The sequence below is a fragment of the Prunus avium genome, chromosome 4, assembly GCF_965620075.1.
Source record: "Prunus avium chromosome 4, drPruAviu1.hap1.1, whole genome shotgun sequence".
NCBI classification, from domain to species: domain Eukaryota; kingdom Viridiplantae; phylum Streptophyta; class Magnoliopsida; order Rosales; family Rosaceae; genus Prunus; species Prunus avium.
In genome coordinates this window covers 18,812,102-18,874,064 of record NC_142287.1, presented here as the reverse complement: position 1 = coordinate 18,874,064, position 61,963 = coordinate 18,812,102, and the positions used below count along the sequence as shown (strand labels likewise).

Sequence of the window (61,963 nt, the reverse complement as noted above, 5' to 3'; positions counted from 1 at the left end):
ATTCCAATTGATGTATGTTGCTAAGCAAGAGCAACTTGCTATTAGGCGTGAAGAAGTTCTAATTCAACGTCGAAGTGAGGATTCTAGAATAATGGCAATGGATACTACTAATATTTTACCAATGCAAGCGGAATACATTATAGGCCTTTAAAAGGACATCTTGGCAAAAGTTGTTGATGGCAAAAGCAGAATACATTATAGGCCTTACAAGTGGTTACCATTAATATTTGAATATGAAAGATATTTTTCTTCTTTACATGTATATCTTTTCTTACTGTCATTAATTTGAAGAAGTTATCCAAAACTTGGATAACAAGTTGTTACCAACCAATAGGTAAACATTAGATTGCCGACTCTATTGTAGTTTAAATAGGAAACCTTCTATGTTAAATACATGCGAAGAGAAAAAGAAACAGAGAGAAAAGAAAATAGAAAGAAGGAAAGATAGTAAGAGAGGTAAAGTGAAGAAGAAGTATTGGAGGGAAATAAAGTAGAAGACTGGGTTTGTGAATGTGGTGGAAAATTGGGAAACACCTGACATTTCTAGCAAAAGCTTTGGTGTCAAGGTAGAGGGTTTCTTGGGGGCAGTTACAGAGATTGGTTTAATGAAATTTTGTGAGCCCTATATATTGCGTGATATGATTATTTGGCTAATGTTCTTGTTACAATTGAATGGTTTCCTTACATTGGTGATATTTTAAATGGTTACATTGTTGTGAGATATATGGGATATGTGAAAGGCATAATTATATTCTATCATGGAAGTTGGTTGGAGTTGTTGGGTTAAGAAAATAATGATGGAAAAGAGGGTAATGGAAATAATCTTTTGTGTAGTTGAGTCTAACTCTTGGAAGGTACTAAATCTCAGAGATCCCACAGTGCACATGGTTTTTATTGGGTGATTCAGGACTGGCGACAGAGAGTTATACAAGATGACTAACAAAAAGGGATTTATGGGATGATTGAGATGGGGGTTAGTTCATATAAATTGGCATTCGGGACCAAGTGGTATAAGCATGGTATGGGACGTGCAGGTCTGCTTGTCTAGTTGTATGAATTAACGGGAGTAGATGAAGAGCAATCATGCATTATTATTAAGAATGTGATATTTGGCTGTGTGATTGTATGTCACCTAATTTAGTTATATCAATTTACCGTGAAAATGTTTATGTCCCTATTGAGTTGTGGTTTCGCTCACCCCTTAACAGATTTTGCAGGTACTGAATCTGAAATCTAGGATTTGTGATGATTGTGGCATGTCTATAAGGTGTATTGTGTATGTAGCTTGTGGTTGAATAATGAGCTACTCTTTTAGTGAGCTCTTGAGTAGTTCTAACCTGTAAAATAAATGCAAAAATGTAAGATTTCGGATGTTGTCGTTTCCACTGAATATTCTATGTGAAATATTTATTTATTTATTTAAATATTCTTCACATTTTAGTTATAGCTTTTATTAAATTCTATAATTAAGGTGTGAATCACATCTTAATCCAAGATTACGTAAATCCGTGGGTTGGGGCATGACAATATGCTTGCAAGCAGAATACATTATTCTCCTCCATGTTGTTGCCACAAGTGGTCGACAAGATCTGCTTGGAGCCTACAATGAGTTTGTTTGTCTCTGATGTGGATATGGCTTTGAATGAATTGTGTTAGTCCTAGTGAACACTCACATGTAGGTTCTATATTTGGAATTTCCCCCCTTCTATCAAAGTTGTTGGCACTAAAACTGAACAGATAGAGATAGGTGTAACTTACAGGTGATGTGGACGATCAAGGATCGATTGAGTGTTCGACGTAGGTTCTTCCCGTCCTGGGATGCCGATCCTGAATCAAAGGAAGCCGAGGCTCGTGATGTCTATGGCACCGGCGTGGAACTAGCCTAAGACCCTCCAATGCCGAAGTAAGTTTCTTTCTAAGAGCTTTAGCCACTGACAATGTATTTAGCATAAAAGTCAAGCTGAAAAGTCTTACCCCTTGTCTATAGTGGATGGGCTTATTTATAGAGGGCATTTGGGATGCTCTTAGCACTTAGTTTCGATGTGGGACTCGTGGGAGGGCCTTCTGAGGTTGACACGAGTCTGTGGATATCTAGGCGGGGCCTTCGAGGTTTATTCCGCAGAATCGCCAATGCATGCCGATTGTAGGCCTTTGCATGATGGTCGGTAGCTGATGCCGAATGTTTGGGGAGCTTATGATTCCACGTGTCACGGTATGAGTGTAGGGTCAGATATGGTACAAACAGTAGTCCCCCAAGTTTCCGATTGAGAAGTGACTTCTTGGTTGGGGACTTGAACGTGTCTTCGGCATTCTGACCCGAACGCGATGGTTTCGTTCCTGCCTTCGTGGCTTGCCGATGGTGGTCATGTAGTCCCCCAAGTCCCCGAACGAGGGAGCTTGGAAAAGAGACAGCATGAGGTGCCGAACGTAGGCGAGTGTAGACTTGGCTTTTGTACGCCTGTCGTTCGGCATGAGAGGTGAGTGGAAACTCATTAATGTACGCCTGTCGTTTGGCACGAGAGGTGAGTGAAGACTCATCAATGTGCGCCTGCCGTTCGGCACGAGAGGTGAGTGGCCGAACGGTGAGTGAAAACTCATCAATGTGCGCCTGCCGTTCGCTGGTGGAGTTGCGCTCGAACAAAGGGCGAGAGCTGCAGCGTATGAAAAGTTGAAACGTTTCATGTGCATGCGTGCCACATGTCGGTAGGGAGGGACGAGGATGGATTCATTTTTTTTTTTTGGCTTAAAGTTTGAGATATGGGTTGATCGATAAACGTTTCCCACAGACAGCACCAATCTGTTGGCACTAAAACTGAACAGATAGAGATAGGTGCAACTTACAGGTGATATGGACAATCAAGGATTGATTGAGTGTTCGACGTAGGTTCTTCCCGTCCTGGATGCCGATCCTGAATCAAAGGAAGCCAAGGCTCGTGAGGTCTATGGCACCGGCGTGGAACCAGCCTAAGACCCTCCGATGCCGAAGTAAGTTTCTTTCTAAGAGCTTTAGCCACTGACAATGTATTTAGCATAAAAGTCAAGCTGAAAAGTCTTACCCCTTGTCTATAATGGAGGGGCTTATTTATAGAGGGCATTTGGGATGCTCTTAGCACTTAGTTTCGATGTGGGACTCGTGGGAGGGCCTTTTGAGGTTGACACGAGTCTGTGGATATCTAGGCGGGGCCTTCGAGGTTTGTTCCGTAGAATCGCCAATGCATGCCGATTGTAGGCCTTTGCATGAGGGTCGGTAGCTGATGCCGAATGTTTGGGGAGCTTATGATTCCACGTGTCACGGTATGAGTGTAGGGTCAGATATGGTACAAACAGAGGCCATACAGTGACTTGTGGAGCCGACATACCAAGTTCTCCCCCTGTCGGCAAAGACCGGGAGGAGGAACCACATAAACCTTTTCGTCAAGATCGCCATGAAGGAAGGCGTTTTGGACATCCAAATGGTGGAGAAACCAATTACGAGAAGCGGCAATGGCAAGTAAGCAGGGGAGAGTAGTGAGTTTAGCAGTAGGAGAAAAGGTTTCAAGATAATACACACCTTTAACCTGAATATACCCTTTGGCAACAAGACGCGCTTTGTAGCGTTCAATGGTGCCATAAGAGTTATACTTAATACGATAAACCCATTTGCAATCGATGGATTTGTAACCAATAGGAAGGGGCACAAGGGACCAAGTATTGTTGAGGGCAAGTGCATCCAACTCAGCCTGCATGGCAGTACACCATTGAGGATCTGAAACTTCTTGATCATAGGTGGCAGGTTCAATGTGACCTGAAATGTGAGCTAAAAAAGAACGATGGGATGGGGAAAAATGAGAGTAAGAGAGAAAGTTAGAAAGAGGATATTTTGTACCTGTAGGAATTGACGTCGGTTCAGAAGATTGGCCGAGAGAAACAATAGCATGAGAGAGATGGTAGTCATGATGCCAAGTAGGTGCATGTTTGGTGCGAGTAGAGATACGAAGGGGAGCAGTGAGGTTGGGTTGAGAGGGCAGCAAATCAGTGGCAGGGATAGGCCTGGTGGTGTCGGGTCGGGAAGAGGAACCTAGTTCAGTGGGGTGGGGGCTAGGTCAGGGGTAGTGGAAGATGGGGGGTCTACAGGGGCAAAGTCAAAAGAAGTAGGAGATGGTAGGTCCACAGGTGTAGAGGGTGCCAGTTGGTTGTGGGTTTGGTGGTTATGTGGCATTGGTGTGGGCTCGGCAGGCCCAGAAGAAGGGGGAATGTCAGTTTGGGGTAGTGGTAGGACAGAGGAAGGAGTAGGAGAATGAGTTTGATAAGGAAAAATATTTTCAAAGAAGTGGACATCCCTACTGACAAGGAATTTTTTGTTATCCATATCATAAAGTTTGTAACCTTTTTGACCTGTTGGATACCCGATAAAGACACAACGATGAGTACAAGAATCAAATTTATGAGATGGATGGACAACAGTAGAATAGCTAAGACAACCAAAAACACGAAGGTGAGAGAGGGTTGGTAAAAGATTATAGAGAAGTTCAAAAGGACTTTTATTGGATAATAAGGGAGTGGGTAAACGGTTTATAATGTAGACAGCGGTAAGAACACATTCACCCCAAAAATGTAATGGGATATTGGATTGAAAACGAAGGGCACGGGCGATATTTAATATGTGGCGGTGTTTGCGTTCTACCACACCATTTTGCTATGGAGTATAAATGCAAGAGCGTTGAAACTCAATGCCATGGGAGAGAAATAAAGGTTGCATGGAAAGAAATTCAGAACCATTGTCAGAACGGATTGTTTTAATGGAGAGATTAAATTGAGTTTGAACAAAAGCAATGAAATTTTTGAGAAGATATTGAGTGTCAGATTTTTGATTCATTAAAAAAAGTCATTACTATAATCATCCACAATAGTTAGAAAAAAAAAAAGGAGCGCCGCAATGATATTTAATGCGGTGCGAGCCCCAAATATCACAATGTAATAATTGAAAAGGAAACTTGGAAGTAATATTACTTGAAGGGAAAGGAATCCAAGTCTGTTTGGCCATAGGACAAACACCACAAGTATTGTCAAAAGGAACATAAATAAAAGGAAACAATATATGGAGGAGTTGGAGACAGGCATGTGATAGGTGGCCAAGCTATTGATGCCAAAGATGGGAAAACAGTGGGACGTGACAAGAAATTAGTGATGGTGAGAGCGGTGACATGTAGTATAGACTAGCACTTTGTTTACCCCAGCCAATCATCTTCCCCGTAGCCAAGTCCTGCAAGACACAAAAATCAGGAAATTAGATAATGCAACAACGCAATGATTTAGTGATTTTATTGGCAGACAAAATATTCAAATTGAAAGATGGAACATGAAGAACATTTGTGAGAGTAATGTCCTTATTAAAAAGAATTGTGCTTGTGGAATCAATGGGTACAAATGAGCCAGAAGGTAAATTAACGGAGGGTACATGTGAGGGATTCTCGTCAACAAAAAAAGAGGAGTCAGATGTAATGTGATCCGTAGCTCCACTATCAAGAAGGATTAAACAGACCTGCCGCATTAGCAAAAGCATTGGAGTTGTCGGATGATGAAAGGGTGGAAAATTTTACCATAGCAGCTATAAGTTGTTTGCATTGTTCATTAGTGCGCCCAGAGAAACAGATTCCAAACTGGATGTTGACTGGGTCAGTGGCATGGTGTGACTGTTGCATTCCTAAAAGGACACAATTTAATGTGCAAACAACCAATTAAAAATACCCTCAAGTGCACGAATCTATCGAAGTATAGATTATGTAAGTACGGGGTCGATCCCACGAAGAACTTGTCGGTTGCCTATAAGTTCTAATTCGAGTACAAAGAGAACACTTAACTAACACACCACAATGCACAAATGCAAATTTAAAACTAAAAAGAAAGTAAAGAAATGTAAAAGAAACAAACAAAACACACCAAAAAAAAAAGGGAAATGTGCTGTGAACAGTGACCAGCGACCGGTCGTGAGGTAAGAGCGACCGGTCGTTTTTGGTCTGGCGACCGGTCGTTAGGTAAAAGCGACCGGTCGTTTTTGGGCAGAGTCGAAACTCAAATTTTGACGTGAAAAGCGACCGGTCGTCAGGTAAAAGCGACCGGTCGTTTTTGGGCAGAGTCGAATTCTCTGTTTTTCAGTTTCGACCTCTGTCCAATGTTTTGCCTATAACTTTCCAACCGTACGTCCAAAATTCACGTTCTTTATACGGTTGGATTCAGCACAGAAAATTCAAGAACACAAGGCGGACCAAAAGTCCAAAACAATTACGGAAATAGATAAAATTTAGTAACAAAGACACATAACGTGTCAAACACGCAACTCACACACACATTTGGGGGGGGGGGGGGTTTGATTTGTTTGAAGTGACCTATTTCTATTGCATGAAAGTAAATGGACTTTAAAAATGAATAAGAAAGGCAGAGATGAATTATCAAAGAGTGGAATCAAGATGTAACAAACACTAGGGTTTCGGAATCCACCCTAAACAATTCTACCAATGTTCATGAATACTCAAGTGATGAACTCTAAACGTGTTGATGAAGATGTTCGCAATCAAGACCAGTACGAGTGGCTCAAGACGCATTGATTCTCTCTAATGTACGTAAAGTGCAGTACGAGTGCTACAATACTTGTGCCTTTCCTATAATCGAATCTAGGTGTGCTTAGTACTTTGATTCAATTACAAGAAAAACCCATTAAGTTCAAAGAGAATATGAACATCACAAGAACCCTAATAGCATGGTGTTTACATTAGGTATTCAAGAAACCAATTCACATGGATGATTCTTACTTCATCCATTTATTGCTTAGGATAACATGAAGATACACATAATCCCAACAATCTCAAGAAGCATGCTTTCAAAGATGGCCAACCAAGGAAAAACACACATCAAGGATAGATTAATTTGGTGAATTGGAATTCATCAACAATATCTAGAAATTCATACATTCAAGTATCAAAACAATAAGGTAATCATGTTTAGGGCTTCAACCTAAGCCCTAGCTATGGAGTTTAGTTGCTCATACTCATTCCAAATACAAACTCAAAATAAAATTAGAAAGAGTTTACAGATTTTGAGAAGATGATGAAAGCTTCAAGGTCATCAATGGTGGAAGCTTTCTTCTCCACTTAGCTTGGCTGCACCTTGGCTTTCTCCAAGCTCCAAGCTCTCCAAAATCTGCTCTCCTCTGTGTAATCTCTTCAATGACTTCCTTCCCCACGTTCAAAAGGCTCCCCCACTTCAGATTGCAATTCCTTTGCTTCCCTCTCTCCTCCTTTCCAGCTTTTACCTTTTAATATTAAACTACCACCTTTGATAAAGCCTTAGCTCATTGTCCCCTTGCCATGATGAAGCTTTGTCCTCAATAAGATGCCAATTGCTTCAGAAAATATCTCAAAGCTAAGGTAACTTCTTGTTACCAAGAGTTATGGTAACAAGAAAATCAAGATAACACAAAGGAGGTAAAAGCTGGCCAAATTCGGATTTCAGAGCTGTGGTAACATGCTGGATTGGTTGGATAGGCAATACTTGTCCAATGGAGCTCAAATTTGGATATGTTGTAGTTAACATCCATTGGAACAAGTCTCATGAAGATCGTGACCTCATCCGAGCACCAGAGCATGCTGATCCCAGGCCAAGAAGTTGACCTACGAAAATGAACAAAAACAAAGTTTATAACCAATAATGCACTTTTAGCTCATTTTCATTCCAACCAAGGTAAAATCTAAGAAAATACAAAAAGGAAGTAAAAAGCTATAAAATGTCAAGAACTAACTCAAAATAGTGGGTGAATAACATGAAAAATCATGTGTAAAAATGAACCGAACAGTGACCTTTTGCCATTGGATCGCTTGGACTAGTGGAAGGGAGCTGACTGGCTTGTTGCACTTAAGAGGAATTGGTGTCCACTTGATGGGCTGTTGGTGTTTGTTGCGTACTAGAATTACCACCATAGTTGCGCCCAGAGATACGGTTGCTATCGAAGTTACCGCTAGTTGAAGAAGCAGCGTTTCTGTCACCACGATGGAGTTTGTGCCCAGGTGGGTATCCGTGCAACTTGTGACAGGTTTCAATAGTATGGTAGTCACAATCGCATTAACTACAATGGATAGGATTGTCGTTGGCAACATGTCCGCGAGACCGATTTTGAGAAAAATTATTACTTTTGGTATTTCGGACGGCTGCAGCAATGGAGAAGTTTTCAATTGTGGATGAGCCAATTTCCCTTTGTTTCTCTTCTTGAGTAATCAAAGAATATGCTTTGCGAACACTTGGGAGAGGATTCATAAGTAGAATTTGACCACGCACTGCATTATAAGAATCATTGAGACCCATTAAAAACTGCATGATGTGATCCCGATCTTTCTGTTCATTATATGTTTTCATGCCACCACAAGAACAAGTAGGAGGAAGATTATAAGAAGCAAGCTCGTCCCATAAAGCCTTGAGTTTGGTGTAATATAAGGATACCGACATGGTTCCTTGAATGTGAGAAACGATCATCTTTTGGATCTGAAAAATTCTTGGAGCGTTGCCTTGGGAAAATCAGTCTTCAAAATCTTGCCAAATTTCTCTTGCGGTTGCTGCGTAAACCACACCATCCGCCAAGTCAAAGTCAACTGTATCTAGTAGCTAGGAAAGAACCATCTTGTCACAACGGTCCCAAAGAGTGTAATCATCGGGCTTCTTGGTAGATGATGGTCGTTCGATGAAGCCGTCAACAAAGCCAATCTTGTTCTTGGCAGTGAGGGCAATAACCAAGGAACGTTGCCAGGTTGCATAATTGTCACCATTAAGCTTTTTGGAAACTAACAGAAGGCCTGGGTGATCAGAAGAATGAATAAAAAGAGGGTTGGAAGACTCCATAACCGAATTTCTGTCGGCGGAGGAACTTTCTTTCTCACCCATGAAAATAAATCAAGAGTCACGAGGATGGTGCTTTGATACCATGTAAAGTGAAATATGGAGAATATTTTCTCTATTGAATGAATGAATCATATAGGACAGTACAAGGAATATAAAAGATACACGAGGAGCTATTCTAGGTAACTAACTCATCTAGGCTAGAAATCTGGTTTGACCCACATGACGTGGTGTGCACTACAAGTAAATACATAATTACAGATGTTAAGGGATTTCTTTCCTAACACTCGACCTTCAGCTAGTTCATTGAAAATGGAAGATCGGTCTAAGACATTGATATCATTATGGAATCCCAATAACCCAAAAAAGGCATGCCATATCCAAAGATCATATGAAGCCACGGCTTCTAAAATAATTGTTGGTTCATGGAAGTGACCAAAATACATAATGTGCCACGCAGATGGACAATTTTTTCATCTCTAATGCATGCAATCAATGCTCCCCAACATCCTAGGAAAGTGTCGTTGATCCCCAATTGCAAGCAATCTTGTGATGTCTTTGGTGTTTGGCGATCTCAAGTACTCATCACCAAAGGTTGCAACAATTGCCTTGACAAATCTTTTCAGACTATCTAAGGCAGTGCTTTCACCAATCCTCACATATTCATCCAAGTTATCAGCGGCATTGCCATAAGCAAACATCCTTAGTGCGGTTGTGATCTTTTGAAGGGAAGATAAACTGAGAAGTTCAGCGGCATTCCTTTGTTGAATAAAGTAAGGATTGTAATTTTCCAGCGCGTTTTTAAGTCGAAGAACAATGTTGAGACTCATTCGGAACCTCCCCCGAAATAAATGGTCAGGAAATACAAGTTGATTAGCGAAATAGTCTTCATAAAGATTTTGACCACCTCAAGCTATGTTGCGTGGAACGACAACACAACCTTCAACAGAACCACAACGTCTTGATGCTCGTCCCTCATTGGCTAGATTCTCTGCTTCTATACGTGCAAGCAAATCATCTTCATATTGGTCATCAAGGATATCGTTGTTGAAGACAATACTACGTACAAAATGACTTGCTATAGAACGACATGCCATAGATAATATTGAGAACTAATGAGAAAATGGAGTTGAGACAAAATAATGAGAAATGAAGGTGGAATTTGTTTTTTTTTTTTGGTTTGTAGATGAAGGAAAATGAGTGAAGATATGTTCTTATTTATAGATAGACAATATGTCATTTTGGAAAGAAAAAAAATACTAGTCGTTAGAAAACTAGCTGTTAAAAATTAGCCATTAGAAAACTAGCTGTTGGAAAAGTGGTTATGCTAAATGTTTAAATTTTAAGAAATAATAAAATATTCGAGGTTAGCTAAAATATAGAGCATTGCTGGAGGACCACCTATTAAGTGGTTAGCTATTTTAGCTAGAATTTGGATAAAATTTGGTGACTCTCCTGGAGATGTTCTTAGTTGCTAGTTGCTGGGAGTTGATGCATAAGATTAACTGCTGCAGTGTTTATCATGATTATAGAGAGAAAAACAGTTTTATTGATTGTTTGGCGAACTGGAGCTATAACTTAGATTTGGGTCTTTATATCTTTGTTGATGCTCCAACTTGGGTTCAGACTAGTTTGATTGATGATTTGCTATGAGTTACTAGAACTCGTCTAGTTTCTATTGATATGTTGGTGTAGGTTGTTCTTTGGAGTTTATTCCTTCTTTTTCATTAAAAAAAACAAAACAAAACCTAATAATATTCAAAATTTCTGTAAAAGTATGTGCAATGAAAGATTATCTTTGAATTAAAATAGAATTCGATTTATCAATGCACGACTTTTATTGAGATTTTCGGTATAGATCAAATTGATATAATCTTAAAAATAATAATTGTGGGAGCAAAATTTCACATGGAAAAGAATCGGAAGAAATGTACAAGACTGCCATTAAGCGAGCGTGGGAATGGGATATGCAACTAATCACCCATTGATTAGTTGTGGAGAGTTCTCTACTAAGGAAATAAGTTGGGCCACACATAAGCTCAATACCTCTGAAGCCCAATAGGGCCTAGTAAGGAAAGATCATGGACCCACCTAATCAGGCCCAGTCATAGGCTATTTGGCTCACACCAACCCGGCGTTCATAGACTCAATTATCTTTATCTTCTTAGTTTTTAAGGTACAAAGGTCTTCCACAGACATCGGAACATTGTTGTCCCACAATAATAATAATAATTGTTGCACTCAAACGTAAATAAGGGATTCTTATCCATTCAAGGTTAACAAGTCTAACTTATTAGATTTTTTTTAATCCAAAGATGTTAACCCTAACTTTTACGGCTCGTTTTGGAAATGGCTTATTCCAAAAGCGCTTATTCTAATAGCTTCTACAAAGAAGAAGTTTGATGTTTAGCTATCACACTTGAAAGTGCTTTTACACTACATAAAAATGATTTTGATATTTTGTAAAGCATTTGTCTGCCAAAATAAAATCAATTTTGTTAATTGAGAGAATACCAAATTATCATAAGAGATTTTCTATTTAAACCCCGAATTTCTCTTAGTTCACCCCAATACTTAAATAATTAAACTGTAAGTTTTATTATTGTGTAAAAAGACAAAAAAAGTCATCCAACTTAATACTTAACCCTAATACATCTATACACACATACCCCACACACCCCACCACTCTTCAACACAGGGACACCATGAAGGTAAAGTATTTGAGTTTCTTCATAGTGTACGCTGGGCAAAGGTTCTCAACACCTTTATATTTTGCTTATTTCTCATCATGCAAATTCAATACAAAGTTGTTTCCTTAACCTTTGTGGCTCAAACCAATCCCTGGAATGTGTGTGCAAGTAACTGGCCCCTCTATCTTGTTTCTGTTTCTACACATGTTCGTCATAACAAGTTGAAAAGCACCAACTCTCTGTTTTGTATTCTGTGTGCTTTCTAAGAAGGGCAAATATAGGGCTTTAATTCTTGTAATTATGAGCCCATCTCGAATGTCAAAATTATCATTGACCATGGAATAGACAAGTATTTGTTCAACTTCAACACCAGAAAGTCAAATCAGAGACCAAATTCTATTTTGTGAAGTTTGTGATGTTTGCATATTCCAGTTGATCAAGACGATGAACTCACCTTTTTCACTCATGAATATTAGTCTGATCTCTACACAAAAAATTATTATTGCTTGAGCTATTGTGGCTCAAACCAATCCCACCATCAGTTTCTACCACACTCAAAGTAGGGCTTCTATAATGTGTTTTTGCCCTTTTCCATACACAATGTACCAAGTCATTTATTTGACTAGTGTGAGCTGATGATGTGTTCTATAATTCCATACCTTCTTCCGTTGTGAAACAATCCCAATCAATACCGTAATAAATATGTATTTTCACTTAGTATTTCTGATTTCAGTTTACTTGCGTTAATCTTAACCTCATTCAATCACATCGCAGCCCTGGTAATATTATGATGATTACAGTTTAGTTGAATAATTAAAAGGTTCTTGGCTCATCTCACTCATATGGTATTCTGAGATTATTCACACATTCATGCTACATGTCTGAGCACACTTTTGGTATTGATGCAGCTGTTTTTTTTTTTTAGCAGCCAGAACAAATTACTTTTACTCCAAGCCATGATACCAGGACAAAAAGTGTTTTGGACACAACTAAACAATTCACAACTGATGAGGTAAATAAACTATTATTATGATGTTGTAACTTCTGAGTGGTTGATAATCTTTTACAACTGCCATATATGCTTTTATATAGATATTTAATAGTCGAGAAGCATTGCTTAATTGGAGTTGTGTGCAAGGACGAAAGTGTGGCATAGTAGTTGTCATTAAAAGGTCTGATGGAGCTGGAAAAATTATAACGAGGAGGGCTAGAGTTACTTTAGGTTGTGAGAGAGGTGGGCATTATATTAAGAAGCCTAATGTAGATTTAGATGATGAACAACCAATGAATTCTGAAGTAGATGTAAGTATTGATCACCGGAAAAAAAAGCGCTCTAAAAGCACTGGTACAAAGAAGTGTGGTTGCCCGTTTCAGTTGAAGGGGTTAAATATTGGTCCTGGAGATGAGTGGAAAGTTGAGGTTGTATGTGGAGTTCATAACCATCATTCTGCTGAGTATCTTGAAGGACATTCATATGCAGGACGGTTAAGCAAGGAAGAAAACAACTTGCTGATGGATATGTCTAAAAGCTTGGTGAGGCCAAAAGATATATTATACACTATTAAACGACGATATGGCAAAAATGTAACAACAATGAAGACAATCTACAATGCTAGACACAAAAGTAGAGTGGTTGAGAAAGCTAGTAGATCTGAGATGCAACTATTGCTATGTAGACTATCTGATCACAAATATATTAATTGGCATAGGACTGATGACACCAATTGTGTGAGCGATCTTTTTTGGGCTCACCCTGAAATAATTTTTCAATTTAGATTCAGAAAACAAATTACTTTGAGTATAAAAGATTAATACATGCACGAATAAGAATGTTGCCACAACGAACCAATGCACTGCAAAACTCAAGGAAGAATAGGAAGCAACAACAATTTATATCAGTTTGAAACTTGAAGGGCTCATATTATTAAATATCTTTAGATTGTCTTTTGAAAAAGTTGTTGACGTGTGTGATTTCTACAGGAGAATCAGCCACAGAACTCACCATCAGAACCATGGACATGTTGAGAATGATGAGTCTTGGGTTCCTGTAAGTGCTTCTCTTAATTCACATTGCTCCTTCCATGTTTAATTCTGATTTTATTTTTATTAGTCGCAATGCTAGCTCTTACTTTGCATTAATGTAAGTACTAGTTCGGATGTTTTAATTAGTGGTTAACATGTCTGTGTTTTGCTATCTTTGCTAGCTGACTGAGAAGGTTTAAGTTTGCATGAAAGTACAAGAAAATTCAGATTCAAAGTGCCATACCCCATCTTTGCATACCCTTTTCTATCTGGTGAGAAAACCCATCTTTTATTGAACATATGTAAACATGAATGGGCTAAAGCTTGCGGAAGAGTTAAATTGTATATTTATGCACTTGAAAACAGACAATGAATAAGACTCTGAAATATCATCAAAAAATTAATTTAATACTTACTATTTCTCATGCTCAGAACGTATTTTCTCCTCTAAAGGTATATTGTGGGGTTTAAATAGAAAATCTCTTTTATTTCTTATTTTTTTAGCTTGGGGTGTATTTAAGGGTAGTTTGGGAAGATAGTGGGGTTTACTTAGAAATTGTGAAAATTTAAATTAAAAGTTGGGGTGAACTTAGAATATGGGGTGAACTAAGAGAAGTGTGGGGTTTAAATAGAAAATCTCTTATCATAATATATTATGAACTCAAAAAGCTCTTTCGAATGAAAGTGTTTTCATCTTAGAATCTTTTTTCATCTATATAATATAAATGGTTATAGTTCATACAAATTTCTTTTTTGTTTACGTCTGATACCTAATTTAAATTCTATAATAATAGAAAACATGGGAAATAAGGACTTCCCCAAATCATTTCTTGAATATAAAAAATGGAATTAACGAGACATAAGAAGATTTGTAATTCTCGTTCAACTCTCGTCCATGATTTAAATTTTGTTCTTCAACTTTCTCTTTACCTCTAATCTCTCCCGCCTCTCTAAAGGCAAATAGCTCATCATCATCATCATCATAAAATTGAAACTATTGATATCCTTTTGAGTGCAAGAGTCCACACAAATAAAACAAGAAGCATCTAACCAATCAGGACCAATTTTAACCGCGAATCTCAGTATCTTACAGTTATTCGACGACAAATTAACCGGACCAGCCAGTGATGCAGTGCCAAACAACAACGGCTACTTTACCCATTATAGCCAGTAACAACGCGCCCTCCACCCCAACGGTCACATTTTCTCATTTGTCCTCTAACCAATTTTCTAAAAACACTCTCTCGCTCACTCACAACGTTTTAATTTGTTTCGAAAAAACCAAACAAACACCCTAATGTCGTCCCTATAAATTCATCTCCTTCTTCCTCAATCTCTCAGAACCAGAACACTTTCAACCCACAACAACAACTACAGTCTGAGATTTGTTGTTGGATTTTACAAGATTTCCCAAGATGCATAAACTTGTTCTACTCTCTCTTCTTCTCTTCTCTGTCTCACATTTCAATGTGGTACAAGCAGACAATGCGCCTGCTCCTTCTCCCAAGCCCTCCACAACCACGCCAAAGCCGCCGTCACCACAGCCACAACAAACACCACCACCGCAACCCTCTAAGGCTTCTCCTCCTGCCACTACTCCCGCCACTTCTCCGTCAACTTCTCCGTCATCCCCTCCGAACCCTCCGACTCAGTCGCCACCTTCGCCTGCCCCCAAAACAGCTCCAACAGTTTCTCCGCCAACCCAACAAACTCCTCCGGCGGCGACACCGGCCGTCTCTCCGGCAACTCCTCCGACACCTGTTTCTCCCGCTAAGAGCCCATCCAAAAGTGTGTCTCCCCCGGTTCAATCTCCGCCTACTCCTCCGCCCACCGTTGCCTCTCCTGCCAAGACTCCGGTGACTGCTCCGGCGAAAAGTCCAGTTGGAGTTTCGCCAGTTGCAGAGGCTCCGGAGATTGCGGCGACCCCGGAGATTGCCGCGACCCCTTCCGAACCAGCAGGCATTCCTTCGAGTTCTGCAACACCGGCAGGGTCGCCGGGAATGTTCCCGTCAAGCGGTAGCCCACCAATTCCCGCTCCGTCGAGCCTGTCGCCGGACACTGCGCAGGGTCCATCTAGTGATGATTCTTCCAGTTCGAGTTTGAAGTATGGGGTTTTGAGTGGGCTGTCAATTTGGGTTGCGTTGGCTCTCTAAATCATCTATACTTCCATTTCCTGTGCTTCCATATTATTTATATTTTATTTATTTATTAAGAATTTTTTTCTTTCTCTTCTGCTTCCACGGATTACTGGACTTTTGTATCAATTTTTGTTGTTGAATGATAAATATTAATTTATTATCATATTTTATATTTTATTATGCCCCTTGTAATAAGAAGTAACGAAGAAGGAAAAATAGAAATGCTGCTAGGGAGGTGTGGTGATTTAAATTCTGGGTGTGAATAGCAATTTGTGGATTATGGTTGGAATAAAACCAAATATGAATTGAGGCCCAAGAAGTGAAGATGGTCCAAATTGGTTATAATAATGTTTGTTTGATGGGCAGTCCTTAATTCTATTAACTGGGTCAGAGAGATCTGATCGGACGGTGAGATGTGGATAAAATTGGATTTTGTTCTTCAAAATATAAAATTGGGTTTTCAGTACGCTTCACAAATGTTTGTTTGGTCAGGCAAATTTGGCTGAAGTGAGTTCAAAACTTGCAAAGCTTGGGTTGGCAGCTGGGGAGCTTCTATAATGAGGGGCGATGTTGAGGGGTTACAATGAGGGGATTCAATTCCACAGTTCAATAATAACTATGCATTGACTCGGACGGCTATTAAGGACCCCTCATTATAACCGCTTACTATAACTCCTCTTTCTAGCCTCTTTGTGGCAGCTGTGCTCGCGTATGGGCTGTTTGATGCAGTTAGATGCACATCCTTTTTAGTCCTTATGCATTTCTCGGCTATGAGAAAAGTACAGGGAACAACCCTGCAGCCAATATCGTTTGATGCACTCTTGTATGGATATCATTTGGATGGTATGGTTAGGTGACTTTATTTTTACACCAGAAGGTGTGCTTTTGGTATGAGTGCTTAGTTGCAAGAACACATCTCAAAGGCTTCATTTGGCTACTAACAAAATTGAGGAGGAGCCAAATATCTTAGGTTCAAACTCTCACGAGCGTAAAAATACCTACGAAATTAGGTTTACCTATGTCTTCGTATCCGATGGGGGAGTGAGTTGTAATGATTTTGTTGTCTTTAGGCCATCTCCATCTATGGGCTATATCCCAAATATAGCCCTAAAATCATGTAAAATCCATCTCCAGCCATGGGCTAAACAAAATTTTGGCCTAATTTGGAAGGCCACATTTGGCCTTCTAGCCCTCCAACTGGAGCACATGTAGCCCAGCTTTGGCCTAGGTCAATTTTTTTGTGGGCCCCTTGCATATGCTTTTGAAGAAGATAAATTATCAAGTGTGGACAAGAGCACGAATCATCTCGTGCAAATGTATATCCAATAGCCAACATTAAAAGTGTTGACGTCATCGATGATGTTAGCTGGATATACATGACCGTTTGAGGTCAGATCATTGAAACGCATCCTTTTTTTTGGTTTAGTGTGGTCACCTTTTTAAATGTTTTCAATTCATGTTATTTAAGAAAAAATTATAAAAAATTACTAGTCATGACTGTTGGAGCCCGAAAAATTATGTTTTCAATTTTAAAATGTTTTCAATGTTTTCAATGTTTTAAAATGTTTAAAATGTTTTCAATTCATGTTTTCACACATACTTTTTAAATGTTTTAAATGTTTCAATTCATGTTATTTAACAAAAAATTATAAAAAATTCAACACGTGTCACTCGAAAATTATAGCTCAAAAAATTATTAAGATTCTTTCGGGATAAGACGTGCCACGTGGACACAAAATCTTATCAGAAATCTTGTCATATGTGGAATGTTGTCTCTAAATAGTAGTTTAATTTTTAGCCCTACATGGCTGGAGATGGAAATATAGCCCCGCACTATTCTTTACAAAATTAATATTTTGGAGGGCTAAATTTTTAGTAATGGACTACATTTGGTCCTATAACTGGAGATGGTCTTAGCATCTCTGAAAGAAGGATATGTTTTTGCTATTATGTTTTTCCTTCTTGCCTTCCGCAGATTGTTATCTTGATGTGGACAGGAAATAACGTCACGAGGCCATTTCGAGTAGCTGGAGCAGCTGCACTGGCACCCCTGATCGACAAGTTGTTTTAAAAAGATCCAAAAATATTTCAACTTTTCCCAATCTGGTCTATGCATTTGCGCTTGTGGTCTCTATAGTGGCTGTGCCATGTTTGACAGTTGTTGGCTTGCTTATCCTCTCTAGATGGAGAAAATGAACCGTTGCTTGGAGTGTTTCGTTCTTGTAATTTCTGGCCTCCTAGGTGTATGCTGTTTCAGGCCACCCGTGGACACGCTAGCCACGGCTACCATCACCGGTTTGCTGGTCGGCGGGATGTGGCTCCATACAACCTTGGAATGCATAAGAATGTGCATTCTTTTCTTCCAGCTTTAATCTTCTAACTCTCTTCACATTCTATTTTTATCTTGAGACAATGCCTAGAAATTCACTGCAAATGCAATTGCAATGCCTACAAACTAAGATCTCCTAAGGAATTCCAATTCCATCTCTAACTAGAAGTTCCTTTCCCTCTCCTCTGCCTCTCAAACACCTTTCCCACTTTCCCCTTTCTGTTCATCATGCGAAAGTTTGTTACTGCATTTCGGCCATTAAACTTCAGAATAGCCTATTCAATTGAAATATTTCAGTCCACTTTCCCCTTATGAAAGAACAATATTTTTCAAGAGCAAATTATGAAAGAACAAAAAAGAAGATGGAACGAAAAAAATTCCCAGAATCTTTCTCTTTACCTCTTCATAAATGGATACACCATAAGGAAACCAGTGGTACACTGCCTGCAACAAGAAAATTGATGTAGTAAATTTAATGACAAATTGTAAATTTTTGCTTAAAAAATAGGAAAATACTTTCCTCCAACCTATGTAACTTTAAGTAGGAACGCTTGTATTTCTACCAATAACACTTTGATATGTATGTAGAAGTTTTTCTTTTTGTGTTTCTTATAAATTATTTTTAGACATGTGTTAAACCGTGATTTGCATCGTTCGAGGAAATGAGGCAAGGAGTATCCTAAAAAAAATATTATTAATAGATGTGTAGTTTTGAGATGTGATGCCATGTGCGTACCTTGTAATGCACTTCATACGAATGTTAGGACTCGAACTCAGGCTGCATAGATGATTTCTTCATTGATGTATATTCTATGAAAAAGAAAAAAAATAATCTAAACGATATTAGCATTTTTTTAAAAAAATTTGTAAAAATAGTTTTTCTTAAATTTTGACCACCCAGTCTCGACTCAATGCTGAAAAGGAAATGATAAATGAAAAATCTAAAAAAGTCTATTAAATTTGGGGCCATAAAAGGGGGCCAGAAGGACCCACAAAGACCACTTCTGATCAAAATGCCAGAAAAAATAGACAAAGAAAAATTTGATTAAAATTTTCAGTTGCAAATTATTTGGAAGAACAGAATTGCTGAGTCTCAGTCTCAGCACTCTCAGTCAGTCTCTGTGATCGATGGCAATGGCGGACAATGGGCGAGTTGTGTGCAAATGCACATCGAGGAGGAGCTTCTGCTTCAGAGAAGTGACTTTCGACGAGAAGCCCAATCTCCGAAACCATCTACGAAACGTTTCGACAGTTCCTCTCTTTAGAAACGGCCTCATTACTCGGTGCCCATCTGTCGCCGGAAATAGCATTCTCAGGTTCGCTCACACAATTATAGTTTATTTTTGTTGAATTTATTGATTCGTCAGTGGCATGGTTTGTTTGGTTCACGAGAAAACTCGGGAAATGAAGGAAAAAAAAGAGAAATTTTTAGACTTGCGTGGTAAACTGAATACATGGCTAGGCTCAGTTTGGTTGCTGATTAAATTTAAAATAAAGAAATGTAAAAGGGAAAACTTAATTAATTGATTCCGACAAGAAATTTCTGAGCTAAGCTTGTTTCTTGCTTTTGAAAGTTGAAATTGGATTGATAGAGAATCTAGAGATGTATGTATGTATGTGTATATACATGCATGTGATGTTACAATTGTGCATTAATTAGAGAATCTATGTATTGTATTGTAGCATGGATGCACGAGAGAATTCGAGGTCCTCCATATTGTCCTCATCAAGACATCAGAGAGTTCCCATATATGTGATGATGCCTGTTGATGCATTTTGCATTGATGGTTCAGGGCGTCCGAAGATTAGGAAGTAAGTTTTATTACTTTCCTTGTAGCTGAATACACTGTCAATACTCAATACTAAAGTTTATGAGAGGAATTGATGAGGCTATGATGCATATACACTGGAATTAATTGATTTTATTCTACTCTTTTAAACAGCTTGCTGCTAACTTTTCAAGCTAACTGTTTTAGGCTTAAATGTGCCTTTGAAAACATTTTGAAGTTTATTTATTTACTGTTTTTTTCCCTTTCAAGTTTTACTGGTGACACAGAAATGCTTTATATGTCCATCGATTCATTGTTGTTTCAGAATCAAGGCCTTAACTGTAGCTCTAAAAGCACTCAAGTTGGCAGGTGTCCATGGAATTGCAGTTGAGGTTTGGTGGGGAATCGTAGAGCGTTTCTCTCCTCTTGCATATGATTGGTCTCTATATGAAGAGCTTTTCAAACTGGTTTCTGAGTCAGAGTTGAAGTTGCATGTTGCCTTGTCTTTTCACTCAAACATGAACTCTTCTTCTAGCAGAAAAGGTGGTGTAAGTCTTCCGCTCTGGATCATAGAGGTTTGTTTTCTTTGCTATTCGCAAATCCCATTTGACTGTTGGGCCTAGGAGTTTTCATTAAATTGTTGAAGTTATTAGACTGGTAGAATCCACACGTTCCCCTGTATCAGTACCCTTACATTACCTGGTCATACTTTTCTTACAAGCATCAGAAACATAACCCCTATGGATGGCTATGCATGATATTGACCTTTCTTCAGGATCCTTGCTAATATGCTATGGTCTATGTGTCCCCATTGGCATACTTGATTTCAGCTTTGATGTATGCAGTAAGTAAGCAGTTTGGATCCTGAATTTAGATAGAGAAGCTGATGCTCTTTTTTTCCTCCCAGATTGGCGATCACAATAAGCACATATATTATCGTGACCAAAATGGATTGTCCAATGATGATTATCTTACACTAGGGGTTGACCACGTGCCTTTGTTCTGCGGCCGGACTGCCATCCAATGTTATGAAGATTTCATGTTGAGTTTTGTTAAGAAATTTGAATCATTTATTGGAAGTGTGATAGAAGAAATTAGTGTTGGTCTTGGTCCTTCTGGTGAACTTCGGTATGTTACAGTCACACTAGAACCACAAGTATGAATCCAGTGCAATAATTTCTTATGCAGCATTGCTCACAGGTATCCTGCACATCCTTTTGGCGATGGTAGATGGAACTTTCCTGGAATTGGTGAATTCCAGTGCTATGACAAGTACATGTAGGTTAAGAATCTTTCATCTTGTGATGGAAATTTCGTTGATGTTGAATTTTCCATATTTTCAAACTTTCTTCCTTTTAGGATGGACGACCTAAAGATGGCTGCATGCAAGGAAGGAAAGCCTCAGTGGGGAGAGAGGGGACCACAGAATGCTGGCGGTTACAACAGTCTCCCATCTGGAGTTCCTTTCTTTGAAGAGGGAGAGGAAAGCTTTCTTTCTGATTATGGGTGTTTTTTCCTTGTATGAAACTGATGGAAGTTGCCTGCATTATTATTTTGAAAGCAAATTTATGCATAATACATTGCACGACAGAAATGTTCATTTATTTTGGCTGTTCATGCACATTTCATCCCAGAACTTCCACATGGAATAAAATGCACACACTTCAATGAATGGAGATATTGGGCTAGTGTTATTTTTAGTCATGCAAGACTTTTTGTAGGTGCATGCAAACACCTTGGGTCTGCAATATACAGTATCAATCTTTTATGTAACTTTTTTGTAATCCATTTGTTTCTGGGGGTTATTCTTACGGACTTTTTGAAACTCGAGTGTTACATTACTCTTATGCAACATGATTTTGGAAGTAGATAAGTTTTGAAGGATTCAGTATGAATCTTATGACAAGGGTATGAGGTTTCTCTGAAAAATGCAGTAAATTATATGCAATTTGATTAAAAATCAAAAAAAGCATTGATGCTTGTCTTCCAGAAAACAAAAATCATCATAGGATTGTATTGGTAAGTAAATCAAGAACAATTTTAGATGTATAAATGGGAAAGTGTATTATGGTTACTTATCATGTGATACTTGGCATAACATGATTAAACTGATTGAAATATAATGTGGAGCTTAAGAGATCTGACAGTGGCTTAACTCGTTGTAGGAATGGTATAGTGGTAGGCTGCTTCATCATGCAGATGATATTCTTGCAAAGGCAGCTAAAATTCTGAGGAAATATCAAGAAAACAAGAAAACTTCTATTCTATTGGTGGCTAAAATTGCTGGTATATTTTGGTGGTATCAGACAGTAGCACACCCTGCTGAACTTACAGCTGGATACTACAACACTGCTCTTAGGGATGGTTATGATCCTGTTGCTTCAATTTTGTCTCGTCATGGAGTTGCTTTGCATTTTTCGTAAGATTCTAAATTTTAAGGTTCTTACTAGAATTTTGTTTACCAACCTGATGACTAAAGGGTTTCCTTAGACATGATCTTTTCCAATGTATCTATTCTAGCATGCTCACATACTAAATATCTTATTGCAGCTGCTTAGAAATGATGGACACTGATAACCCAGCATCCTATCTTTGCAGCCCAGAAGGATTACGCCAACAGGTATTTGGCCTGTTGATTAATAATGCATTGCTTCTACGCTTGTTGCCTTGTTGGGAATTAGTTTGAAGTCCTTGTTTCAGTTTTTACATTTTCGTTTGTATTTCTCAAGTGCTTTTCTTGGCAGGGCAAATCATGCCAAGTCTAGGCCCAACATGAGCTTAGCATGCGCCCTTGCGATTTTTATTAGCATTAGGTTTATTGGGTATTGGTAATTTTGTAGTTTCCTTTTAGCATAATCTATTATAAGGTAAATCTTAGTATTAATTGGGTTGTTTTGTCTGGCGAAATGAACAATAAAGAAAAAACGTATAACAATTTATCAACGAATAATTATTTTCTGTACTATTGAAATTTGGAATACAATTTACTACAAAATAAGGTTGGAACTGCATCAATATCATTTTAGCATCACTATAGTTTACGTATATCTTACTTTATGTTGGCATGGCCTGGTCCATTTTACTCCACTAGGTGGTGGTAGTGGTGGTTTGCTGCCATCTATATCATTCAATTGGTTTCTTATATAAAATGTTTACTGGATTTTTATCCAATTCGACTTTGCTCTAACATGATTCTATTTGACCCCAGATATGGACTGCTTCAAAGAAAAGGATAATACATTTGATCGGGAGAAATACCAATGAACGATTTGACAGGGTAGATTCATCCTTTGCTTAAGAGAAAAAGCAAATTTCAGCTACCTTATATTTCTATTTGACCATATATTGGACAGCACACACACAGATATGGATTGAACATTATGTATTTAATCTTGCAATTGGGTTTGCTCATGTAAGAGAACGAGTTTTTGATTGAAAGGAGATGAAATATCTGACAATCCTAGAATAGCAACAAATAACTAGTAAGAATGACTTCTGATATCATTTAAGTTGGCTAGCTTAAAATGAATTTATGGTTTATCTCCTTCTTTGGTTGCCCATTTTGCCCCCATATTCACCCATCGGCTTTTCTCTTGCAGGTTGGGTTATGGCAAATACATGCTAACTGTCACCATTCACAGGCCGAAGCTGTAAGATCATTTACTTACTTCAGAATGAATGATAAGATTTTTAGGGCTGAAAACTGGAATAATTTCGTTCCTTTTGTTAGAAAGATGAGCGCAAATTGGTGATGTGCCTCAACCCAATATAACCATTAAATTTCACTGAACAATCAAGAGCAACAGTCTCACTGCCCTATAATATTTTTTTGTTCAAGGGCAGATATAGAAGTTAAGTAACTTCCTGATTAATGAAATAACTTTGTGTTTCTATCCTCTGTGTGCTTGATCTGTAGTCCAAATGTTTGTATAAAAGCCGAAGCAACGAAAGTTTTGTTCAAATTTAATGAATAGAAAAGTAAACATCGAACTGTTCTGTTGGCCTGGGGTTTGACGTTGTTAACATATTTGACAATCAAGAAATCCAACAGATAAGAGGGCTGCTTGTCAGTTGTGAAGATGGTCCTTTGTGCCACGCTTGATGTTTTTAGGTTGGCTTGCAGGATTCTCTTGTCAATAAGATGTATAGAAAACACCATGAACATGGGGTTTTGATGACTTTAGCAGATTGAATTGGATCTCTAAATTCAAAAACCAACATTCAGATTTTGTTGTAAGAAGAATCCTATACAATATGTTGATTTCATGTTATTATTTGCTTTTATAGCAATTTAAAATTAATAAAGCGTTAGTAATTTAAGCCATTTGAGAGGATTATGTTGTACATTATAGAACCAAAACACATTTCATCAATGTTTGATTTTGGGGGAGCTCGCTCTGCATTGTATTCCAATGACTCCGATGCGAAATCATTTAATCATTCAATTACAAGGTTATTAATCATTTAAATCATTTAACCATAGGGGTTCAAGAGAACGAGACTCTTTTCTTAAAATACCATGTTCATTGTTTGGATTGTTCGAGTCATAGTTATCTCACAATTGAGGGGTATGTTTCCGCGTTTTATTTCAGTGGCGCAACGTATGGCCAGGTGACCTATATAAAGCTGTCTACAGCTTCTACTTTGAAGATTGGTGGGTCTTGAGTCTTTGATGGTGTGTATGGCCAAGTGAAACTGCAACAGTTTGGGAAGCACAAACATCTGCCCAAACTATAATTTGGGCGTGAACGGAATAAAAACTGGAACAAGCTATGGATTTGCAACTTTACATATAATTAGTTTTCCAGAGCACCAAGAGTCATAAATGATATGCAAAAACTTGGTCGAAGAAACAGGGCCTTATACTTCTAAATTATTATTTAACACGACTGTACGTGAATATTTTCATGTACACATTCATTGCTGCAATAATGAAGAAGGGAAGCAACAACCAGAGATTGAACTCTAGTCAAATGTCGATTGTCATGCAGACTTGGCGGAGATATCCAAGGGCTTCTTATAAGACTGCAACAGGAGAGAAGAACATACCACACTAAGAGATGAAGCAGCCATACAGGCACCCGCAAGCCATGGTGGTAATCGAATTCCAGTAAAAGGGAACAAGACTCCAGCAGCGATTGGCATGCCAAGGATATTGTAGCCCAAGGCCCAGACATAATTCAATCGAATACGAGACATGGTCTTTCTGGAGAGATGTATGGCTGTAACTACATCTTCCAAATTGCTCTTCATCAGAACTATATCTGCGGCTTCGATAGCTACGTCGGTGCCAGCACCAATTGCCATCCCAACATCTGCTGCAACCAAAGCTGGAGAGTCATTGATTCCATCTCCCACCATTGCCACAGTCAGTCCTTTCAACTGCATCCAATTTTCATTTGACAAGTCAGAAAAGGCTATACTTGCTCAGATTGTACTCACATATTAGGTAGGGGAAAAAACTTAATACAGATTAAAAAATTAAATGTTCCTTAAAGAAATTGGTTTACTCTCAACATATCACTGATAAATTATTTGAAACCAGAATAAAATTGCTTGTGTAGCTGGGTAATAGTAATCCAAGACACAGTGTCTCATTAAAAAGCAAACAAATCCAAGACTCATCAAACCTTTACAAGAAATTCAACTAGTGACTCAAAGCTCTCTGATGTTTCGAAATAAGTCAACTAATGATCAAAGTGTGCTCAATGGTTTTGTTCTCAACCATTTTTACAACTCAACTGGATCAAAAAGCCTTCTGTAATTTTCAGCTGGAAAATGAGTTGGAAAATTTGACAGAGGTAGAGGCTGGAGAAGATGAAAAAAGCACAAACTGGACAGAATTTGAGGCTTGCATGCCTCACAAAATGTCACCACCATCCTCCAGATAAAATGGATAGTAAATTCCATATTCTAGAAGCAGAACTAGGAGGAACATCTGTAAATGTATCACTCACTCATGCAAAATCTTGTTCTAGTCTAGTATAGTTGCCTACATGTCAGGGAGTAAAAGCGTATTAACAAGGCTTCATACAACTACAAATATTTAAACTTCTTGAAATAAGCTTACCTGTAACTCTTTGATTCTATCAGCTTTTCCCAGTGGATCTGTCTCAGCAAACACCTTGTCAATGCCAACCTCCTTTGCAATAGCTGCTGCTGTAGCCCAGTTATCACCAGTAACCATGATGCTTGAAATGCTCATTGAGTGAAGATAAGAGATGACTCGCGCAGCCTCTGGCTTCACTGGATCAGTTACAGCAAAAGATCCAGCAACCTTTCTATCAATGGCAACCAACACACAAGTTCGAGCCAGTTTTTCATTTTCTGAAACATATTCCTCAACCTCAGGACCAACCTGGACATTACAATCCCTCATGAGTCTCTTGTTCCCAACCAAAACCATTTTGTCACCAACTCTTCCACTAACCCCAGCTCCTGTGTGTACCTCAAAGTCCTTAGCCTCCATCACATGCTCAGTTGATCCAAACTTCTTGAGCAGCCTCTTAGCATGCTCCACAACGGATTTTGCTATTGGGTGTTCACTATTTGCCTAAATATTTGTAAAAAAGAGGTGTGTTAGCATAATTGTCAAAATAAATTAAGATAGGACAATAATTGTAATTTTTTCATCATTCATAAATTAAGAAATGGTGGTAAACAAACAAACCTATCAGCAGTTATTGGGGATTATGTCATGCGTAGCTTAACTCTTTAAGCACTCAAAAGTTTCAAATTAAAGTAAAGATAGTAAATTTTGATGTAAAATTTTGAAATATAAGCACCAACCTCTGCAGCGGTCGCCACAGCACAGAACTCCTCCATTGAGTAATTGGAAAAGAGCACAGCACTGACTACTTCTGGTTTCCCAACTGTCAGTGTCCCAGTTTTATCAAAAACAACTGTTTTCACCTGTAGGATCACACACATATGTATTTTTAGAAAAAGAAAAAAGAAAACAAAAAGAACGCCCAGTTAAATGTCCAGATACCTAAAAAGTGTCAAATGATATGAAATCTATGGATGTGCATGACTTAGGTTCTGTTTGCATCCCTCCATACCGAATGACATTAAATGTAATTTTTTTTTGGTTCAGAGCCTACAAGTTCACAAAACGGAGGCAGAGAATCTTACTGTTCTTAAGTATAAAAGTTGTCATAATTGCAATTTGCAAACATCAACATAAGCTATGTTGGTAAAATATGCGATAATATGAACTTCATGAGACCTGATGACCAATAAAAGGAAAACAACCTCATAAAGGAGGAAACAAGAAAATAACTACACTTGCAACCTCAAGACATATATAGTTTGTGATCAGCAATTCACCTTATTGTGAGATAAGGTCACAATACTGCAATTGTTCAAGTAAAAATTGTCACACTTGCATTTCCTAATACCAAAACAAGCAGGTTTCCAGTCTCCTTTTATTTCTAAATGAAGTAACTAAAGACACTAGCAAAAATAACATGCAAATTGCACCCAGATTCTAAATAGACAGCTGAAAGTTGTTTCCTAGGCAAATGTGGCCTTACCTTATGAGCCTTTTCAAGTGAATTTCCACCCTTGATGAGAACACCTTGTGAAGCACCCTTCCCTGTTGCAACCATTACTGCAGTAGGGGTTGCTAGTCCCAAAGCACAAGGGCAAGCAACCACTAGCACCGAGATACCAAACTGTAATGCCAGCTCAAATTTATCCATGCCTTTTGGTATCCAATGTTTTGGGTAAAGACCAAATTCTCCAGGGATGAACCATCCCAGCCATGTTAAAAATGCTGCAATGACAACCTGATATAGGAAAGGCAAAAGAATTAATTCAGGAATTGAAAAAATTTCATAACACGTGGAGTTATTTGCCTCTGCTAGTTTGTCAAGCAAGAAACTCAACTTTAAACAAAATATTCCAAAAAGAAAAAATAACTCAGACGTTATTGGGAGCACAAAAAATAAAAACTGGCCCACAGAAAGCCAAGAAAGCAAAAGACAGATAAGGGAAATTAAAATGAAGAAAGACCTTAACATAACCTATAGAAAGAAAAAACAAAAGCATTGCCTAAATACATGCTCCTGATCTTTTAAATCAAGGACAAGTCTTCATTTTAGAGAGATCTTTTAAATCAAGGACAAGTCTTCATTTTAGAGAGAAGCTTCTCCTGCTGACAATCAGATGCAGCTAAGTGCTTTGAATGCTTCAATATCCAATTGCCAGTTTTAATTATTATTATTATTTTTATTTTTTGGTAAAAGTATGATAGGAAAAATGCACATAAAACTTCAACTATTGGAATTAAAAATCTTAGAAGCAGGTTAATCTAGCTAAAAAAAGAATTAAGCAGAATATATTACCAACATTACATGGTAAGTTAGAGGAATACAAAATTCAACTTACTGTAGGAACAAAAAACTTCGAAATCTGGTCAGCTAGTTTCTGAACAGGTGCTCTGGCAAGCTGCGCTGCTTCAACAAGTTGAACTATCTGGGACAGTGCAGTCTCTGCACCAACGTGAGTTGCCTTCACCTGTAAGCATCCATTCTCATTGATGGTACCACCAATAACCTATTCAAGAAAATGGAAAAATTTGGAATTTAGCATTTTTCTTTAAATGCTGCAGAAAAAAAGAAGTAAGAAACAAAGGTTTACTACCTTGTCACCAAGTCTTTTAGCAATAGGCTGTGCCTCTCCTGTAATCATACTCTCATTCACATAGCTTTGACCACTAACTACAATCCCATCAGCAGGAACTTTTGCCCCTGGAACAATCTTAAGTATATCATTTCTTTGAATAAGTTGAGTGCTAATTTCCATCTCGGAGATAACATTTCCATCATCATCCAATGACAACAGATAAGCTGTATCAGGAGCAAGGTCAGTCAGCTTCGCTAAAGCATCAGATGTCTTCCCTTTAGCTATAACTTCTAAGAACTTTCCCAAGAGTATAAAGGATATCAACATAGAACTAGTTTCAAAGAAATCTTGCCCTTCAAATTTATCCAAAGCCAATGCTTTCATTGCTATATAGACAGAGTAAAAATAAGCAACATTGGTTCCCAGTGCAACAAGAACATCCATATTAGCTGATCTACGTCTTAATGCATGATACGATCCCACATAAAACCTGACAAGGAAATCCAAAATCAATATTTATTCCTCAAAAGCCTGGATGTACAAGTTTTTGCTACACAACTCATAACAAGAACAAGAATAGAAATACAGTAATTGAATACCTCCGGCCGACAATGAACTGCACTGGTGTGCAAAGAATCCATCTTAAAAGCATCCCTACGGCAAGCATGTTGTGAACCTTGTATTCTAACCAGTTACCATATGGAGGAAGCATAGGAAGAACCATTGAGAAAAAGAATATAGGAACTGAAAATAGGCAGCTCAGGAAAAACTGGTTCCTGTACATCTGAATCTCATGTTTCTGCTCAGCTTCTCTTCGTCTTGGAGGGACATACAAGCTTGCCTGGTACAATTTGAGGTCACAGCCGGCTTTTTCGACACAGTGTATAAGCGATCTTGGACCTGTGAGGTTTGAATCGTAGGCAATAGTCACCTTTTTTTCTGCGAAATCCACTTCAACATTATTTACACCTTCAACTGATTCAAGGGACGATTGGACAATACTCATATCCTCCGGAGAATTAACTCCTTCAAGTTTTAGATGAACTTTGTTTACATCATTCCCAGAACTAATGAGATCAGCTCCAAAGCCAGCATCTTCAATTGCTTGAATAATGCAACTGGTGTCAGTGAGGCTTGGATCAAAGTGAATCTTTGCTTCTTCAAGGGCTAGACCAACAACTGCATTTTTCACTCCAGCAATCATTCGAAGGGCAGATTCAACAGACTCCGAGCAGCTCGTGCATGCCATTCCTTTTATCCTAAGCCTGCTGACTGCTACGTCTTGTTCTGGAAAGTCATCAACTGGGAAACCTGCATCTTCTATGGCTTCCTTAATTTTTTTTGCCTAACACAGAGTACATCATATGTTATCCTTTATCATATAAATGTCCATAAAACATACTAATGAAGTAGTTAAAAAACATTTAATGTAGAAACATTTTTGTCAGGATCTCGTGTCTAACAAATGGATTTGAATTAAAAAGAGAGAGAAAAAAAAAAAAAAAAAAGATAATATTTTGAAGACAGATACAAAAATAATATCTTAGAGAAATCCTTAAACTTCACTCACATTAATGAGCTCTGGTATATAATTGACTGCAGCTTGGCCTTGAATGGGCGACACTGTTGCATTCTTGACCCCATCAAGCTTTCCTAGCACAGATTCAATGGTCGTTGCACAAGATGCACACTCGACATCCCCTATTTTGAACTTAACTGTTCTAATCCTTTTATCTTTGTTATTAATATCCGAAGGCTTCAACAGAGGCTCCTTCAGATCATCCATCCCTTTAGCATCCACTCCACCATCCAAATTGTTCGAGTCCATCAAACCTAAATTACAAATGGCATTAAGTACTAAATACATAAATAATTGGAATTTGGAGCCAAATATTCTGTACTTTCCGATATAACTATATTTAAAGACAACAGTAATATATATGCATGTTTCTCTATGCATGTATCCATAACGAAAAAACGTTTAACTCAGCAAAAAAAAAATGTAAGAAAGATTAAAGGTGGCTAAAACAGAAGAAAGAAAAAAATCAAAATTCATACATCATATGCGCGTGATCAATCAATCAAACACCAAAAAAATTAATATACAACAAATCAATAAACTGTGTGTTACTGTTAAATTATTACAATTTATCCAATCAACATCAGCAGAAAAATTACAGAAATTGATACATAAAAGGATTGAAATAAATCAATTAACAAAGAAATTCAAAGTTCCAATTGATCAAAGTATAATTAACCTTAAAAAAAATTCATCTCTGTCAATCATCAAGAACAATACAAAATTTAAAAGCTCATATCTATATCTATGTGTGTATATATACGTATGTGCGTGCGTGAGTGCGCATAAAGTACCTTTAATTGACGAAGAAGACGACGCGAGTGCGTGAGTGGAGGAAAAAGGAAAAAGGTAAAAGCTGAAAAGGAGGAAAGAGGCGAGAAAGCTGAGAAGAAATTAGGGTTTTGCAGAGGCGAAGGGAGGCGGGGATTGTGAGGTCGGCGAAACCGCAGAGAGTTTGTGCGCCAGAATTTTCTTCTGTGCGTATGGAATTGTTGTGGGTGGGGCTTGTCGTTTATATAGTCGCCTGACTTTTTAAAATTTTGAAATTGTAACGTCTTATATAAGTTTGATTTCCCACCCTCTTATGCATAGTTTTGAACGGTTTTATTTTACAACTCATACCCTTTGATTAGGCCTAATTACAAACCGACCCCCCAAATAAGGCTTAATTATACTAGAAATATCATGCGCGTTTGGACAAAATGGGAACAAGGTGGGGGGGAGAAATTTGGTTTTTGTCACAATTTGCATTCCGTAGTGTGGGTACTTTTCGAACTCCAAATATTCCATTTACCAACCCCAACGGTTTGAGCCCTATATATAATTTGATTTTTCTACGAATGAATACCTTAGATTTCTCATAGAGTGTATTTAGATTTAGTGTGGAGATATTAAGTTTGTAAACGATTACTTGTTGAGTTCCCGATTCATGACTTCCTTCATATTTCTAGTACGTAAACATGAGTAAGAGGAAACTAGTGAAGAAGTTAATCCTCTTATTCTTAGCGGTTTTTGGCATTAGATTCCTTCTCCTAATATGAATAGTTTTGGCACAAAGTAGGTAACTCCTAGAATATGCGGATTAGAGTTCTTCCTCTTTTGCCGTGTAGGTCAGTCAAGCTTAATTTGGAGTAATTTCATTTCTAATACGGACACGTGGCAGGATTGTATCGCTATCATGAATTTCAATAGATTTTTTAATGTGATAGTCACATTGTCAGATGGTGCTATCAATTCATTAATATTATTACAAATGTATTTATTTTTTAATATTATATTCGAAATTCATGACATATCATATTTCTAATTAATTAACTTTTTTTTTTCTCTCTAAAGTAGGGTTTTTTTTTTTCCTTTCCAAGTTAAAGTTTGAATATAAATAGGCCAAACTTTTGGGGGGCATCAAAGATTCATCATTTATAAATGCTATGAGCCTATGATGTTGAGATGTGAAGATTAAGTATTCAGATGATAGATTAACGACAGCAGAGGACTGGTGCCAATGCCAGTAGTAATGCTAGGGAGAGAGACGTGTAACAGCAGGCCGTTCCAGAAAGAGACGTCTAACAGTCGGTCAGATTATGGAAAGAGGCAGACTAGGCCAAGGTATAAGGCAAAATCGAAATAGTGAAAAGTCTCAACGGGTTTAGAAACCACATACTATCTAATTCATTTATGCATCAGCTTTTGTTCACATCTAATTATATATCAGTTTTTCTTGATACGAGAGCAGATATTCGAATTTGAAATATATTTTATTAGTTTTTCTTGATATGAGAGCAGAGATTCGAATTTGAAACATATTTCAACATAATACCTTTTTTAGTCATTATACATCGCTCATATTTTCACACAAAAATTTACCAAACATTTAGAAACTGATTATTGTACCAACATCACTTTTAACAAAAAGTTTACCAAACGCCAAACAGCTTTATCTCACAGCTTATTTCTCTCACAACAAATGTGACAACGTTTATTTTCACAGCACAACAATGCCAAACTAGCCCTTAGTTAAAGATATTTCAATCATGAATTTTCATTTATTTAATACAAACGATATTGGTGGAGGGGAAAATCGAATATAGGACCTCATATATATATAAAATGGTAAATACTCTTAATCATTTGAACTACAAGTCTCTTGAATTTCAGTCATGATTTTAGGTATACATATATGTGCATTTTTTATGGTATCCGCGTTGTAGTTTTAGTGAAGATTACAAACATCTTAAAGAAGGATTCTATTTTGCCGCTTTTGTGTTTGAATCATGATTTTAGCTATATATATATATATATAAAATATATGTCCGTGTACGTGCATGCTCTTTTAAATACAGATTTGAAAGCAAAACGTACGTGGTCCATATTATTTACCCTAAAATTAAAAGGAAAAGAAAAAATAAAGGAAAGAACATGGTGCATGGTCCAGCCTCCAGGACTTTGTCCTTGGGGGCATGCGTGCAGTGAAGTGCAGCAACACTTTTGAGCGCACCATCTGTCATGGCAGTATAGAAATGTTCAGCTTTAACACTCTCATCTCCTCATCTCGTGCTCAAAAAGATCATCATTCTCTCTTTATTAGTGGATATCCAATCGTTTTGCTGATCATGATGTGCCTGGAATTTGTCAATTTTTGGTAGATTCTGGATTTGGCTGCAGAGAATAATAGTATGTTTTTTTGGAAGAGGACGGGATGGGCATGATAATATTCCCGCAGAGCGATAGGTCAGCATCAAAATGAATCCTGCCATGTTTTTTGGAAGAGGAGGACCAAACATATATGCTTTTTACACACTTTCTTGTTATTAGAGCGCTCATCTCCCTGGCCTCCTATTATTATACTTCTTTTGGGGTCCAAGGTGGGCATGTTGAGAAGGTTTGAGAATTGTTGAATTTGTCACTTAGTTTTAATCTAGACGTTCATTCTTACAAACATAGAGCTTTTAATTTGAGGCAGCATAGATCATATAAAACGGTCCTATGGATTTGTATTACGTTTATTGATCAAATTTCTGATCCTCCCTCTAATATAGGTGGGACCTACTAATATATGTGAGACTCGCCTGTATTAGAGATGTGGTCAAACAAATATAGTACAAATAGCAGCACTCTTAAAACCTGAAGATCAAGTCATCTCCAAGTGGGGAGGGCTATATTTAGCCCTCTAAAAAATGATTTTATAAGGAATAGTTTACATTTTAACCGTCTCCAGCAGCAAATGGCTAAATTTAATATTTTAATAGTTTTTGGTATATTCTGTAAATTTAATTAAACTACTATTTAATCCTATTTAAAATACATTTCAGAAGAGAAAAATATTTTGGAATAGGATTTTTGACATCCATGTGTCGGCACATGATTAGCCCCATAGATTTATTCTTGTTCTACAAAAAACTTAAAAATTAATTTCAATGGAAAAAAAAAATGAAGGATAGTTTGTAAAAAAAACAGAAGAGATTGTGAGAAATTATGTAAGAATGAGGTAGGTATTTATACAAAAAATGTAGGAACTTTTTAGATTTTTTTTTATAAAAAAAAACCTAGCTAATGTCATCTAACGGCTAGGTGACATCAGCTGGGCCCCATCCAAATATTTAGCACATACTAGCCAAAGGGCCACATGTGACCCTCATTTTAGGAATTGGCCTTTTGTGTAGCCCTCTATTTTTTTGTAATCCTTTGTGTAGGCCACTCTTGAAAATGAATTTTAGAAATTTTAGGCTATATTTGAGGATATAGCCCTTATTTGGAGATGAAGAGAAAGGGGAAAATGGCAAAATATATATGTAGAATGGTGTTGTAAAAGAAATGGGGTTCATGGTGTCAAAGGGCGACATGGCATTTGTATAATGACTTGTTTTAATGATTAGTTGTACTTGTTTAGATGAATATTGAAATGATTATTGTTTTGTCATATAATAGTTAAGCTTTTTGGGTGGGCATATCCCCATCACAGAGCATTCATGTTGGTTGTTGGTTTTTTTTCAGTGGTCACATAATCTGTGTGTTTCATACGGCACAACTTATAAGGTTATGTTGACATGTATAAATTGTACACATGGATGACTCTTACTCGACAATGTTAGCTCCATATGTTCAAATTGGGAGTTAGGATCAGTCAAAGACCTGTTCTGGTTGCAAAGTAAGCTCTCGGGATATAAAAAAAATTAGATATTTAGTCATATACCCATTCTTAACACAAACTATAAATAAACCTTACACCATTTAATTTCTATAAGCAAATCCAAAAAATGATAGCTGGTTCTATTGAATTTAATTTTGATTATTAAATTACTTTGATGTCCTATTGAGTGTTTTGAGCTTTTTTTTATCAAGTTTTGGGATTCGGTTTGTTTTAAGAAATCAATGGCAGTTTTGTAATTTAAAAGAAGTTAAAAGTCTTTTTGTTATGTTATAAATGAATTTTGGGTGTATTTCTAAAGTTCATTTTATATAAGTTTTTTTTAGTGAATCTCCCTAAAAGAAAAAGCCTATTGCTTGGTATAAAAAGGCCTCAAACAAGCTTAGGTTGAGGTTGGTTCTGCACTGTTGGTGTCCATTGGATTAGGGTATTTCGTTTGGTGATGGAAATAATGTCGTCTCTACAAATGGGCTTGATGTCATGGATTGGGCTTGTAATTGGATTTGAGCTATGATACATTTGGACTGCATTGGAATTTTGGTTTAGGGTTTACAGCTGGCCTGCCTTTTGTCCCTTGAAACAAATACCAAAAAAAAAAAGAGTTAATCGTTTTATTAGTCCCTAAACTTAGACCCAATTTGCATTTGAATCCCTCAATTTTCAAAATCGTTTTCGTGATCCTTCAACTTCAGTTTCGTGAGGGCAAATGGTCATGACGTCAATTTTGTTAACTTTTCTGTTAAATGCAGGGGCAAAATGATATTTTTGTATTAAATTGATTAAAATATGAATAAAAAATTTTAAAAAAATTAAAATTAAACTCTCTCTCTCACCCTCTATCCTGATTTCTACTCCCCCCAAACTTGATTTTTTTTTTGGTTGGTTTTTTAATTGATTTTCTTTTATTGTTATTTTAAAGATATGATTTTTTATTATTATTTTTGTTTTAATATAACAATACCATTTTGCCCCTGCATTTAACAGAAAAAGTTAACAAAATTGACGGCAGGACCATTTGTCCTAACAAAAGTGAAGTTAAAGGACCACAGGAACGATTTTGGAAATTGAGGGACTCATCAAATGCAAATCGGGTCTAAGTTCAGGAACTAATAAAACGATTAAATCTATAAAAATAAAAATAAAAGTTTCATTAATCAAAGATTACATTACAACTACTCAAGGTGTCTTAAAACTCAAATGAAGCAACCCAGCTATTCTGAAACCATGATAAAACATAAACGTACACCACACTGGTCTACAACAGCAACCAGCGAGCACTTTATTATTCCAAAAGTCTTTAATTACTACTTATTCATTGTTTTCTGGTAAGCAGAGACCCTGCTCTAAATTGTGCTCACTTGAACTGAGCAAACGGATCAAACCCCCCCAAGGAATTCTGGCCCTGATCCCCTGAAGCCGCCGAGGCTCCTCCGCCCGAGCCAGATGACGACCCATCCCTAAACATTCCAAGCATGGATGGGTCGAACATCCCAGGACCATGCTGGCCCCCAAAAGGATAGCCAGGCCCATAAGGTGGAGGAGGAGGCATCAGGGCAATCGGGGGCCCAGCAGGTCCAAAATCCACTGCACGATCCCTCTTCATAAACTCAGCTCTCAGAGTAGACCTGTCGCTGTTCTCCGACTCCCGGTGCTTCTGGAGGAAAAGAGTGAGGGGCTCGACGTAGTTGTCGAAGCCAAGCTTCCCCATCGCCCAGAGGATGTCCTCGGCAGTGACGGTCTTGCGCTGCTCGCGCTGGCAGCGCTCGTTGGCCTCCCCAGTGATGAAGGCAATGTACTCGGACACACACTCCTGGATGGTCTCCTTGGCGTCGTCAGATATTTTTGCATGGGGTGGCAAAATACGACGCATTATGCGGATCACGTTGGCGATAGGCATGTATTGGTCCTGCTCGCGAACAACACAATGTTGTGGGGCCAGCTGTGCAGGATCACCGGCGTTGGCTGCGGCCGCAGAGGCGTTGCTGTTGGTTGCTGCTGGGATCCCGTTGATTGGGACTTTGGAGTTGCTCCTCTCGGAGTTGTTGACTTGTGCTGCGTTCAAGGTTGAAAAAAACAGTTCATATAAGTCGGGCAATAATTAATCACTGTACAGATACGTTCATAAATGAGAGACCAATTAACAAGCTTTTATTTATATATTATTTAAAAATATATTTGAAAGTAACAATATTGGTCAGTTTATTAATGGGTAAGGGAAGATATGGTTATGGTAATCAGGGTGTACATTTATGGGTGTGAATAATTTATCAATTGTCTCTGTGCGTGTGTGTGCAGAAATGGAAGATGGTTTAGCCAACCATGTTCGACCAAAGAGAAAAATGGTTTTGCCTACGATATAAAAGCTCCATATGGGAGATCATTAACCAAGATGCATGCAATTACAAGTCACTATATCCAGTCTATGCTAATGCTAAATACAATGTATATCAAGATATCAAAAACTTTGAACCTGCCGTGAAACTCATCGCAAGACTCATATCAATTAATAATAGTTAATTATTCACACGCAAGCAAAGACAATTAGTTAATTTGACGCACGCATAGACAATTGACCATCTAAATAATAAGCGTAGTTATTGAGCAAACCCCCATGTATGACGCTAGTCTAATCTATTAACAAGAGAGAAGGAATTGAGAAACAAAATAGGGTTTGGTGTTCATGAGGTGATGACGTCAAATGTGACTCCACGCGCGGACGCGAGCGTCGACATGTCATCAGACTTGAGTTTACTCTGGTCAAGACAAAAGAAGAAAAAGTTCCAAGTGTTTTCTCATTGCTCACGTTGATTGGTTTGTCTGTTAGTGCTCCAGCTAAGCTCAAAAGATAAGAATAAACTGACACCTCACGCGCTTGCATGTCCACGTGGCACTGCGGGTGTGAAAAACGGTTTCATTTTAAAGAAACAGAAAAGTGGGCCCTACCTAACATACTCCTATTGTTCAAAACTCGTTTCTCCTTCCCAATCTTCTTCTTCTTCTTCCCCCCTCGTCTTCGCCAAACACCAAAAGACCTTGTCAGCACCTCAAAGGTTTTTCATGTGCTCTGCTATTTTTTAGCTGGTCTACTTGGGATATAATCATACTATTTCAAATTTTCAATCCGAATATATATTATTATTATTATTATTATTATATACAGGACATAATTAAATCTTTCTGACATTTGTAAAATTTCGAGAAAGAAAAATAGACGTAACTGAAGCCTCTTTGATTTGGCTTTTCTTCACCAGAAAACTATCTATATATATGTATATTTTTCTTGACAAAAAGATACAAATGTTTTTAGTGAAAGCAAACCAAGTTAGTGGTGTTTGCGACAATGAAAATCAAAGGCATCTCATGAAATATATATATATAACGATGCGGACCCGGACGAGAGAATAACTATATATATATATATTCACATTAGAAACAAAAATCAGACAATAATAAGGTAATAGAGATATATGAGTTAGAAATAACAGATCATATATGATTCATAGATGATATATATAAAGCAGGTGCAAGCCTAGGTCTTGATGAGACTCTACAGTGCTGCATGAATGCCACATCAGTAAAAAACAACAAATACATAAATAAAAATAAATAAAAAGAGCGGAAGGGAAAGGTTCATTTGAGATATGTGAAAATGAAGCCATATAGAATAGAAGCAGATATTCCTGAGACGGCCTATACACAAAACAACCAATATTTGAGCAAGCGTTACACTGAATGAAGCACTGAAACCAGCTATACAGCAAAGATAAGGTAAAAAAAGATAACATCCCTTCAGAAATTCCAAAACACAAACAAAAACACACTCTTTCAAGCCCCAACAATGAAAACCCTAATGAGATCAGACAGATATATATATATGTTATATCGAGAGGAGCTGAGACAAAACATAGATTTACATGCAAAAACATCAACAAACGCAGGATCGAAAGCAAAAACCTTGAGATCGGGCTTGGAACTCTCTGGGGAAAACGGGAGAGTGGAAGAAAAATTTTGCGCTCAGAATTTTGAGGAGAAAAAGACATGCATGCAATAAAAATCCATAAACAAATTAGAAAACCAAAAAGGAAAATCTGAAACCTCGCAACCATTATTTTTTTATGCACACATATGTACCATCATCAAGAAAACATATAAAAAAAAAAAAGAAAAAAGAAAAGAAGAAATATATGAATTAATAAAAGAGAAAAAAGCCCTAAGGCATTTGCTATCAGAGAGATTTTACCGGAGCTTGATTTTGCATGCCTGCTGCTAGGAGGCCCTCTCATACGTTCCATACTCTCTCTCTCTCTCTCTCTCTCTCTCTCTGTGTTCTTTTATTTTTTTAATTGGCTCTGTTGAAAGGGCAGTGGGTCTAGTCAAGTGAATTTATAGCTAGAGCAGCAGGGGTAAAGTCCAAGTGGCGAACCGGCGTGGCAAACGAGAAGGACCCAGAATTGCCGGTCATAAGAGGGTGCGTGATTGGATAAAGGGGATGTTTTTACCGGGAGTAACAGGTCGGTGGGTCAATTTCCTTGCATTGCCCTTCTCAAGGTCTTGGTTTTGATTACTAGGGGGCCTAAAAAGCAAACCCATTCAGCATTAGCCATCAAGGCACTCATGCTCCTTGTTTAATGACACCTGAAAATTTTGGGTAAAAAGAGTTGGTTTTTTGTGGAGTCAAATTACCATTATATTATATTTCCCTTATTTCACCAAAAAAAAAAAAATTACCATTATATTCCCCTTTATTTAACCAAGTGTTTTTTTTTCATTTTTTTCGTTTGTTTCTTTGTTTTTCAATTTTAGCTTGTGAGCGGGTTTTGCAATTGTATATATATACTTTTTTTTTTAATTGTTTGGCAATAATCCTTTAATTTGATGCTCATTTACCTCACACTCTTCTATTTCTTTTCATTGTTTCTCACATAAGAGCACTTCCAGCAGTGAATCCTTTGCCATGGCAAGGGAGAGGGGGGGAGGGGCTAGGGCAGCTACTATTCACGTGAATTTTCACTAAATGCATCTCTTAGCGTATAATTTTGTGTACAATCATCACATTGGGTAAACCATTTACATATTTTCTGAATTCGGAAAATTCCATATTTGTCATTTTCGGTTACGGAAGGTGCCAAACAATTTCTTTTTGTTTACCAAGGTTCCATATTTACGAATACGACAGGGCGACTTCTTGTTGTCTTAAGAAGACTCTGACTTGCTTCAATCAACTAAGTTATCGTGCTCGGTATAGGTCAACTCAAACTCACGCTCTAGTGAGTATATCAAGATAGTACCACTAAATCCAAACCTTGAAGCGAAATGTTATAGTAAGTTAAATCAAAGGGAAAGATTATTGTGTAATGAAAAATGTCTCATTAATTATTATGAGATTGAGATAAAGTAATCTAAAGAAGTTAGATTCATGAGACATTCCTCTTTTACTCTTGCATTCTAAATAGTTTAGGGTCATAGGATTATCAACTTAATATTGATAATCTGTAAAGATTGGTACATACTATGTCTGCTCAATTGGGAGGATGACTAGTCTCAAGTCATTCGTGCATAGATACTGAGACAAGTATTTAGGTGCTCAACAGTGGTAGTCCTACGTTTTGTAGGCCCTAGGCGAACAACCTAAATGGGGCCTTCTACTTTATATGTCTATTATGTGATTTTTTTTTTTTTTGGGTAAGTTAAAAAAATATTATATGAACTCAAATTCACAATTGTAACATAAAAGAAACAAACAATATGTAAATTATACAAAAACTTTATAAAATGCATCAAAATATCACTTAAATATTTCCCGTCTTGCATTTTTTGATGCAAAAGTATTAATTAACTTTACATAATTAAGCTTTTCTACCATGTCCTTTTCAATGGATAACATAAATAAGCTATTCAATTTTTCTTGTGACATAGTTGATCAAAATTCAATGGTCAACAACGAAAGTAATAACACCACACTTACAACAACAACAATACTCGCATATTTGAATTTTCAAAAATATAAGATGTTTTTTTGGGTCAACATAGATATCATAAAAGCCAACTGGCAAAGGCCCAAAGGGGAGCCAAACCCAACCAAACAAACAGGATAGACACACCAAACCAAAGAACTAAAATCAAGAACAGGAAGCAAAAACACCAAAAGAACAAAACAAACAAAAAAACCACACAACAGAAGATTAAGCACCAGGCTGAGGGCAAGGAAGACCGTCTAGAGATAAAATATGAACTAGAGAGGATGGAGGTCGCACAAGCCATGACTCCAAGCACATCCCCTTCTTGGCAAGTGAGGCAATGACATCTGCATACCGGTTCGCTTCACGGGGCACCCATGCCCAATTCAGATTTGTGAAATAGGCTTTAAGAAACCTAATATCCTTAAGGATAAGATACAACTCCCAATTACAGGAAGAAACATCCCTCTAAATTGAAGTAATAGCCACCTGAGAATCAGATTCCACCACAACATCAACCAAATTCAACTCTTTAGCTCTCAAAAGACCATGTTTCAAGGCCAAAACTTCAGCCATAAGTGAAGATTGGGCAAGCACCTAAGCAGCAAGACCCCCAATATAAGAACCAACAATCTTCCGAATAATAACTCCAACTCCAGCCATAGCAGAACCAGATTTCCAAGAACCATCAGTATTAATCTTACCATAAGAAGAAATAGGGGGTAGCCAATGAGAAGGATGAGGAGAAGAAATCTGAATAGGCATACCCCCAGACCCAAGAACTGGCTTCTTTGTAACATTCCAAAATTCCAACACTGCCAAACAAGCACGAGATCTAGTAGTTGCAGGCACAATTGGGATATTATTATAAACAAATTTACACCGAGCCTTCCAAATATGCCAACAAGTGAAAGCAACAACCGACAAAATCCACTAGAATTGGGTGAAAACATACTCTCCCCTCTCAAGAGACTGCCCAACCATCTATCCAAAGAAGTAAAACTTTGCAAATCCATGCGATAGCCAATTGCACTTCCAAACCAAACACACGTTGTCCAAGGACAAAGGACCAGCATTTGTTCAATTGATTCATGACTCTCCAAACAAATAGGACATAATTGCGAAGAGGACAACTTAAGCTTATAGAGATTTAAGAAGGAAGGGAGAATATTAGAGACCGCTCGCCAAAGAAATTGTTTCACTTTCGGAAGGGTTTTATGTTGACGTGAGTCTCCTAATTAATCAAGGAGATTTATTTCCTTGATTAATTAAGGGATTTACTTTCCTATTTTATATAATTGATAAATCTTTGTATAATTAGGAGATACTTTCCTAATTCTTTCATGTATCTAATTCCTTGTATAGCACTCTTGTAAACTCTTTATATATACCTCCTTATGGAGAAGAATAAATCATTTGAACATATTCAAACCCGTATTCATATTTTAGCATGGTATCAGAGCAATCGATCCTAGGTTGTCTCTAAATCCTCGTATCGAATTTCTTGAAACCCGAATCCCTCGTATCGAATTCCTTGAAACACGAACCCGTATCCTCGTATCCTGAATCCCGAAACCCTAAACACGAATCCGAGACCCTAAACACGAATCCGAAACCCTAAACACGAATCCGAACCCTAAACACATATCTGAAACCCTAAACAGTTTTTTCCCTCGTATTCTTCAAATCCTTTCGCTGCAATGAATATTGTCTCTTCCTCCACAATTGCCACCACTGGTTCCCCAAGTTATGTTTTGCATAGTTCTTCAAAGAAACACACATGGGTCATTGACACCGGAGCCACTGATCACATGACCTTTGATCCGGGATAAATTTACTCTCATACACCGTCCTCTCAATCGGTGGTGTCTAATGCCAATGGTACCCCCTCCCCAGTAATTGGGGAGGGTTCCCTCTCTCTCTCTGACTCCCTCACTTTAGATTCTGTGTTGATTGTTCCATCCTTACATCATAATCTCTTGTCTGTTGCCCAAATTACTACGGCTTTGCATTGTACTGTAACTTTTTGGCCTACTCATTGTGTTTTTCAGGACATTCTCAGCAGCAGGACGATTGGTTGTGGTACTAGGAGGGGCAAACTCTACTATCTGGACTTGGCTTCTGACAGTGAAGCCAGCCTCAGTCAAGCTTACAAAATTGGGGGTGCGAGTGTTGAGAAGCACACTTCCAAAGTATGGTTATGGCATCGCCGTCTTGGACATGCTTCGTTTGGATACTTACAGAAGCTATTTCCTTCCTTATTTTCAAAGTTAGATATTTCCAGTTTTCAGTGTGACATCTGTGAACTGGCCAAGAGCCATCGTGTTCCTTTTCCCTTACGCTCAGCTAAAAGTCTGGTTCCCTTTTCTCTTGTTCATTCTGATGTTTGGGGCACGGCTAGAATTCCCACTCCAGGGGGCGCTCGATGGTTTGTCACGTTTATCGATGATTGCACACGTATGACTTGGGTTTCCCTTCTCCAAACCAAAGGGGAAGTCAGTTCCAAATTTCAACAGTTCTATCACATGGTAGAGACTCAATTTCATACTCGAATTCAGATTCTTCGTTCCGATAATGGCGGAGAATTTCTCAACCATGATCTGAATCAGTTCTTTCAAGATCATGGCATCATACATCAACGCTCATGTCCTTACACTCCACAACAGAATGGTGTGGCAGAACGAAAGAATAGACACTTATTGGAAGTAGTTCGTGCCTCACTCTTTGGTGCAAATATGCCTCGGTCCTTTTGGGGAGAGGCCGTCCTCTCTGCAGCATACCTTATAAATCGGATTCCCTCCAGTATCCTCCAGTTCAAAACCCCCCTTCAAACACTCCACCACCATACCCAAATACCTCCAACCCAAAACCTGGAACCCCGCATTTTTGGTTGTGTGGTGTTTGTCCACTTACATGATCACCAACGCAGCAAATTGGATCCCTGCGCCGACAAGTGTGTTTTCATTGGTTATGCACCTCATCAGAAAGGTTACAGGTGTTATCATCCTCCTAGTCAAAAGGTTTATACTTCGATGGATGTTGTGTTCCGGGAACACGAGATCTATTTTTCAGATGCACAGGAGGACACTTCTCCAATTTCAGAATTTTTCCCTTCAACCGTTTTTCCAGATTCGTTCCAGACTCAGAACGACCGGTCGCAGACCTCTCACGACCGGTCGCCCGACGAAAATGACTGGTCGCCAGATGAAAACGACCGGTCGCACACGACTCTGCCCGAAAGCGACCGATCGCCTGACCCGAACGACCTGTCGCTCCCCCCAGTTTTTTCTGAAATTGTTCCGCTTCAGTCCGATCCCAGCCATCACACTCAGGAGGAGAGAATTGAAGAGTTTGTGCCTGCTCCGGAGAATTCTTCAGCTCCAATACCACACCAATCACCTGCTGAGGACGTCATTCAGGTAACTTCTCTACCTGAAACTGATAACATTAATGAAATAACTGATTGCATTTCAGAAGGCGCAGAGCCTACATATCAGATTCCAAAAAGGAAGAATCGTGGTAAACCCCCAGTTAACTACGAAGCAGATCTTAATGCAAAGGGGAAATATCTCATCAATAATTATGTATCCCTCACCAGATTATCTGAGTCACGGGTACACTTTGTGAAGCAGTTAGCCGACATACCTGTTCCCAACAGTGTAACCGAAGCACTAGAAGACCCAAAATGGAAAGAAGCCATGAATGAAGAAATGCGAGCTCTCCAGAAGAATGACACATGGGAACTCGTGCCATTACCTCATGGAAAGAAGACAGTGGGATGCAGGTGGATCTATACTGTGAAATTCAAGGCAGATGGATCTATTGAAAGATATAAAGATAGATTGGTGGCAAAGGGATACACACAGAGATATGGGATAGACTACCAAGAAACCTTTGCCCCAGTAGCCAAGATCAAAACTATCAGAGTCCTCCTGTCTCTAGCAGCAAATCTCGATTGGCCATTACATCAGTTTGATGTAAAGAATGCATTCTTACATGGAGACCTAGAAGAAGAAGTATATATGGACTTACCACCAGGATGTAACTTCACTCATGACAAGGAGAATCAAGTTTGCAAGCTCAAAAAGTCATTGTATGGATTGAAGCAATCCCACAGAGCATGGTTTGGCAAATTCACTAAATCCATGAAGAATTTTGGATATATACAGAGTAATGCAGATCACACCTTATTCTTGAAGCGTGATGGAAGAAACCTTACTGCATTAATTGTGTATGTGGATGATATAGTCGTAACTGGAAACGACGCAGGAGAGCAAATAAAACTGCAAAAGTATTTGTCTCAGGAATTTGAGATGAAGGATTTAGGTGATCTGAAGTATTTTCTAGGAATTGAAGTAGGCAGATCCACAACTGGTATATGTCTGTCTCAAAGGAAGTATGTATTAGATCTACTCACTGAAACAGGAATGCTTGGATGCAAACCTGCTGATACACCCATCGAGATGAATCACAAGTTATGTGAAGACATGGATCAAGAACCAACCAATAAGGAACAGTACCAACGCCTTGTTGGAAGGTTGATATATTTAGCCCACACAAGACCAGATATTGCATATGCTGTGAGTGTGGTTAGTCAGTTTATGCATTCACCCAGTGTGTCACATAGGAATGCAGTTCATCGGATCTTAAGATACTTAAAGTCAGCACCTGGGAAAGGATTAATGTTCTCAAAAAATAGAGATCTCGAAGTTGTGGGATATACAGATGCTGATTGGGCTGGCTCTATTACTGATAGACGCTCTACTTCAGGTTACTTCACGTTTGTGGGAGGTAACCTAGTCACATGGCGGAGTAAGAAACAAAATGTGGTTTCTCGGTCTAGTGCTGAAGCAGAGTATCGAGGAATGGCTCACGGAGTTTGTGAATTACTATGGATCAGAAGATTGTTGACATAATTGGGTTTCAAGCCAGAAAAACCAATGGAGTTACATTGTGATAACAAGTCAGCCATCGATATTGCCCATAATCCAGTTCAACATGATCGAACTAAACATGTTGAGGTGGATAGACATTTTATCAAGGAAAAAATTGAGAAGAAGATCATTCGCCTACCATTCGTAAAATCAAAAGATCAATTGGCAGATATCTTAACCAAAGCTGTTTGTGGAAGAGTATTTCATGACTCATTTACCAAGTTGGGCATTGATGACGTATATGCACCAACTTGAGGAGGAGTGTTGACGTGAGTCTCCTAATTAATCAAGGAGATTTATTTCCTTGATTAATTAAGGGATTTACTTTCCTATTTTATATAATTGATAAATCTTTGTATAATTAGGAGATACTTTCCTAATTCTTTCCTGTATCTAATTCCTTGTATAGCACTCTTGTAAACTCTTTATATATACCTCCTTATGGAGAAGAATAAATCATCTGAACATATTCAAACCCGTATTCATATTTTAGCATTTTGGACTCTCAAATGATCTTCCAAGTATCAAGAGAAATGTTTTGAATGGCTAGTTGTATCATACAACTTGTATGCTGTGAAACCCTGTATTTAAAAAAAATGTATATATACATATTAATATTTAATCTTTGCATACTATATAATTAATAATATATATATATATATATATATATATATATATATATATATATATATATATTTCATGGCAAGCCACGTGATATGAGTTTGGCTATAAACTAGTATAGCCTACCTTATCAAATTTTATTGCATAGCTTTCACTATGTTAATTCATATAAGTCCAATGTAATATTTATTATATATTTTTACACTTTACAAAAGCATTTAGAAAGGCCCTTATGCTTACTAAGCATTCTGTTCAAAATTGACATGTTGCAAGCATATAGTTCTCAAATCTTGTTAAAGCATGATGTGGAATATTTAAGCAGGAGATGTAAGCATTGTATGTATTCTTATTTATAGCCTTAATTTGAGAGTGCTCACCAAGCTTCCTATAAATAGCACTCCCTTATACTTCTTGTATCATAAGTTCTTCACTTAAATTGCTTTAGTTTCCTAAAATTCGTAGAAAAAGAAAAAAGGTGAGAACTAAAGTGTGGTGAGATTTTAGAGAAGCTCAAAGTGTTTGGACTTGCGACCGTAAGTTATACAACAGCTTTGGATTTGAGGTGCGGGTTTTTCTTGGGGACACTTTACAGAAATTGATTTAATTAAATTTGAGAACACTATATTATGCTTGGCAATATTATTTGACTATTATCCTTGATATTGGGTGTTTACATGTTGTCAATTATCATTATAATTTGATTAATGTTGACATGTTCATATGTTATCAGTGGTGGTTGGAATTCTTGGGTTGATAAAGAAATTATGGAAAAGAGGGTAATGAGAAGAATCTTTTGTGTAGTTGAGTCTGACCATTGTAGGGACCAAGTTCAGGCGAGCCCGTGTGCACAGTAGATTAGGAAATTGGCGGTATAATTGTCGATTGGGTGATTTGGGCTTGGAGATCAATGGTTTAGACAAGATGACCAAAAAAAGGGGAATCATGAGATAATTGAGATGGGTGTTAGTTTATATAATGGGGCATTCGGAATCACAGTGGTAAAATGCATGGTATGGGACATGCAGATTTGCTTGCCCTATTATATAGATTAACGGGTTGGGTAGAATTGAAATTCATTCATGCATTGTATAAATTGTACATTATAAATCTCACTAATCACATAAGACATAGGACCCCTATTGAGCATGTAGTGCTCACCCCTTATTTTGTGAAGTTTAGTTTGTGACGTGGAAACAAGAAGAACGAGTTGTGGATAGTTTTGGACGTTTTGTTGTTAAAAAAGAAGAAGAAGTTAAAGTCTATTGCTTTCCTGTTATTTTGCTTGTAAAATTACAATGTAAATTACTTGGGTTTCAGTTCTCATGTTTCTTGAAATTTAAATTTGTAGTTTTAGTTTTTCTTTTACTTCACACTCCCAATAAAAATAAAAATATATATATAATAAAAAATTGGGGTGTGACATATGCTATTGAAACATCTTGCTTTTTTGGTGGGTTGTCGAAATCTCTATTGTATGTTATACTATAGGGTTTTGGCGTTGATGATAAATATATGTATTTGATTTCCTAAGGGCATTTCCAGCAGCCCCCTAGGGCAAGGGCTGGGGGGGGGCCAAGAGCCCAAAACGAGGTTCCAGCAAGAAAGGCTGGCCCAGGCAAGTGGTGGGGTCCACGAGCCTAGGTTGGCCTGAAGGGGGAGGGGGCTCGAGCGACAACATACGGGATGGATGACGTCAGCGTGCTACAGTGACGCTACAGTGCCGCCAACAGCTCTCTGCTAAGTGTCGCGTTCTGGGCTCTCCGATCAGAATTTTTCCTCCAATCCAAAGGCAGCCAATTTTTTTGCAATAAAAAAATGAAAAAAAATTGAATTTTTTTTTTAAAAATACCCAAAAATTCCGTAATTTTTTTTTCTATAAATACCTACCAAAACTCTTCACTTTCAACACCAAATCCTTATACATTTTCTTCTACTTCTACTATTATTCACTTTTTACTCAAGTATTGACAAGTACGAACCCAAAAATTTTATCTAAAAATATTGTCCAAATTAATTGTTTATACAAATTTGTGAAAAACAAAAAATTGAATAGTACTTGCCCTTTGCCCGGGCAATTGCTGGAAGTGCAACTTACTTTTTGTAAGGGCAGACACTATTCACATGAATAGTGTCAGCCTTAGCCCCCCTTGCCATGGCAAGGGTTTGACTACTGGAAATGCCCTAATGGATTCAACTAGGTTAATTGATTTATACTATAATAAATGGGCCTTTATTGAGTTTCATTTTTTAAAATTTTGAATTCAGTAATTAGTAAAGTTAAATTTGTTATATTCTAATGTGCGAGCCTTTATTGAGTTTCCTCTTTTTATATAATATATATTTTTTAAAAATGTATATATATATATAGGGGTTTGTACAAATTGGGGACCCTCCTTACCTGCTTGTGCCTAGTGCCTCCCCTGAATAGCCTCTTCATGGTGGATTGGATGAATCACCTATGAAGTTGTATGTAGGACAAGGATTAAATTCCATTATCAAGATCTCTTCATGCTTGCAGCAGAAAGCAGACTACCACAAGAATACTCTAAGACACTAGAGAATTTCAATGTGATAGTATAACAGAAAACAGAATGATTCGTAAAATCTAGAGATACTGAAGCCCATAAAGTAGCCCGAGATCAGACTCTCTCCCACAAATTATCCACCTACTCCTCTCTAACATCGTTGAACATCCTTCTATTTCTTTTCCATCTAAACTGAACATCTTCTTTGTCCGATTCAGGCTTTGAGCTTTGCACATTCAATTTTGTCACGACTAGACCATTTGATGTTTGGCCTTTAATAGTTGGGCTTTAATTTAACTAACCATGAAACTGGCCCATTTGACTAAGGAAATTAGGTTTTGCTAATTTTGGTCCAAACAATTTCCTATTAATGTCGGATTTTCTTTCGATGGCATTGATGTGACTTGCATGTTTAATTTCATATTTACTTTTGTTTTCATCAATAATTGTTCAAACTTAAAGCTTCTAATATTAATTGAATATGAATCATCTAAGCTCCTAAAATTCATTAGACTAAATCATAAAGTAGCCCAAGATCGGACTCTCTCCCAGAAATTATCTACTCACTCCTCTCTAACATCGTTAAGAGCATCCACAATGATGCTCTCTATTTCTTAGCTAAAATTTAGCTAAAAATATAAGAAAGCTATTTTAGGAGCTCTCTAAAAAATTTCAACTCCAATCATACTCCCTAATTTGGAGAGTCATAAATGCTATAACTCTTTTTTGATTGGTCCATCTCTATTAAAAAATAAAATAAAAAATAGTTAGCATTAAATAAAGGTTTGAAATACTTATTAAATAAGGCAGTATTAAATTATAGGTAGCCACTAGGAGTACTTTCTCTCTCCTCAGATTTAGGAGCTCCTAGAGGACTCCCTATTTTAGGAGGTGGATAGGGAGCATGGTTGGAGTTGCATTTTTACAATTCCTCCCTAAAATTTGTCTAAAGAGGTGATTTAGGGAGGCCATTGCAGATACTCTAAAGACCATCTAAACTGACCATCTTCTTTGTCATCTCTTTAATAGACGTGCACACCATGATCAGTTGAGATGGTAAATTATTATTATTATTTTTTCCAAATTAAATCATGTAATTATAGATGCAATTTATGATTAAGAAAAAGAGAGGCACTTGACAAATATAGCTAAATTGTAGTCTCTAAGATTTAATCAGTCCTAAATTTACCATAACCATATAACAATTCAGTGCCCGTTTACAGCCTCATTAATGTTTTTCGTTATCAAATATTCAGAATCCTATATTAATAGAAGCAAAATTAAAATATACGATATAGGGGAAAATGTTTCCCTAACATTTAGTATGAACGACATAAACATGAGTAAATAACTACATTTGTTTTCAGAAGTTCATATAATAGGCACCACCACAGTACCAATAGGTAGTAGCTAAGCTGTAACTCACAAACCTAACCTTTCAAATACCTGAATTGTACTCGCTTGAGGTCAAGCTAGGATCAACCTGCTATTTCCTTTAAAATTAATGCATATTGCTATTTCTCTATAATCTAAAATAACAATTCACAACTAATCAACTTTAAAATCCACACAAATAAAAATTTAACATACAACTCACATACAAATATCTTATTGTTCGTGTAGCTCACAGTCTATGATGTTTATTCTTTAATCTTAAAAAACCAAAAACAAAAACAAAAACAAAAAAAATCAAAGAACTATGTTTGGCCATAGGAGATTTTCTCATCTCTGTGTTGTCCAAAGAACTATGTTTGGCCATAGGAGATTTTCTTTGTCACGCTCTGAGTGGAGTTGGTGTGCTTCTCTAGGATTCCTCTTTCCTATCGTCTCCATGTTCTTCCTTCTTGTGCTCTCTTGTTTCTTCGACCCTTGATGTGCTATGCTCAAAGGACTATGAGTTCTCATTAGGGGTGGGCACGATCTGGTTTGGTCCAGTTTTCGTCTCAAACTAGAATCGGAACTGGTACTATTTAACTAGTCTGGTTTGGTTTGGTCTTAATGAAATTTTTTTAAAAAAAAACTAGCTTGTCCGTTTTGAACTGATTCCGATCTTGTCTCCAATTTTGGACCGGATTTTTTTTTTTTTGAAACTTTGTTTAATACAAATTCAAACTAAAATTTTATTTTTTAGGCTTGAAAATTGACAAATGATCCAATTTCATACAAAGAGATATATTGGGCCTAAAAAAGAGAGATGTTTTTAAGTTGGGCTTGGGGAAATATTAGTTATGAGATTAAAAATGTAGCATTAGTGTTAAATAATTTTGAAAAAATATATATATACACAACCAATCTGGTTCAGTTCGGTCCGATTTGGTGCTGTGTGAAACTAGAATCGAAATTGATTAGAATCGATCCAGTCCAGTTCGGTGCCGGTTTGTTGACTTTTTAGTAAATCGATTTTTTTTCCTGTTTTTTCCATCCGGTCCGGTTCGGTGTTCCGGTTTTTGGGTCCCAATGCCCACCCCTAATTCTCATAGAAGGCTTATTTTGACAATTGTGATGCATTGTGGTTCTCTCATGTGGGTCTACTACGTGTTGGTGTTTTAGTAGGTTTTTTTTTATTTTTTCTGGTTTTTGTAGTGATCTACATTGGCTTGGGTTAGACTCTCATGTTTGTCCCACGTGGTTTCTGCTCTTTATTTACTTTGGAAATATTGGCCCATAAAATAGCAGGACAATTATAGCCTAAACAATGTCAGAGCTAAACCCATCAAACAAAAGAAAACACAAATTTAACAAATTATTATAGCCTAAACAATGTCAGAGCTAAACCCATTAAACAAAAGAAAACACAAATTTAACAAATTATCTTACTCGATTTTTTTCACAAGCGTCAAATCTTCTCCCAGGATTTAAATACGTCCATTAAGTGCAACTTCCAATCTAGCCCCCATAGTCATAGAGTTTCCCTATGCTAGGCTTTGATTTGATAAGGTTGAATATGCCCACCCCAAATCCAAATCGTTATATTGTAATTGGTTCATAAGCAATTTTGAAGTGAAACCAAATCAATCCGGACTGTGTCCACCCCTACTACAATGGCCCTACATTTCTTCTCAATGTATGAAACGTTGCCATTTTTTTTTTTTGTAGTTTTAAAATTTTTCTGAGGTGAAATTGCTGATGCATCCCTAAAATTTATGAATTAAAAGTGCGACATGTGACCAAATTTGAGGACTAAAGAGACTAAAAACTGAACTGACGAATCAAAAAGAAACTCGGTCACTACAATTAAGACTCTAATTCAGTCAAGTAAAAGATGTCCGAAAGCAGTTTCTGAAATTTCGAAGTATATTTATATCAAAGACCTCCAGCTTCATTTCAGACACCATGGTTGATTATTTGCGCCTTCCTATTATGTATGTCAATTCCTGCATGCTCCTACTGATGCATATTTTGCAGCAACAAGACAAAACGAATCTCGAGATACTGATAAGTTTACAGAAAAGTACATAGAAGCAGCAATAACGGCTTCATAATAAAGTACCTGAAACACCCACTGAGAAACAAGATTTTGAAAACTAAATTACCAAGTTATGCCAACACCTATTCAGACGGGAGACCGAGCGTAGCTTCTAACAAAATTCACCCAGTCCCTACTAATCATACTTTCTGGAGTTCTTTTCTAGGCCAGCAATCATACTGTTTGGTCAGTCCTAATGCACAGTAACACATTTACAAAAAACGAAACAGAACCATTCAGTTTTAAACCCTAGATTTTCGCCTGTGACCGTTTGATCGCTTCCTAGATGAGTCAGTACCATGTACACTTTCGTTTCGCCTTTTAACACAAACCATTCAGTTTCTAAAACCTAGGTTTGCGCCTGTGCACTTTTGATCGCTTCCTAGATGTTTCAGTACCATTTGCACTTTCCCTTTGCCTTTTAACACCATTACTTAAAGAATCAGCTTCCAAGGCTTCAGTGGTCTTCTTGTACCGGATAACATTGGTTACAATGGCATATACAATGACCTCAGTTTTTGGGGTCAACATGGCATTTCTCTCAACAACTGCATTCTGCCCACAGCATGATTCTTGAATTGCTGTGTGTCTGAGCTTTTGCAATATAGCATCCTTATCAAGCTCGAAGCAGTCTCTTGAAACCTGGAAAATAATAAGTTACAATTACACCAGGCTTGCCTCAGAACATAGAAGGGGCAATATCCTAGATTTTTCAAGTTCATGTCAGAGATAATTAATTTTCTTTAATTATCTTCTTTTCATGATAATTTTGGCATGGGTATCAGTATTGCAGTTATCAGCTGAAACCAAAGAAGCACCCTGCAAACCAGCAACCATAATTCTATGCCATTTACCTAAATATGCAAAGTGAAACAGCATGTAAGAGACAAGGAGATGATTCTTCTAACTTCTAACCACTCACCTTAAAATTAAGAGGGACAATAATTTCTGTGGATGGACAACCACAACTATCTATGAAGTTGAATTTCATAACCATTTCAAATGACTTTGCTTGTAATGTTCTCCTGATACATATTGAAGCAAAAAAAAGTGAGAAGATGCGAATGTTAGATGACACGTCCACTAGTAGATCATGCACAGACATGACAATGGAGTATACTTGCTGAGGGACAGTTGGCAGCATTTTTGTTTTTAGTTTTTGTCTTTTGGTTTTAATTAAAGATAGAGAAGGAAAAACGATAAAATGTAATTGAAAGATGAGACAATATATGTACAACAGTTCATAATTTTTTTTAAAGAAAGAAAAAGGGCCTGTTTGTTAACCTTTCTGTTTTTGGTCTTTACTTTCATTTTTTTCTATTTATTTACTAGAGATAGAGAGGAAATGCATGGAGTAGAAGATAGAAGAATGGAGGGAGGGTGGTGGGAGGGATGAGGGAGAAATGAAGGAGAATGAATGAAACAAAGCCTTGACAACGAAAACAACTTAAAATTGTTTCTAGTTTTCATTTTATGTAGCGTTCCATACACATTACTTCTCCCTTCCTCCCATTACCCTTCCTCTACTCTTCTGCATCCCTCCCTGTCTTCCATATATTTCCTTTCTATCTCTAACAAAACAAAACAAAACAAAAAAAAAAAAAAAGGAAACTAAGAACCAAAAACAAAAAGGTTACCAAATGGGCCCCAAGCAAATATACAAAGTTTAGTTTTAATCTTTGGTTTTATGTTTCCCTCATTTTTTTCATCACCTCTCTCCTTTCTTGAATCAGTTTCTCTAATAAATAAAAAAACCAAAACGTTACCAGACAGGTTCAAAACTATTAGATTCTCCAGGTCAGGTTACATCATTGAGAGTTACAAATCAACCTATATTTTTCATACAAAACAAAGCAAATTTCAGTAGACAAACAAATTTTTATTGATCATACTGTTTTCTAGTTTTGAATCAAATCTGTATTTGACGTAGTTTACAACAGCTTCAAGTATTTCTGAACGTATCTTTTTTGGGAATTCAAAATTGTATAGTTACCTTTTCAGTTGAAATGGTTCCTTCTGTAAAATAGCTGACTTATACCCTTGATTTTCTAAAAAGGATATCTAGCATGCAAACATAACAGGAGTGTTAGCACCAAATCGGAGAAAACAATATATAACAATATAATTTTGTAGGTGATGTCTTGTGAAAGTATAGCAAGTGCATCAATCTCGCAGTAACACAATGGTCAAGTTCCTATATTCAATGCTAAAATAAGAGGATAGGAATTGTAATTAGAGGTTTATTTGGTGCAAAGGTCAACTGCTTAGTCTACTTGGTTTGTGTGTTGGAACGCAGTGGTAAATTATCACTAAGAAAAAAAAAAGACAAACCACCTAAAGATCTGGCCAGCCAGTAAATGACAAGAATGCATCCATGCATCTAGGAATTTGAATGAGTAAAAAAAAATATATAACAGCAATTAATGAATAAGTGGATCATTTCTGAGGTAAAGTAGTAAACAAGTTACTTTTAGTGCCAGATAAAAGTTAAGATATATCTACTACCAGGATGTACAGTTGTCTTGCTTATAACGGGGTTTCAAAACTTCCATATGTTCACTAAGTGGATCATATATGGAATAAAAGAGAGTCGGGTTCATCTTTAATAGACATAAGAGATTTCTTTGGTGCAATGGTCAGCCGTTTCAATATTTACAGTTATTTGGTTCCAACAGAGGGACCTGTAAAATACCCCCCAAAAAAAATCTTAAGATGTGGTCTGTCAGTAAAATGACAAGAATGCAGTCCTGCATCTAGCAATTTGAATAAGCTATAAGAAAAAAGGAAAAAAAGAAAAGAAAAAAAAAAAGTAGGAGGCCATTTCAGCCTCATATACCCGGAAGCAGAAAGATCAACAGAATAAGGCTCTTAAACAAATTTCACCTCAATAGATTTGATGAATGGCAATGGAGCTTTCTGTCCATGTACACTTGCTACCCGGAGGTTCCAGTTCACATTTTTTTTATCTGCAATGCAAGTGAATGGGCAATGTGAGAAAGCTGAATGAAAAAGTGTTTACAGTGGGAAATTCAGTGAACACTGGGAACCAAAACAAGGAGTCGTAATATAGAGGTAATTAATTCATTCCATCTATAGAACTATTTAACTCATATTAGTTTGTAGTAAATATGTACGTGAATGTATTTATCAGTGTTATGACTTATGACAATGTTGCCAAGCGAGCCACATGATAGGTTCCAGGTCAGTGTCTTCAGATGAAGTATGTCTACATGAGCAAAGAGAATAATAGGAAAAAAATGCATTTTTTATTGTTAAACAAATTCAAACGAAGGCTCTGATACCTTGTTAGACAACCACAAGACACCAAAGCTTAAGTTGTGAGGAATAGACCAATAATGTATATAAAGTTAACACTCAAGTATGTTCTGCAGAAGAACAGTAAGAACAGTAACACAAGAACATTAAAGCTGGAAGAATGGATGAGCTTCATTTCCATATCTAAAAGCAAACCAGCAAACCAGAGGACATATTTTTCACCCACCATCCAGGAAGAAGCAAAAAAGAAAAAGAAAAACTTAAATTTTTGCCATAAATGCCATTTACAAGTCATACGAAGTTGTAATTTTCATGATAAAAGCATCTCGCATATAAAACAAGCACACATGTCTAACTCTCTGCACCTTGTACAAAATATTTAACACGGTAAGCATGAATCTAGGTTACCTGAACTCAAGGCTTGAGTTAGAATGATCTGAAAAAAATCTATCCGGACAAATGGAGGAATCTGAAGATTTAGTAAGTCCATGACACCTGAAATAACCTGTTGTCCAAATGAATTGGTAAGGTATATGTAGGAGACCGAATCAGAATGTTGAAAGAAAATAAACAAATTCAATCTCAGCATTCTGCTTCACACATCTCTTGACAAAGCCCGGATAAGACCCGAGGAGACGTGCGCATGTGTGATATACAAAATGGGTAATACACGACTTCATCAGCAGAGAAGGTGACAAAAGCTTGTCCAAAATAAACTGCACTGGTGCTATTTTCATCAGCAGTGAAAATATATACATATATAATCTCTGCATATTATGGTATAAATTACAATACCTTATCTACAAGCCCATGGATCAATAAATTTGCTTTCTTGTCCTTCGGAGTTTTCTGTGAAGTTGGAACAAAGTACATAATAAATAACTGGAAGATCAATGATGAGAATAACATAAAACATGGGCCTTACACATATGGAAGCAGCAGTTAAGGGAAAGATAGAGTGGCAATGGATATGAGAAAGTTCTCAATATCAATTTCTACATGAAATGAGATTTAACCTTGTGCTTTTCAACTGTTAAAATTTTTTTAACTGACATCTCCAATATCTTACAGCCCATAAACAACAGCCATGAACTTGCACAGAAATGCATCTGCTAGTGCATGCTTTTTCTATTCTTTCCAGACCCACTTAAATTTACTTCAAGCGAAAGAGGAAATTACCTGAAGGTTGACAATTACAATCTTCCCCCCACCACGGAGCGATTTTAGAGGGAGGTTGCATGCGGGAGTGATCTGCAAACTGCAACAATAACACCAATCAGAGAGAACTTCATGCCCTAAAACATTTATAGTCTGACTTATCCCTTTCTAGCCCTAGTTATTTTATTAACATGGAGATGTGTAATCCATTCCTGATTTTCAACTAGGCTCCCTCGACATTACCACTATTTACAGTATATAGTCTATCAACCATAAAGTAATAGTATTTCACATATTTCATAATAAAAAATACTTCCCAAAAAAAAAAAAAAGAATTGGGATGTCAAATGCAAATATTAAAATTGCAAGAAGAAGAGCCAAAATAAAATCTATAAAAATCACAATGTTCAAACCATAAGAGTAGGCCCACTTAATTTGCATCCCTGGTAAGGTATGAAAGACCCCATATTTAGGGGATCACTTTGAGGAAAGAAAACACAATTTGTTTTTATCATGCCAAGAAAAGGGCTGCTTACAAAAAGTTAAGCTAAAGTTAGGTAACTCTGTTGTTACCTTGTCCCCAAACATAAAACAACGTCAGCTATCCTGCAGTGCTTCTCAGCCAGATTCATCTCCTTTGAGGGCAATGCATCCTGCACGCAAAGTGAAAGAAAGTGAGGCTTTCCAACCTACAACAATTTTCATAAGATGCATGAACCAGCCACAATCCGTGGAACTTCTCCCTATTTCTCAGCCCAAAAAAAAGGGAAAGGAATACATTTCTGAAACCAAACCCTTATTTTAACGTGATTAATCCAAACACTTAGTGTAACCTCCTTTATTGTTGAAAAAAAATAAAATAATTTATTTCATCCCCATGGACATCCAACCAGCAACTAAATTATTAGTAAGCAATACCTCCCAGTCAAGAACTGTATCCTTAAGCCGTGCTCCACATTTTGTATCTGAGCACCGTCTTGAGGTCTCCTTCAGTCCAATAGTCTCCACCTCAAAATCCCTCAAATACCTTTACAAGTTTAAATCATGAAATTAAATTCTCATTTACTACAAAAGCAGCCAAACTGTAAATGAGACAAAATATTGACTTCACTACATCAACCGCCCCCCACCCTAATTCCAAGGAAAAAGAAAAATGACGAGGAAAGGCAACATATAACAACAATAACAGGATGATATAAAGAGAAACCCTTACTCGACTCCACAAGAAGGGCACGTTTCCAAAAAGGAATTCCCATGTAACTCGGCAAGTTTCTCCCTCGGTATTCCAGATCGAAGATGAAGCCCATCAACATTCTAGCATTAAGTAAGTAGCAGGTAATAAGAATGTAGAGAGATAATTACCTATTTAAGGGAGTGCAAGAATGAAATACAAAATAGTGCATAAAAAAAGGCCTAATTGGAATTCTTTTGAAAGTAACATGGTTAGACAAGAAAAAAAAAAAAGAAACAAAAACAAAGGAATTGCTAACGTCGCCCAAATTAGTAAAAATCCAGAGTACCAACATATTAGTCAGCAGTAAAAACTATATGTTCTTGATGACCCCATTCCCCGGTCCCAATATAGGAATAAGAAAAACGGGAAATGTAAGGTCAAAGACTCAAACACTCTAGCATCAAAAGCAGGAAACAGGTCTTAAGCCACATGAATAAGTAATTTGAAGCAATTATCAATAATCTTCAACATAAAGAAATTTCCAGTAGTACGCGTACCTGGCTAATAACGAACTTCAAAATTCCAGCCCTCTCCAATTCAACCAAAGCCATATGAGTCATACTTGGCATTGCACGATGAAAGGGCAATGATGCTTCAGGCAATGCTTTGCCTTCACGCTGCACTAGTAAATAGAAATCAGAACCATCCATAGTACTCCACAGGGGCATGAATGTTTCTTTTCCTTTGTCATTATAATTCTGGTACAAGTATGATTACATATCTTACAGCTAGGACAAGCCAAAAACATGAAAGAATGAGGACTCCTTTTTACTAAGTTTCTCATACATTCACTATATGAGAGAGAGAGAGAGAGAGAGAGAGAGAGAGAGAGAGAGAGAGAGAGAGTTACAAAGGAAGGACACGACTTCTTTCCAAAATCAAGTTCTCATAGAAAGAGGGAAGCCTAGAAGAAATTAAAGACAGCAAAAAAGACTTAAGTGGAACAATTACCGTTTTTCACTGATTCCATCACTCCATCGTAAGTTTGATAGAAGTAGTTAGTATAGGGGAGAAGCATCAATCGATATAGATGTGCTTATTTAAAAAGGACTGGAGGTTTATAATTTTGCAGAGATGAAAAAGTTGCTAGGATTCTTTTATTTCTTATAAGAAACAATCTTATTTATGAAAAAGATGCATCTGGGATGGACAAGAAGCCATCATATCTAACATACAACCTTCAAAACTCAAACCCAAATTACATTCCCCCACCAAGAATAATCACACCAAAAAGGGGTACTTCAATTTTATTTTATTTTTGTAACAAAGAAGCCCAAAGAGAAGCTAAAAATTTTGTCTCAGGTTTAAGGATTCTCACCTGCAGAGTCCAAATTCCCTTTGGACCTCGAAAATCAGGTATACCACAAGAAGTCGAAATTCCTGCACCTGTAAACACCACTAGATGCTTGCTCTACAAAGTGCAAAGGAAACTCTTAGAGACCTTAATTAAATAAAATCAAATATGAAGTACACATATAGCGTCATGATAAATGGGAAGTATAGGCTCAAACCTTTTGTACCAACATGGTGAGCCGTTCAATCTGCCAAAAAAAATACATACACACGATGTTAGCAAATAAGGATACATACACAAAATCTTTTGCATAGGTTAGAGCACACAAATGAAAGAACTTGATGATATGCAAGCACAAAAAGTACGCAAAGGAACTTGCAGTTAGTAAGATATCCCAATACTTTCAAAATGTTTGAAGTAAACCTTCATAAATCGAAAAAATATCAGCAAAGTTGAATCATTGACAATAAAATTCTGGTAACTAAAAGATAATCCACGACTCCTAAGTTTTAAAAAGGTATCTGAGTCCTGAATACCAACAAGACAACAATGCAACTATAGGAAAGAGACAAATTCAAGCAAACCAAGCATATATTGGGTTAATATATTAACAGTACAATCATGGTTCAGGTTCACTCCATCAGCACACTTCATTTGTTGGATAAATAAGATTTGTACTGGAAAGCACCACAATGGCATTACCCATGTGCACAAACCTTAACACAGAAAAACTACAATGGAAGATAAGCAAATTAAATCAATCACACAGGAGAAAGAAAAGACTGTCTTTGTCCACACAATTAGTATACTTCAGCTACATTCCATCCCAACATGTTAAAATGATAATCTATACCTCTTTAAGACTATAGACATAGATGTGATAACCAAAAGCACAGGTATGTAAGTAATGCCACAGCCCAAAAATGAGTTAACAAAGCTCAACTGATAGATTTACAGAGCAAGTAAAATCCAATCAAATTGCAAATGAATGCCTAAACCCAGATGTCAGATCTTAGTAAGCATGTAAGTAGAACGAAAACATCTACATCCCGCAGCAAACTAATGCCATAATTGCGCCAAATGTATGCATAAAACCTAAGTAACATTCATGGAGATCACAATTCCAGAAGATCAACAAAGACACTAACTTTAAGAACTAGTATACAGAACTCAAAAGAGAACAGAAGAGAATGAGAAAAAAGTTTCTCACTTTTTCTTGCAAAACGTGAGGTGGGTCGAAATGTTCAGTCATTCCGACTTGGCCCACATCTTCTATGTAGGAAAGCTTCTCTGCATAACCCAAGGACATGGTCACTCTGATGTTTCGTATACCACTTTCGCTATTTAGAAAGAAAAAAAATTTGGTCTGAATTCTCTCGAGAAAGTTTGATCGAAAGGAACGAAGGTGGAGAGTGAGAGACCCTCTTGTTTTATTTCTTTCCTTTCTTCCCTCTCTATTTCAAGGAGACCCAAAAGCCAGAATGAGGTACTGATTTGATTTGCCTAGAAGGAAATATTTTGTCACAAGAATCTCGATGGTTAGGACTTTTAATTAGGAGCTAAAGCTTTTTCTGTAAATATGGATTCAACTTCAACCGTTCAAACCATGGTGCCTGTATGTATTCTACTAAAAAATAAGGGGACTGATTTTCCCACTCCCTTTTTATCACTTAGGGCTCGTTTGGTACACAGGACTGTCTTGGCATAGACTATGCTTAGGTACTGCCTTGGCTTGGCTTGGCTTGATTTAAGTTGGATAACACTTATCCTGCGTTTGGTGTATGCTTGGACTAGGACTAGATTTTATTTTATTTTTTCAAAACTATCTATGTATCTGTATATATGTATAAATACATGTATTATGTATGTGTACATATGTATTTTATAATATATGTGACATGTATGTGTATATACATGTATATATGTATACATACATTATACATATATAATATATGTGTATATAGGTGTATATATGTATATTATAATATATACATGGGTATAATACATACATATATATATATATGTATTTTGTGTATATATGTGTGTATATGTATATTATAATACATACATGGGTATAATATATATACACATATATGTATATATACGTATATATATGTATTATAATATATTATATATAATATATATTACATATATACATGTATGCTATTATTATAATATTAATATGTATATGTGTATATGGTTGTATATATATATATATATATATATATATATATATATATATATATATATATATATGATATATTTATGTGTATATACATGTATATATGTACATTATAGTATATGTGTAAGTAAGTTTAATAATAATAATATATGTTATTAATTTTACAATATAATATATGCATTTTATACATTGGTGAGCATTGGGACTAGCTAATCCTCCCTTTCCACATGGGATTAGTAGTCCCCTCCTAAGGAGGTGTTTTTGGTGGGCCCGGTATTAGCAATCCCATCTAAGACTAGGATTAGATAAAACAAACATGGTACTAAATTTAGTCCAAGCCAGTCCAAGCCAATCCCGTGTACTAAACGAGCCCTACACTCCAATTTTCTAAACAAAAAGGAGTGTAGGTGGATAAAAGGAGAGTGAGAAAATCATTTACCAAAAATAAATAAAAGTTTTTTGTTTTGCCAACTAAATAACATTAATTTGGAGTAATTATCTTGAATTTATCTACAAGTTACATTTTAGTCTTTCAATCAATTTTTAGTACTCCTTCAACTCGACCACATGTCACACATTAACTTTATTTAAGAACTTAGGCCACGGGCCAATACCAAACAAAACAATAGAAAACAAATATTGTTAAGCCAAAAA

The 61,963-nt window shown here is 37.1% G+C and overlaps 6 protein-coding genes and 1 pseudogene across 8 annotated transcripts; 2 read left to right on the top strand and 5 right to left on the bottom strand.

The window, feature by feature from the left end:
* Positions 1-3,308: 3,308 nt before the first annotated feature.
* LOC148294965 (uncharacterized) lies at positions 3,309-8,865 on the bottom strand (annotated as a pseudogene).
* Positions 8,866-9,341: 476 nt separating this feature from the next.
* LOC110760549 (uncharacterized) lies at positions 9,342-9,692 on the bottom strand. The gene has a single exon (XM_021962845.1). The coding sequence runs from the start codon at positions 9,690-9,692 to the stop codon at positions 9,342-9,344; it is 351 nt and encodes a 116-aa protein (XP_021818537.1).
* Positions 9,693-14,840: 5,148 nt separating this feature from the next.
* LOC110760544 (uncharacterized) lies at positions 14,841-15,889 on the top strand. The gene has a single exon (XM_021962832.2). It carries the CDS (start codon positions 14,990-14,992, stop codon positions 15,725-15,727), a length of 738 nt encoding a protein of 245 aa, XP_021818524.1. The 5' UTR covers positions 14,841-14,989; the 3' UTR covers positions 15,728-15,889.
* A 3,155-nt stretch (positions 15,890-19,044) lies between these two features.
* BAM4 (beta-amylase 4) lies at positions 19,045-25,552 on the top strand. 2 transcript variants are annotated; one of them, XM_088251850.1, is made up of 11 exons: positions 19,045-19,357; positions 19,725-19,853; positions 20,136-20,385; positions 20,718-20,938; positions 21,011-21,088; positions 21,170-21,329; positions 21,976-22,229; positions 22,361-22,430; positions 23,019-23,087; positions 23,410-23,460; positions 24,403-25,552. In XM_088251850.1, exons 1-11 carry the CDS (start codon positions 19,170-19,172, stop codon positions 24,481-24,483), a joined length of 1,551 nt encoding a protein of 516 aa, XP_088107976.1. In that variant the 5' UTR covers positions 19,045-19,169; the 3' UTR covers positions 24,484-25,552. The 2 variants fall into 2 exon arrangements, with proteins under 2 accessions (XP_088107976.1, XP_021818631.2); XM_021962939.2 differs by lacking the exon at positions 24,403-25,552 and having other exon boundaries at positions 19,047-19,357; positions 23,410-23,701.
* Positions 24,651-31,058, bottom strand: LOC110760577 (copper-transporting ATPase HMA4-like). 2 transcript variants are annotated; one of them, XM_021962880.2, is made up of 9 exons: positions 30,812-31,058; positions 30,009-30,271; positions 29,038-29,783; positions 28,457-28,928; positions 28,202-28,369; positions 27,346-27,600; positions 26,600-26,722; positions 25,881-26,363; positions 24,651-25,192 (listed from the first exon to the last, which is right to left on the bottom strand). In XM_021962880.2, the coding sequence occupies exons 2-9, from the start codon at positions 30,264-30,266 to the stop codon at positions 24,794-24,796; spliced, it is 2,904 nt and encodes a 967-aa protein (XP_021818572.2). In that variant the 5' UTR covers positions 30,267-30,271; positions 30,812-31,058; the 3' UTR covers positions 24,651-24,793. The 2 variants fall into 2 exon arrangements, with proteins under 2 accessions (XP_021818572.2, XP_088107975.1); XM_088251849.1 differs by lacking the exon at positions 30,812-31,058 and adding an exon at positions 30,697-30,752.
* A 4,722-nt stretch (positions 31,059-35,780) lies between these two features.
* On the bottom strand, positions 35,781-39,016 carry LOC110760534 (nuclear transcription factor Y subunit B-9-like). The gene is made up of 2 exons (XM_088252215.1): positions 38,903-39,016; positions 35,781-36,714 (listed from the first exon to the last, which is right to left on the bottom strand). The coding sequence occupies exons 1-2, from the start codon at positions 38,952-38,954 to the stop codon at positions 36,017-36,019; spliced, it is 750 nt and encodes a 249-aa protein (XP_088108341.1). The 5' UTR covers positions 38,955-39,016; the 3' UTR covers positions 35,781-36,016.
* Positions 39,017-51,896: 12,880 nt separating this feature from the next.
* Positions 51,897-60,694, bottom strand: SRT1 (sirtuin 1). The gene is made up of 14 exons (XM_021962955.2): positions 60,338-60,694; positions 59,345-59,374; positions 59,152-59,244; positions 58,331-58,450; positions 57,813-57,913; positions 57,518-57,626; positions 57,173-57,252; positions 56,621-56,699; positions 56,237-56,290; positions 55,850-55,946; positions 55,049-55,131; positions 54,159-54,226; positions 53,088-53,190; positions 51,897-52,807 (listed from the first exon to the last, which is right to left on the bottom strand). The coding sequence occupies exons 1-14, from the start codon at positions 60,434-60,436 to the stop codon at positions 52,508-52,510; spliced, it is 1,416 nt and encodes a 471-aa protein (XP_021818647.1). The 5' UTR covers positions 60,437-60,694; the 3' UTR covers positions 51,897-52,507.
* Positions 60,695-61,963: the final 1,269 nt, after the last annotated feature.

What these genes read in the sequence shown, in the direction of transcription:
- LOC110760549 (XM_021962845.1), bottom strand. Translation starts at nt 9,692, where the DNA reads ATGAGTCTCAACATTGTTCTTCGACTTAAAAACGCGCTGGAAAATTAC.
- LOC110760544 (XM_021962832.2), top strand. Translation starts at nt 14,990, where the DNA reads ATGCATAAACTTGTTCTACTCTCTCTTCTTCTCTTCTCTGTCTCACAT.
- BAM4 (XM_021962939.2), top strand. Translation starts at nt 19,170, where the DNA reads ATGGCAATGGCGGACAATGGGCGAGTTGTGTGCAAATGCACATCGAGG. An exon ending in CAGAAGGATTACGCCAACAG is followed by an intron (nt 22,431 to 23,018) that starts GTATTTGGCCTG and finishes ATTTGACCCCAG; the next exon opens with ATATGGACTGCTTCAAAGAA. An exon ending in CCAATGAACGATTTGACAGG is followed by an intron (nt 23,088 to 23,409) that starts GTAGATTCATCC and finishes TTTCTCTTGCAG; the next exon opens with GTTGGGTTATGGCAAATACA.
- LOC110760577 (XM_021962880.2), bottom strand. Translation starts at nt 30,266, where the DNA reads ATGGACTCGAACAATTTGGATGGTGGAGTGGATGCTAAAGGGATGGAT. An exon ending in ATATACCAGAGCTCATTAAT is followed by an intron (nt 29,784 to 30,008) that starts GTGAGTGAAGTT and finishes ACTCTGTGTTAG; the next exon opens with GCAAAAAAAATTAAGGAAGC. An exon ending in CAGTTCATTGTCGGCCGGAG is followed by an intron (nt 28,929 to 29,037) that starts GTATTCAATTAC and finishes TTTCCTTGTCAG; the next exon opens with GTTTTATGTGGGATCGTATC.
- LOC110760534 (XM_088252215.1), bottom strand. Translation starts at nt 38,954, where the DNA reads ATGGAACGTATGAGAGGGCCTCCTAGCAGCAGGCATGCAAAATCAAGC. An exon ending in GCATGCAAAATCAAGCTCCG is followed by an intron (nt 36,715 to 38,902) that starts GTAAAATCTCTC and finishes CCTTGAACGCAG; the next exon opens with CACAAGTCAACAACTCCGAG.
- SRT1 (XM_021962955.2), bottom strand. Translation starts at nt 60,436, where the DNA reads ATGTCCTTGGGTTATGCAGAGAAGCTTTCCTACATAGAAGATGTGGGC. An exon ending in TCACCATGTTGGTACAAAAG is followed by an intron (nt 59,245 to 59,344) that starts GTTTGAGCCTAT and finishes TGCACTTTGTAG; the next exon opens with AGCAAGCATCTAGTGGTGTT. An exon ending in AACTCAAGCCTTGAGTTCAG is followed by an intron (nt 55,132 to 55,849) that starts GTAACCTAGATT and finishes CTTGCATTGCAG; the next exon opens with ATAAAAAAAATGTGAACTGG.